Source organism: Calliphora vicina, chromosome 2 (genome assembly GCF_958450345.1).
Source record: "Calliphora vicina chromosome 2, idCalVici1.1, whole genome shotgun sequence".
Classification (NCBI taxonomy): Eukaryota; Metazoa; Arthropoda; class Insecta; order Diptera; family Calliphoridae; genus Calliphora; species Calliphora vicina.
Genome location: NC_088781.1, coordinates 14,862,187 through 14,934,275, shown reverse-complemented (window position 1 = coordinate 14,934,275; position 72,089 = coordinate 14,862,187). Strand labels below are relative to the sequence as shown.

General features: G+C 30.2%; 2 protein-coding genes across 2 annotated transcripts in view; both read right to left on the bottom strand.

Moving 5' to 3' along the window:
• Window positions 1-5,861, bottom strand: part of LOC135949902 (piggyBac transposable element-derived protein 3-like) — a 5,958-nt gene extending 97 nt beyond the window's left edge. The window contains exons 1-4 of the mRNA XM_065499354.1: window positions 5,845-5,861; window positions 2,300-4,265; window positions 115-186; window positions 1-50 (exon numbers count right to left, since the gene is read on the bottom strand). The exon at window positions 1-50 is cut by the window's left edge and continues 97 nt beyond it. Of these exons, the coding sequence (XP_065355426.1) occupies window positions 1-50; window positions 115-186; window positions 2,300-4,265; window positions 5,845-5,861 (2,105 nt within the window). The remainder of the gene's footprint in view (window positions 51-114; window positions 187-2,299; window positions 4,266-5,844) is intronic.
• A 44,287-nt stretch (window positions 5,862-50,148) lies between these two features.
• LOC135951681 (uncharacterized) lies at window positions 50,149-70,736 on the bottom strand. The gene is made up of 5 exons (XM_065501366.1): window positions 70,540-70,736; window positions 66,789-66,924; window positions 57,596-57,858; window positions 53,426-53,564; window positions 50,149-50,205 (listed from the first exon to the last, which is right to left on the bottom strand). The coding sequence occupies exons 1-3, from the start codon at window positions 70,726-70,728 to the stop codon at window positions 57,626-57,628; spliced, it is 558 nt and encodes a 185-aa protein (XP_065357438.1). The 5' UTR covers window positions 70,729-70,736; the 3' UTR covers window positions 50,149-50,205; window positions 53,426-53,564; window positions 57,596-57,625.
• Window positions 70,737-72,089: the final 1,353 nt, after the last annotated feature.

Below are 72,089 nucleotides of genomic sequence, written 5' to 3'. Positions count from 1 at the left end.
AGAAGTAAATTTATGCTGGCACTTATATGTTTATGCTCACGTAAGTTTAACTAAAAAGAAGTAATAATTTAACGTACAATTTTAAATAAACTTTCTTCCCAGCCACCCTCAAACCATTCCATTCTCCCATTCCAAAATACAGTCATCGAAAACTAACAGAGAAACAACTAAAACTAAACTGCTAAACTAGTGTAAAATGTTAAGAAATATTAAAGTAAGAATTTGCGCAAAAGTTAACAAAAGAAGCACGAATTTTAGTATTTTAGTTTTTCGAAAATATTTAACTAAAACTAAAAATACATATTTATTCCAGCACAAGTTAAAAGTTAGAAATAGTATTATTGTAACCGCAAGCAAGCATGAAAGTACTATACAATAAAAAAGAACAAGTAAAAGAAAAAGGTTATTTTTGAATAAACTAAAACTTTGAGCAAGAAAATAAATGCATATTTTTGCTGTCTTCTAGGAAATTTTTGTATTAAAGAGAAAGAGTAAAGAATGCAATTATGTTTATGGTAGATTAAAAGGTAAATAGATTAGAAATACTATTTACAAAATACTAAAGTATTCAATTTATCTCTAGTGTTCTTTTTAAATAGAAATTGCCAACGTGCTTAAGTTACAATAATAGTTTTTTCTCTTTATTTGTGGTTCTTGTGGCTTCATCTATTTTTAAAATGAAAATAGAAAAGATTTTTCATTTTCTATATTTAAAATCATTTAATTTGTATGCATAATCCTTATAATCCAATACATTAGTTTCCTCAATTCTAACTTCGTTTGTTATCGCATTTTCCGTTTCCGTTTTTATTATTAAAAGCACCTACTTCATGCTCTGCCCTCACTCCAGCACTTAAATAATTCTCTTTTTACTACAAAGCCATTTATACACTTTCTTGTTTTATAAAAGCTTTTATTTTTTGTTAAAAGCATAGTATGTGTTGTTTAAAGGATTATCAGCATAATATTTTAGTGTGATAATAAATTAACATACGGAAATGGTTATAATAGACACACTCACACCCAATCATCATACATTCAAAGCTTAGATTAACATGCATTCAGTTGCAAATCTACAATCTGACTTCTTTTATTTACATTTGCTGCAACACAAAATCCCAATCTGTATGCAACAACAATATTTATTAAATATTCACAAACAATTGTGCTCTAATGTAGATTCCTGTTTCCGTAAAAAAATTAGTTAAAAGAAGAAAATGGAAAAAACTGTAAAAAGGATGCACGTATAATACCAGGATTTTTATATAAAGTTCTCATAATCTTTTGAATACAAAATTAAACAGTAAAATTTGGCTATAACGAACTATGGGGAACTAAGAAAAACACAGAGTTTGTTAGAAGACAAGTTCGTAATAAGCGGAATGATTTTCTTTAAAAGATATATATTTTACAATATACCATACAAAAATCGTTTGTATGGCTTAGGATTTTGGGTTTTCATCGGAACATATAAAGCATCTCCTTTTAACTGAGAATTCTTTATTTGCGTAGAAAATCTTATGTTGGTCTTGGTCTGTGTAATAATTAGTTTTTTCGGTTTTATGAGTGCTCTCTCCAGTTCGTGATACCAAGATTTCGTGATATCAAGGATCTTCTTCCACTTGAAAATGCCAGCGGATAATCGCTCTTCCCTGTCTGAGTTTTCATAGTAGCAGCTGGACTTAACTACGTTCATGTCAGGATTTTGCGAACGATCTTTCTCTCGAATATATCCAGCACCGCTTCGTCTGCTTTCGTCAGTACCAATGTTTTAGCGCCATAAAGAATCACAAGTAGAACAAGCGTTTTGTATAGTGTTGTTTTAGATATTCGAGTGAGGGTTCTGTTCTTCAATTTTTTGTTTAGCCTTAACCCTTTAATGCCCACAGCGATCTAGACTATATAAATCAATGAAATTTTGAACAGCAATTTACCTTAGCTTAATGAACCTATTTTAATAAAAAAAATTTTTCCATTTGTCCTAGATTGGGTTTTGGGGGCTGTTACATATACGTAACAGTGGGCAGTACATACAATTTTTGGGCCTAGCATTTTTCAAAATAAAACGTATATTTATTATAAACAAAACTTAACAAAAACTTCCATTTATTACATAAAAGATAACATAAAACATTTTTTTTTAATTTAATGTGTTTTACACAATAAAAATAATAAAAAATACAGAAAATAATAAAAAATAAATAAACAAATATAGTAATTCATAAAATTTTTTTAATGTTATTTAGTTTGTTGTTAGAAAATAGTGGTATTTTTCAAAGCATTTGATACACAAACCAACATTACATTTCTTGCACATGGAAGTTGGATGAGACAAGCAGTTCAAACCTGCACAACGACGTCTTTTTTTGTCCTTTGTTTCGACGACAAAGTGATTTACCCCATCATATCTGGTTGAATACTCTTGTTCATCTGTAGCTAAACGACGATAACTCTGAGGTGGTTTGTTACTGCCATAAGATTTGCAATACCGAGTTGCTATTGATCGGCGAAAACTCAACTGGGACATGCTTCCACCTGCCTTGCGATGTAGAATCCAAGCATTTTGTATTGAAACATCTACTAACCATGTAAATATTGAAAACCACCATTTCTTTCCTCGCGCCCCAATTCTATATGCATTTACATTTTGATCCATTCTATCAGTTCCACCCATATTTTTATTATATTCGTTTATAGCATGTGGTAAGGGAACCATAATTCTTTTCTTATGCGTTCGGGAAAATCTGGCTATTTTGGTGATAGGTACCTTCCCATGAATAGTGGACGCTACAGATACAACTGCATTGTCAACCCATTTGGTAATTTTTATAGCAGGAGATACCATTTTTATACTTTCAATATGACCACGCTGTTGTTTTTTTAATACATCTTTTAAAGGTAAAGGACATGATTTGGGTATGCAATTTTCTCGGATTGTTCCAGTTCCATGGTAACCGCGTTGCTTTAGACCAACCAAAGCGTTAACTGTCGTGAATAAATTGTCAAAATGAATTGAAAATTCAAGTTGCTTAACATTTTCATCAAATTCATCCAGCATACAAAACAATGGAGTTATATTTTTCCCATACCTGGTGTAATATTCAGGCTTTAAACGGGGATTTGATCCTTGATACATTTCAAAATTTATTAAGTATCCCAGCGGAGTATTTAAACTCCACATTTTGTAACCGAAACGAAGGGGTTTTCCTCTTATGAATTGTTTGCAGCTGTGACGACCATAATATTCAATCATTGATTCATCATAAGATAGACATTGTTCAGGATGAAAGTGCTTCAAGAAACGTGTTTTTAAAGCATCTGTATATGGTCGTAGTTTCCAGATTTTATCGTCTCCTTGTTGTTTTGCATTATCAATAAAATGTATATTACGAAATATTGTATCAAAGCGATTTCTACGCATAGAATCCGAAACCAATTCATTTTTAAGATCGCTTTCATTTGTCCAATAATCTCTCTTTGAAGGAACTGAAGCATAACCTGTAACAATCAGGATTCCAAGAAAAACTCGCATTTCATTCATCGATATTTTTGGGTTCTCTTGTCCACTATATACTGCATAACTGTTACTTTCATTGCATAGCATTTGTACCAACTCATCGTCAAAAAACTTCTCAAATTGCACGTAGGGTGGTAAGTCAGTGCAATCAGAAAAGTCGGGTTCAGGGAATATACGTTGACACCATACATCCTCATCTTCCACCCACTGAATAGTTTCACTTTGTAATCTTTTGGCATACTTTGATTTTTTACATTTTGATGGTCTTGGTTTCTTTGTAGAACCTGAGGCAGAGTCAAAATGCTGCACACGAGGTACCTTAGATTGGGTCTTTATCTTATTTTCCACTGCTTTTCTTTTAGGCGATTCTGCAGATGATTTTACATTCAACGGTGTAGTTGCATTAGATCTAAGGCAATCAATATTTAAATTATCAGAAGAGTTATTTATAACATCTTGCAATGTCTGCTCTAGCAATACATTTTCCATGTCTTCCGCGTTTTCCTGATCATCATCGCCACATGATCCCGACTTCCGAATTGTAATTTCGCATGGTTGTATAAGTAGAGCTTTGGGCAAATTTTGCGGGAGTCCACCACCATCTTCATCTCCAGAGTCTTCATCAGACGGCAAATAGTTAGCTCTCGGCGGCTCTATGACCACTTGTTCAATAATATTTTCCTGGCTATCATCTGACAAAAGCTCCTCAAGATATTGTGTGGCTTCTTCCAATGTTAAATACCCGTATCTAAAAAAAAAAATACTCTAAAAGTAAAACTAATGCCAAATATGTTGATATTTGTTCATATTTGTAACGTAAAAAAAGTGGTCCAAAAATAACTGAGTGCTGCCCAGTGTTACAAATACGTAACACCTGCTTTCTTCACTTTCTACCGTACACTATATAACTCAAATATTTTTTTTTACACTTAAATAATATAATTTGATATGTTTTCTTTAAGTATGCATATAATAATTATGTATAAAATAACACAGTACAACACATGATTTTGGGACTCAATTCTGACAATTGCACGTGAAAGTAGCCCCAAAAATAAGAACTTCTGCATCATTAGTTTTGTCAAGTTTGCTGCCGTATTAATTTAATGGCCTTACGATTTTTTTTCTCAAGGTGGATTTTTATCACTTTTTCTATATTTTAGCACGGTTATATCTCGAATACCGTACGGAATATCTATTTTGTGGCTGAAGCAAAGTTGTAGATATTGAATAGTAGAAAAAAAGTACGGAACATACCTACCCGAAAAAGAAGCATCCAGTGCCTTAAAAATCGCCAAAATACCCATTTTTTAACCAATTTTTCACCTTTTTTGCTCAATAACTGGATTACAAATCCAATTATGGACTGATCACCATGAAATTAGGTCGTGTGATTTGTGTCTATATAAAAGTTATTTATCATGAATTTTGTATGTATACCATAATTTTTTACAGATTTATGCACTTTAAAGTGATTTTCGGAAGCGTGTCTTATATGTGAGCTATGACTAATTATGGACCGATTATAAACAAATTCGGTACATATAATTTGTTCGGCCCAAGAACGAAGACTGTTGGAATTGGCTGAAAACGGTTCATTATTTCACCTAGCCCCCATACAAATGTCCTCCCGAAATTGGACTTTATCGGTCATAAATGTTTAATTTATATATGTATATACTCAAATTTCGCTCCAAATAAGTTTTATATATACAAAATTCATGTCAAAAAATTTTATTATGATCGGTCCATAATTATTCATAGCTCCCATATAGGACCCGCTTCCGAAAATCACTTTAAAGTGAATAAATCTGCTAAAAATTATGGTATACATACAAAATTCATGATAAATAACTTTTATCTAGACACAAATCACACGACCTAATTTCATGGTGATCAGTCCATAATTGGATTTGTAATCCAGTTATTGAGCAAAAAAGGTGGAAAATTGGTAAAAAATTTAAAAAAATGGCCATTTTTGCGATTTTTAAGGCACTGGATGCACCTTTTTCGGGTAGGTATGTTCCGTACTTTTTTTCTACTATTCAATATCTACTACTTTGCTTCAGCCACAAAAGAGATATTCCGTACGGTATACGATATATAACCGTGCTAAAATATAGAAAAAGTGATAAAAATACACCTTGAGGAAAACAAATTCGTATGGCCATTAAATTAATACGGCAGCCAACTTGACAAAACTAATGATGCAGAAGTTCTTATTTTTGGGGCTACTTTCACGTGCAATTGTCAGAATTGAGTCCCAAAGCAATGAACTGAAAAATGTTGTACTGTGTAATATATATATATAAAATTAACTATCTTACCTTCTTCGTGTCGTCATAATTCACTTTTTTCAAGCTTTCAAAAAACACACTTTACAAAACAACCTTACACAACCACAAGAAGAGTAGAACTAACGAAATAATCAGTTATTGCTGCAGAAGGAACATTAAAACACAAAATAAACATGAATACACATTTGTATATTATTTATTAAGTTGACAATTTAGTTAAATATTGATGAATGTCAGTGTTACGTATATGTTACAGTGGGCGGTATTGGGTTAAGTAGCATCTATTTGCACCCAGCACTACCATTTTTATATCGATGCTGACTTCATTTTGTATGTCAATGGCGTACAAATTCTGCTAATAACTAGATGGTCAAACTGACGGCCTAGTCTATGTAGCATTTTTGTCGTGGCGAGTTTCATCTAGCAGTTGCGCACAAAAGTAGGGTACCTCGGGAATAGTAGAATGAAAAATGATACGAAAATGTGAAAAAAAGATCGTTGTAGGTAGCAAAATCGATATAGCCATGTCCGTCTGTACGTCTGTATGTTGAAATCAAATTTTCGTAGCCCCCAAATAACTTACAAACATGATTGATACAGCAAAGCATCGGGAATTCTTCCGGCTCGGTTGCTATTTACAATCGAGAAAATAGGCCCACAAATGGCTGATATATAAAGAAAAAACTGGGACAACCTCGATTTTTGGACTATTTTTGATCTATATCTGGATTACTAAGTCATTAATATAGACAGTATGGATATCTGATGATATATATTTCATACTACATTGCAACGATGTATATAAGGCTATAGTAATTTGGACCTACAATGGGTCAAAATCGGGAGAAAACATTTTTAACTCGAATTTTTTTTTTAAATTTTATTTCACTAATATTTATTTTTTTTTTTTATTTCATATTTTATTTATTGTATCTTCACAAAATAATGTGAGCTATCAATAATTTGTTCAAATCTTAAATCTAAATATTATTTTTTTTATTTACGTCCCACCACAGTTGGACGAAAAATTTTGTTTAATTTATAGATCCTATCATTAGCGCAGGTCTGTTGGATTCCTTCTTCTTAGTCGGATGTATCCATTACTTCTCATTAATGTTCGTGCAAGTGGGTTTGGGTGAACTTCTAACTTTTTCAAATATGACTCCGCTTGTTTTTTTATTTCATTTTTCACCAGGGAGACACCTAGGTCCTTATGAATGTTAATATTTCTCACATACCAAGGCGCTGATCTTATCATTCGTAATATTTTATTTTGGAATCTTTGAGTTTTTTCAATATTAGAAGCTGAGGCCGTGCCCCATAATTGAATTCCATAGCACCATATGGGTTTTATTATTGAGCTGTACAGCTAAAGTTTGCAATCTAAACTCAATCTCGAGTTTTTACCAATTAGCCAGTAAATGTGTAGTAATTTTAACTTCATTTGAGTCAATTTCGTATCTATATGCTTTTTTCAGGTAAGACGTCGGTCTAGATGCAGACCTAGATATCTAATTTCAGTTTGTTGAGGTATTATATGATTATTTATTAGGATTGGAGGGCACGATTCTCTACGCAATGTGAATGTAAGATGTATACATTTTTGCTCGTTTACTTTTATTCTTCATTGTTTTAACCACCTTTCTATGTCGAGTATATGTTCTTGTAACAGTACAGATGCTTCTTGGGGGCTTTCATGAATGGCTAGTATAGCTGTGTCATCAGCAAAAGTAGATATGTGGGTTCGACTGTTTGTAGACATATCACAAGTATATAGCAAATATAGGAAGGGACCCAGTATACTTCCTTGGGGTACGCCTGCTTCAATAGGCTGTGGTGAACTTATGAAGTCTCCCTCTTTAAGAACGAACTTTCGATGACTTAAATAACTTTCTAGAAGCTTGTGTGTGTTCACTGGTAAATATTTTTTTATTTTTATCGATAATCCTTCATGCCATACTTTGTCGAAGGCTTGCGAAACGTCGATGAAGAGTGCAGAACAATATTTTTTTTCTTCAAATGTCTTGGATATGATTTCTACCAACCTGTGAGTTTGTTCTATGGTGTTATGTTTTTCTCGAAATCCGAATTGATGAGTTGGAATACAATCAAAATGATTCACTATCGGCTTTAACTTGTGCATTAACAGTTTTTCGAATAGCTTTGATATATTTGACAATAGGCTAATGGGTCTATATGATTCTACTTTACTGTGATCTTTTCCCGGCTTAGGTATCATTGTAACTAAAGAAACCTTCCATTCTGGTGGATAATATTCAAGGCGTAATATAGCATTAAAAATAAATAGGATTATTCTTAATGCAATTTGGGGTAGCTCGAGGAGCATCTTGTTACTGATTTTATCAATACCAGGTGATTTTTTGCAGTTTAAATCAACAATAGCCTTGACAATCTCTGAAATCTCAAAACGAAGTGGTTCAGCTGCAGTACTATGGGGTAAAGTAGGTGGTAACTCTATTATGTCGTTTGACTCGTTTGGGGAAAATACATTCTTTAGATGACTAACAAACAGGTTTCCATTTTCAGTATCGTTTCTCGCCCAGCCTCATAACAGGTCTTTTTAATTTTTTTGTAGCTCGCCATAGAGAGTAGTAGTAGTACTGGGTGGCATCTAAGTTCTCCAGATATTTATTAATCGATTCAGTTTTGCGTTTGTGAAGAAGCATACTGAGGCGTTTGCGACATTTTCTAAGCTCCGTTTTAAGTTGAGGGGATCTATAGAGTTGCCACTCTCGACGAACTCTTCTTTTTTCAGAATAGAGTCTATTGTATCTTATTTGTTGGGTTATTTGAGTGGCGTGTTCAACAGCAAGTTTTAAGTTTTGTTCAAAATTATTGAGTGAGATTATCGTGTGCTAATATATTTTCTATATTTTAACCAATTTATTTTCGTGCTTGATATTGCAGAGTGACCAGTCGGGGATACTATTTCTAGGGGGTTCAATAGAGTAACGAAGGTGGGTGAGTGATCCGAGGATAATTCTAATGAAGATTTAACCTGCATTAGTTCCAGTGAGTAAAATTTTTTGTAACTGCAAAATCAATGACATCGGGTATTTTGCTTGAGTCAGTAGGCCAGTATGTTGGTTCTCCGCTCGACAGCACATTCAAATTCAATTTAGAAATTGTATTAAACAAAGCGCGACCTTTCGGGGTTACAAGTCTTGATCCCCAGTGAGTATGCTTAGCATTATAATCGCCAGCTGCCAGGAATCGGGGTCCTAGTGATTCGTTATTCACTAATAAATTAAAAAAAAAGAATTGGAAAAAATTTAAAAAATAAAATGGAAAAAAAAATTGTTTTACAAATTTTGAAAAAAAAAATAAAATTTTCTTTTGTTTTTCTGCTAAATTTCAATAGATATTTCACAATTTTTATACCCACAATCAAAACGGATGGGGCTACATCGAAGTATTCATCACATACCTATTTTTGTGAGGATCTTTCATTAACTGACCCTGCTTCCATATAACAACTATATCACAAAACAAGTAAGAAAGTATGGTCGGTCAAGCCCGACCATATAATACCCTACACCAAGTAAATAAGCAAAAACATTTTTCTTTTAAAATATCAATAATTTATATTCGTGAGTGATTTTCGGAAGTGGGCCTTATATGGGAGCTATGACCAATTATGGACCGATCACCATGAAATTAGGTCATGTAACTAATTATGGAGCGATCGTAACGAAATTTGGTGACATGAATTTTGTATATATGAAACTTATTTGAGCGAAATTTGTGTAGACACATACATATAAATTAAACATTTATGACCGATAAAGTCCAATTTCGAGAAGACATTTGTATGGGGGCTAGGCGAAATAATGGACCGATTTCAGCCAGTTTCAACAGGTAAGGTCCTTGGGCCGAAAAAATTGTATGTACCAAATTTTATCCAAATATCTTGAAACAGCCAGCCAACCGTCCAGCCACACGGACGGACGGACATCGTTTAATCGACTCAGAAAGTGATTCTGCGTCTATCGGTATACTTTAAGGTGGGTGTTAGACCAATATTTTTGGGCGTTACAAACATCTGCACAAACGCATTATACCCTCCCCACTATGGTGGTGTAGGTTATAAATATTTTATTGTCACATACTAATGGTGTGTATACTAGATAAGGCACAGCCGAATATAACACTTTTACTTGTTAATTTGGGGGATTTTTTTTAATTTCGATGATTTTTCTTTGTTTGAAGTAAATATCAAGAGGAGGATCGTCTCCTGACTAAATTGAGGAGTGGAGCTCTTGGAGTGTTGTGGCATAAATTCCTAGATTTTGTATATTATAGTTAAATATACTAATTCGGTCTTCTCCTCGTTGATCCAGAAATCTCAAATGACTGTACACTAATTTGCTATATCATACAGCTTTTCCATAGCATTTCTATAATAAATTATCCAACAATTTTGTATTTCTTTGTTATAAACTCTTTAGTCAACTTAGAAAATGATATAATGTAGCTATATTATAAAAAAAAGAGCAGAATGTTACTTTAAATTAATAAAACTTGACCATAGTTTCACATATTTGCACCCAATTGATGAATGGTAAGTAAACGCCTCCCAAAAACTAAAATCTTTATTGAACAAACCCCCGCTCACATTCTAGTAAAAGAAAAAAAGTCTAAATATAGAAACATATTTTTTTCTTTAATCAAACAAAAAACTTTATTTGCTATTTTTTTATTTATTTCTCAATCAATTTCCAACATTCTATCCACTACATTGACCTCTCTGGTCTTAAATAATAAATAATCTACCTTCAGTTTTGTATTTTGTTTAATCCTTTGTCAAGTCAAGTATTTTTGTATTGTAGCAGTAGAATTCTTTTCCTAATGACATTAACAAACTTCCGTCCTACCTCCCTCCCCCAAACCGGCTAACGAAACAAGCAAACAAACAACCATACATTGGCTTCATAAATCACAATACATTTTTTATATCAATATTATTGACTGTCTAGTCAGGACACTTGTATGAAACTTGTTTACTTCTAAATATATAGGAGAGAATGTGTGTGTATCAATAAATGTTGCCAAAAAAAATAAAAACTACAAAGGAAGCAGGACAGGATAATGTAAGGAAATAAATAGATTAAATAAAAGTCCTGCAACTGGAATTATCAATACTAAACTTCTAAACATGATATATAAACTCTAGTTTTTTATTTTTTTTTATTTTCTTCCTGTTATAATGTCACTTAAATATTTCTTACTTTAGTTTTGTTATCGTTGTTTGTTTTATATTTTTATTTTTCGTTTGATTTTAGTTTTAATCCTGTTCCACAAGTCACTCATAATGGCAGTTGGGAGGTTGGCACAAAACGCTAGCCAAAAAACAAAGAAGTGTTCACATATTGGTTTTATTGTTTATAACATTCAATGGAATTCTTTTTCATCGAAACTTAAGCGGACATACATGATTTCACCCTCTCTCATATTTGTTAAATTTATATACTTGATTTTGTTATCGGAATTAAAGTATGTGCAGTAGGAAGGCCCCGTTTGTATGGACGAATAATAAGGTGGCGATGTTCCCAACTTTTGATCCTTTTATTGATGTCAGGATACAAATTTTGAAAAATGGTTTCTTTAAATGAATTTAACTTTTATTTTAGTTGGGAAACAGTATTTTGGGGGCCCTCCTAATGTACAGGATATATTTTCTAAAGGTGTTATTTTTATATCTTTAGTTTGGCAATGTCATACACATTTCAGTGCTCACAAAATATTTCAGTTTTAGGAAAAACCCTATTTACAAAACTCCTGCCTCAAAAACACCTAAATATTAAAAAAAAGTATTTTCCTTGATATCCTTGTGTGTTGTTGCTTTGTTGCTCATAAGGTAGAGGAATACGATATTTACTGCTCAGCAATGTTCTAACTTTTTTATAATCTGGATGTTATGATTGTTATTTGATAACTTATTGAAGTTTTGATTTATGTACTTCTCTTTTTGAATGTATTGTATATCACACTACCTCTACTCCCACTTGGAAATGCATGCAAGGTTTGAAATAGTTTTTTTTATATTTTGTGTTTCGTACTAAATGTTAGTTAAAACTAGTTCATACTTATACACATATTTAAAAGGTTTTGTATGGGATAAGCTCAATTTGACAGTACTTAGAATTTATGATTTGGAAAATGGAATATATTATTGATCACAAATATGTTTTATATCTTTGCTTTTTAAGTCTTTAAGATATTTTAAAATCGTAAACTTTCAATTAAGGTATTCTTAACCCTCCGTTACTCTCAACTAATCTAGTTGATACAGGCAAACATTTTAATTAACCCTTAATAGCACTTGGGGTCCAAATGACCCTGAACACATTCATTTTGACCCAAAGTGCTCTTAAGGGTTAATATCCATTTTTATACTGTTATTACTAGATACTTCATGTTATATTTTTCTTAAGTTTCATCAAAATCGGCCCAAAAATATATAACATTTCGCTATCTTTCCATTAGAAATTCCAAATATTGAAAAATTTTACCTTTGACCTTCAGGATTTTTCCGATTTTAGAAAAACTTTCAGACTATATTTAAAATTACCTGGACTATAATATTCCTAACAGATTTTAATTAAAATTAATAACAGTAAGGAAATTCGGCTCAATCGCAAATATGGCCAAAAAAATAGATTTTCTCGAAAATCGCAAAATTTAAATCGCAGGTACAGAAAAACTATAGGAGGTATTGACATAATATTTTCATATTTTTATTCAATATTATATTCTCAATAAATTCCCATGTCATGATCAAAAAATTCTGAAATTCGTTTAACAAAATTTTAAAAATTTTAAATTGGAGTTTTGAAACTGCCGTTAAAAAACATATTTTTATTGGTTATTACTGCGAATAGGTTAACTGTATCCCATGAAGATAAAAGCTCATATACTAGTAAATATGAATATATTTTAAGTAAGAATAAACTTTTGTTTTAATATTTCTCAAAATATGTTAATTTTGTTCTTATATTTCTTTTTCTAGTGACCTAAGACACGTTAATGGCTTGGCGATTTTTAAATAACTTTAACATTTTTAAACCAATTTTTATCTTTTATATCTTATTAGAAGGACAATTACGTACACATTTCGATTATTTTAAATTAAATTGCAAAAGTAATTACTTAGTGGCCAAAATTTAAAAAAAAAAATCATTTTTTTCCCCTGTAAATGCACCTCAAAACAAAATCGAAAGTTAGAACAAACTAAAATTATTTTTGGTGGTATTTTAGGTCATTACGAAAGTTTTCTGCATGTACCGTTTCAACATTTCAAAAAATTTAATTCTAAGCAATTGGCAAATTGGAATGAATTTTCTACCCTGCCAAGGGCAATCTATTGTAAATATCATCTGTTTAACTCAACATTATTGAGATATAGAATATGGGAAACCAATTAAGTTTTGAAAGTTTTTTATTTCAATAAAAAATTTATAGAAATATCAAGATAATCCTCTTCCATTTGACATCCATATCGCCATAATATGGCATTTCTTATTTATGGATCTCTTGCTCGGTGGACCGAAACTAGAAGAAAATAAGTTGTAGATCAACTATATAAAGTCCAGAGATCAGCTTGCATTCACAAACTGAGTACTAGTCCCTCAGAGGCACTGTACACTATTTTGCACATTGTTCCAATAGACTTTCACATAATGGCCATCTCTGGCTGCAGCGCAGTTAAACTTAACGCATCTGGTTGTTGGAGATCAACAATTTATGGCCACGTGGGAATTCTTGGCCTACTGCCATCGATCGTACACCAACCTTCGGACTATATCACTTAATATACAGATTTTGATAGGGTGTTCAATGTATTAATTCCCTCCAGGAGTGAGTGCTGTAGGGGTAATCTCGTGTATGAATATGACACCGGGATATTTATAGACTGCTCTAGAATGAGTTGTGGTGTCGGTTCTTGTGTTTTCTGTGACGAATTTGGAATAGGCATCTTCCGAATGAATGTAGTGTTTTTCAGGCGGAAATTTCTGCGATCTTGACAGCTTGTAATACACTATTTGATCATAATACTCGCAGCAGTATTGCTATTGACATAATTTTTTCACATTTTTATTTCATCAAAACGTGGTCCCTTCGACTCTACTTGATTGTTTGCACGTAGTGAACTAACACGTAAACCAAACCACTGATATTTTTGTCGGCAGTCAGACGGCACTTCTCTCACTGAATGCGTATACAACTTCATATTCATTAGTCAGGCAATGCAAGAATGCTTTCTCAAGGCTAAGTCATCTATCTGGCATTACTTTAGTCCGCACAGAGACTACTATGGCAATGAACAGGCAGACTGGGATCTACTTTGCATATATCCAATGCGGTTTCAGTAGCTATTCCACTGGGGACTATTAAAAGTATTATTTTCCGACATTGTCTTTTAAAGGCTGAGAATAGATGGCGCAACTTAGATACGTATAGGGTGGCCAAGTTAATGTGGCCCTCTTTTAACGAAAAACGAACTATGAAACTGAAAACCCACAGTAGAAGGGCTTAATTTTGAGTTAAGTCACTTTTGAACTGGGTGTGCGATATTAATGTTGCTGGCAGCATTAATGGGTCAGTAGGTGCTCGGCAAGAATGAAAATCATCTCGGGCTTCTTTTAACGACCATTGTTGCAGTGGCGCTATTGAGCAAAAATCATAACATTTGAACTAAATGCGATAATCAAAAAATGTAACAGGCATATAATAGATAATTGATCAGCCTATGAATTGAGCGTTAGAAAAGGGCTCTACGCCCTTAAAATAAAATATTTTTTAAAATTTTTTATTTTTTAATTTTTTTGTGATTTAAAATTATTTCAGAAAAGATTTAACAAAAAAATGTTTTTCACTTTTTTTGGAATATTCCGAAAAGATTAAAAAAAAAATTTTTAATTTATTTTTAAATTTTTTGTAAAATATTACTCACAATCCGTAAAAGAAGGTACATATATCTAATGGGTTTTCTCAGTTAAATGTCATTAATTGACCAACAATTTTTGTAACCATGTCTTTTTTTAAAATTTTACCTCTAATAAAAATATGGAAATTACGTAAAGGAATAATCAAAGAACTTATTTGAAAAATATGGTAAATATAGAAATTTATATTTTTTTTTATTTTCCATCAAAGCTGAGAAATATTGAAAAAATGGATAGTTGGTAAATATCGATTTACCTGGACAAAAATAATGTAAACAGTGCTAATTTTCGATATACTGTATCTTAAAGCGGAACAAATTACCTAAAAATGGTCTGTTATTTTGAACACTAAAAATCAGGATGTAATTGGCATGGCGTTGTCAAAATGGGGTCCCTTCGACCAGCCATTCGCCATTCACTAAAAACTTATTAAAAAAATGATTGTGAAAAAAATGGTGAAAAAAATTGTGGTGAACGAAAATTTCGATGAAAAAAATGTTGGTGAAATAAAATATTTAATGAAAATTAGGGACAAAAATTGATGTAATCTCAATTTTACTTATATCTCAGCTATTTGTGGGACGATTTTAACATTAGTTCGATTATAGCGGATATATTGATGTATTAATCATTTATGTAGTTATTTGAAACTTTGGAAAGTTGATTTCAACGTACAGATAGACTTACGGACATGCCTATATCAACTCCGATATCTATAACAATCCAGAATATATATATTTTGTGGGATCGCAAATGAAAAATGTGAGAACTACAAACTTAAACAAATGCATCAATAACACATCACGAGCAATAACAAAGTAGTAGTGTCAAGTTTTGATTTGTTAATATTAAAAAGTAGCCTTAATCCAAATATGAACATAAATATTTAATAAGTTTTCTCTTCCTGCCAAAACCATTGCCATACAATTGTTCATTGAAAATGTTAAATAGAAAGACCGCAAAACTTTGTACGGTTGATACCATACACTATGGGGCTATAAGTAGAAACCAGCTTTTACGTGTAACATTTAACAAACAAAATAGATTTTAATGCAATAGCTACTTAAACTAGAATATTATAATAAATTTGTGTAGCCTTCAACATGAGTGGCAAGGGTAGATTTAAATATGTCATTGCGTTTGTAATTTCTATATTTTTCGTTTGAAACTCTATAAAGTATATATATTCATGATTGTTATAGATAGTGGAGTCGATATTATATTGTATGTCTGTCTATTGAAATCAAATTTCCGAAGACCCCAAATAACATTCATATATGATTGATACATCAATATAACCGCTATAGTCTAACTTAGGTTGCTATTTAAAATCGAGATAAATGGCACATAAATGGAAGCGATATAAGCGAAATACAGAGACAACCTCGAGAATTTATTTCCACACAGAGAAAACAGATTCGTTGTTGCAACCGAATTTGTCGCCAATCGAATTTTGTCGGTTGCAAGTACTATCTCATAATTCGATTGGAATAACTGATTATATATGGTACTCGTAACCGTTTTCAAATACAATTCGGTTAAAGGGAAAGTACATAAAATGACTATTGTGAATTAATTGCAAAATAATTAGATTTTGTTTTTAATATAGTTTATTTAATTTGCACACAGTTAAACAAAGATACATCTGTATATATACATATAAATTATAATTGTTTTATGTATGATGTGAGTTAAATCCTCCATTCCAAATTGATGTAATTACATAGATAGAAACTTGGTCTTGCCTTGACAATCACAGGCTTTTTTCAGGAGTTTCATATAAACACGATGATTTTATCACAACCAGTTCAATAGCCGACAACCACCTGCAGCGGATCTGCAATAGAAAACTCTCTAATGTTATACATTCTCTGGTTTCAGTTTAGGCGCTGGTTTATAGTTACACGATTGTTCGTTTACAATTACAGGATTTTTATTCATATTAAAAGAACTAAAAGAATATAAAAAAGTCATTACCACAACAGACATAGATTTAGGGAAATAAATTCATTAAGATGTTACTTATCTTACCGTTACATAAACATTTGTTGATTAATGTTTATAATTCAATTTTTCCTGCCCAAAATTTGTACACAAATAAATTATTTCTGTTTCTCAATTTATTTTATTTTTTCATAAATGTCAATAAAACCAATAATTTCATTATTTTATGTCGGAACCGAATTTTTCGATTACAAACCCTAATAATATTGATTGTCTTTTCCGAATGAATAAAAATCATATTAGTAAAGACACAAACCGACGTTTTACAGTTATTGCAACCGTAATTCAATTACAAAAACGATTTTACAGTTTTAAACACCAAAAATCGATTAGATCCCAATAAGCTTTTTTACTGGAATTCAAGTTAAAAGCAAGTGTAATTCAAGCCTTGAATTATAGTCAAGCAATTGAATTACAGTTGTATTACACTTTATTTCAATAGCATTCTCCAGTAAAAAGGAAACATAAATTCAAGCCATATGTTTTTTGTTTGAAAAATAAATAAATTTTCAAATATTTTTCATGTCTAAAGTATAATTACATTTGCATTCAAGTCAAATTCCAACAAAATGTTCAAGTGCTTGAATTTTTGGGCCTTTGGTGCTTACTGGGATATATAGTTATTTAATGATTACAATAAAATCTTGATTAACTTAACTAAATTTTATTAATTACAACCGATTTTCAACCAATCTGTTTTCTGTGTGCATTAAAATTTTTGCTACAATTTTTTTTTTACCAAAAACCGTTTTTAACGTTTATCTTAAAGTAGGGTATATACGATTCGGTATATAAGATTCGGCCCAGTAGAATATAGAACAATTACTTGTTCTACTTCATTTGTATTTCGACTATAAATAGTTTAACACTGACTCCTTTTCATATCCTTTTACGAATTTCTAAATTGTTTTGTCTTTCTCCTTTCATTTTCCGTAAATTGATATCAAATGTTAGCAAGACTTGTGGCATATGTGCTCGTGTATTGTATTTAGGTTGACATACAAAACTGTTTCTAACTTTAACACATTACATCAGAGTGTGTAAATTGAGTTGGCTGTTGAAGAAAATTGCTCTGCGTAAAAGTTGAATGTGGCATTAAGTGTCATAGACGTACGCACGCATTTATAACTAAATTGTCTAAATATGAGAACTAAATTGCTTATGTTAGTTGTAAGTGAAATTACATACCTACATATTTATGTAACGAGTACTGTGGGTGTGTATATGTCCGGTTCCGTAATTGTTGATAATATATTTGAAATCATGTTAAATATGAGCAATGATTACACGGTGCTACAATATTTATAAAATTACCACATATCTACATAAAATGTCTTAAGGTAGTTTGTACGTAAGGTTGAGAACTCGACACCATTTTTAAAATTTTAGAAATAGCACCAAAAGTTATGATTTATTTCCAAAATTTTAAAAATGAATTAAACATAAAAAGAAAAAGTTGAAAAATTTTGAAAAAAAATTCCCTAACTCTTCAAGGTTACCAATAATGGTCATTACACTATATTTTAGGAATATATTCAAACGTGCACATTTACGCCTTCAGCCTATCTTAAGTCAATTAGCAACTGTTAAAAATATTTAGTAATTTGTAGCACAGTGTTATTACTAACAATCTATTTAATGTCACTAAAGGCACAAAATTGATTTTCTTTAAATACGACCGCAATTGAATATTATTTATACATAAACTTGTAATGTTATAAATGTGAATATAAAAATTGATTTAAATGCGACTAATAGTTTTTGTCATTATGTAGTTGTGGACCAACAAATATTTTCCAGACTTTACATTCGATTAATTAATGGAAGGTAAAAATATTTCTGTAATAAAATTTTCCCTTGCATTTTATCTTTGAAAAAAGTTTTTCATCTCTTATATCTTTCTAGAAAAATAATTATGTACAAATGGATAAGAAATTAAAAAAAAAAAATTAACTAAATTTCGCAAACGTTTATTTTTTTAACTTAACAGCCAAATTTTTATAGGTTGACTATTTAATACAATAGTCTGACCAGCAAAACTTGAAATTTTTAAAAGAGATTTGTTATACTTAAAACAAATGTTTAGAAAAGTCAAGAACACGACATCCATAAGAAATCTTAAAATTAATATTTTTTATTTTTCGAGCAAGGTTTTTTCGATTTATGTTGAAAAGAAAAAAAACGTATTATTGAATGACATAGAACATAGAATAAAATATGCATAGAAGCGCTACTGAGAGACAAAGAACCTAAGTTTCTTGTCAAAAACTTAAGTCTTGCAACAACAGAATACATGTAAATAAATGTACATATTTTGAGTTTTTATATAGGTAATCGAATTTTGATCGGAAAAATGAGTGATCACAGATCGAGCTACTTTTGTTGCTTAAACGCTTATTGGCCAAGTTATTAGCAAATTTAGATATTTTCAGTTTTTATATAAAAAATAGATTTTTGGTGGGAAATATGAGTGAACACAGATCACTTTTGTTGATTAAACGCTTAGTGGCCAAGTTGTTAGTGAATTTAGATATTTTGAGTTTTTAAATAAAAAATCGATTTTTGGTCAGAAATATGAGTGATCACAGATCGAGCTCCTTTTCTTGATTAAAAAACCGATTTTTGGTCGGAAATATGGTGATCACAGATCGAACTCGTTTTATTGATTAAAAGCTTATTGGCCAAGTTATTAGAAAATTTAGATATTTTGAGCTTTTATACAAAAAAATCGATTTTTGGTCAGAAATATGAGTGATCACTGATCAAGCTCCTTTTGTTGATTAAACGCTTATTGGCCAAGTTATTAACGAATTTAGATATTTTTTAGTTTTTATATAAAAAATCGATTTTTGGTCATAAATATGAGTGATCACAGATCGATTTACTTTTCTTGGTTAAACGCTTATTTGCCAAGTTATTAACGAATTTATATATTTTGAGTTTTTATATAAAAAATCGATTATTGGTCAGAAATATGAGTGATCACAGATCAAGCTCCTTGTGTTGATTAAACGCTTATTGGCCAAGTTATTAACGAATTTATATATTTTGAGTTTTTATATAAAAATCGGTTTTTGGTCAGAAATATGAGTGATCACAGATCGAGCTCCTTTTCTTGACTAAACGCATATTGGCCAAGTTATTAGCGAATCTAGATTTTTCGAGTTTTTATAAAAAAAAAAAAATTTTGGTCAGAAATATGAGTGATCACAGATCGAGCTCCTTTTGTTGATTAAATGCTTATTGGCCAAGTTATTAACGAATTTAGATATTTTGAGTTTTTATATAAAAAATAGATTTTTGGTCAGAAATATGAGTGATCACAGATCGAGCTCCTTTTGTTGATTAAACGCTTATTGGCTAAGTTATTAAGATAATTAGATATTGAATGTTATAGTGTAAACAAAAAAAATTTTGTTCCAACGAATCGTAATTTGCGGGAAGTCTTGCTTTACTTCTTTAATTTTTAAAAAAAGTGCCGCTGATGTACACCGATTTATCACCAAAGCTTATGGTGAATGTGTTCCATCGGTTTCAATATTCAATAACTCCGGGCCACATGTTGCAATGAATGTTAAACATTTTTTATCATGAAGTGGTTGGGATGTTTCACTCATCCGTTTCGATCTATGCAGAACACTCTCTCTGTTAGGCGCTTTACTTCAGAACAGAGTATCCGAAATTGGCTTGATTCGTTCTGAGCCTCAAAAGATGAGCAGTAGTGTGTCCCAAAAAAATGTTTTTTTATTATTTTCATGGGTGCTCAAACATAATTTAAAAGCTTATTGGGTAAATTATTTTTAAGATTTTTTTCAGATTTTTCGGAAGAGGTTAGACTCAAGTCGAGTTTTTGCCAAAAATCGGGTTTCTCGGCCTTTTTCGCTTTATTTTTGTGTGCAAAAACTATGGCTGGCTGGCTGTCCATGTAAGCGTAGTACGTGTCCAATGTACATTATTTCACCTAGCCCCCATACAAATGTCCTCCTGAAATAGGACTATATCGGTAATAAATGCTTGATTTATACAGATATCCACACAAATGTTTGCGCAAATAAGTTTTATATACAAATAAATCACAAATAAAAATTGTTTGCAGATCGATTCATAATTTACCATAGCTTCCATATAAGGCCCACTTCCAAAAATCATTTACAAAAATAAATTATTGAAATTTTAAAAGAAAAATGTTTTTGCTCATTCACAAAGTATACAGTATTAGATGTTCTTACTTGTTTTATATTCTTTTCTTGGATTTTCTAAAAAATAAAATCTCCTTGAATACCCTATACAATTCAATTAAAGAATCTATATTTGTAGAAAACCGAAAGCAAAAACATCAACCTACTCATGTTTACTTACCTTAACTGAACATATGGAGAATTATTAGTTAAAAGGAATATCCCTCTTTATTCAATTGACAGTATGTTAGAGTTTTAATAAATAATTTAGTTAAGAAAAAATAATATTTTGTTAAAAATATCTTTAGTATGTGGAAAACGGAGTCAGCAGATTTTTACTTATTTTGAGTAGACATTTGTTATTATTTTCTTTTTTTTTTTGTTAAATCTATTCTTAACTTTTTTTTTCTGTTGGGTACAGTTTTGTTTTCATCCTTCAACCACATCCACTTGTAACCTATTGGCTTCCAATGTATTTTTAACAGATGGCATTATAAATCAATTTGTCTCTTTATTGAATGGGCATAATACCAGTAAAAATCCTTAAAAATGTCGACTTGTTTTATATTTATTTTTTTTTGCTGTATTTTCTTTCTCCTCCATCTATGTCTCCAGCAAAGATACATACATATTTATGTGTGTCAATTTAATAATATAGACTTTTTAAACATACATACATTCTGCTACAAATACTTATATCTATGTATAAAAGCTACACATACTATGATCAAAATATAGAAAATTTTACCAAAAAAAAAATATAAAAAACACTACTAAATATGCTAAATCATCATAAATTGTAGGGAAACAAATTCTGAGTTTTGTATTAAAATACACCGACATTGAGTTAACCTGCATTATAACATAAATATTTAACTGACTGAGTTCCTAAAATTCTAATTATCGCACTATTGGCATTTTAACCCAAGAAATGTTGAAACAAATTTAATTATATTTGCTTCTGAAAATTTTGAATTACTTCATGTGGCTTCTGATAAATTGTTCGTTGTGGTGTTACAAACGAATCCTAATTTTATTAAGGTCGACTGTAGTAATAACCATGAACCTATACAACTGAATATATTGTTGCAGAGTAATTCATATATAAATTTTGTTCTCTATTGCCGGTTTGTAGAAAAATACCATGTATCAATATTTCCTAATGATACAAAAAATCTTTTGTTCGATTATGTTTTTATTTTTATTATTTTTTTTTTTGCTTCATCTTCTTTTACTGATGGCTTAAAATTATGTCTACTAAAGAAATTGCATGAGCTGTAGTGTAAATTTGTACTTATGTTGGTTTTAGTTTTATCCCATAGCATATATTTTAACAGATTATTTGCCAAAAGCTTAAGCGTATTAAATTGTAATATAAATGAATATCATTTTTGTTCGTCATCTACTTTTCATAATCATAAAAATGTGTTGATTTAAGACTTAAATTCGAACTGACTTGAAAAAGAGTTTGAGTTTTTTTTTGGGGGGGGGGGGTTTAGCTAAAAGTGAAGTGATATGTGGACATTTTTGGTTGCATAAACATTTAAATATGTTTGAATTTTTATAATCTCCTGTATCTAGATTATATATATCTATTGTACACCTTTAGATTAATCGTAGTAAGCTCCTTTAAGCAATGATTTAAAAATGTTGTGCTAATGATTATTTGGTATTAATAACAGTATAATATAAAATGCATATAAAAGTGGATTTACTTCACATGACAAGTGTCTCACAAAACATTGTGAATTCATCTTGTGCTCTTCAAACATGCTCGGCATGGCGTAATGCCGAACACAACTTCTATGCTGCAACTTTCGCTTTAATTGTAGGCATTTATGCCTTCAAATTTTATCTTCAATGGTAAGTTTTTTTCCATAATTTTAGCTCATATCATAGGTCGTTTTCTATTCCAAAGTAAGTTTTAATCGCATATCCTTTTTTATACTCTAATTTTAGCTAAATCATAGGTCATTTTGTACTCCACTTTAAGCCCCAGTCATATCTCTTTATACCCTACAGCACCATAGTGGGGAGTTATACCCTACAGCACCATAGTGGGGAGGGTATATTGGGTTAGTGCTGATGTTTGTATACCAATCTGCTCAGGATCAATTTCTGAGTCGATTTAGCGATGCCCGTCCGTCTGTTCGTCCATGTAAGCCTTGTAGTCAAACTACAGGTCGCAATTTGAAAGATAATTCGACAAAATTTGGTACAAGCTCTTATGTTTCCCCAAGAACGAAGTCTATTGAATTTGGTTAGAATCGGTCCATTATTTCTTCTAGACCCCATACGATTGCTATATCTGATAATAGTTAAGCTCTCATAAATACCTCACTTATATAGGTATCCACACCAAATTCTGCAAAAATAAGTTTTATATAAGTCAAACTCTCCTCACCAAATTTTGTGATGATCGGTCCACAATTAGTCATAGCCAACATATAGACCCACTTCCAAAAATCACTTTAATTAGCATAAATATTGATATTCTTATAAATCTCAACACAAGTAATTTATATATATAGAAAAGTCATGTCACTAAATTTTATAATGATTGGTCCATAATTAGTCATAGCTCTCATATAATGCCCACTTCCGAAAATCGTTTTAATGAGTGTAGATTTCTTAAAAAAATTGATATTCAAACAAAATTCAATACAAATAGCTTTTATATACACTGAAGTCATGTCACCTAATTTTATGGCAATTGGTCCTTATTTAGATTGGTGTAGGGTATCATATGGTCGAGCTTGACCGACTACACTTTCTTACTTGTTTTATACTGCAGTTAGCGAGGCTTCACAGACTACGACCCATAAGATATTTTGCGTAGTCATAGTCAGGTCAGTTTATATTCCCATCGAAGGTATTTTTATACTCCAATCGTTGATATTTTTAAGCTCAAATCTTATATCTTTTTATGCTCCAATCGCAGGACTTTTTATACTCCAATAGTAGGTATTTTTATTATCCAATTTTAGCGGCAATCGAAATTTTAGCTGAAATCGTAGTAGGGCGGGCCATAAGTCTGTAACTTTTTGAATTTTCCGTTTCTTAACTGAAATGACAAAACTGCTGCTGTCAACAGGCATCTGTCAGTTGACTCCTGTTAAAATTTAAAAAAGGCGCATTATTTACGTTGTCGAACGTGCTGGACGCGCAGTTCAGGTCTCAACACCCGAAATAATTGAAAAAATATCATGATAAGATGTTGGCCGACCTGAGATTGAAAGTGACAGAATTTCGAGGTTGCTCACAATCGGGTGAACAAAAGGGTAAACACATTTGAAGTTTTCATGGCAAACAACCATGAATTAGGCTACTAAATGCTTTCTCATCCATTCTATTCTCTGCATTTAGCCCCAAGTTAACAAACCAGTTTTTGGAAGGGATAAAAAATTGGAGAAACGTTGCAAAATTGCTCAAGGAGAAAATAAAGTTATTTTTTACATTTAAAAAAGGCACAGACTTTTTGACCCACCCTGGTACAATCAAATTTTAGCTACAAGAGATAAACAAAATTCTGTAAGATAATTTCAATTTATTCAAAGTATTGGCCATTGTTAGCTATGACCTTTTTCCATCTTTCTGTCAACATATGGATTCCGATCCAAAAGAGTGCTCAACTTCTGAGGCCAAGAACGAAACAAGCCAATATCGGATACTATGTTCTAAAGTGAGGTGTATCCCAGAGAGCGTTCTGCATCTATCGAAATAAATAGTAGTAGGACAGGGCACAGACCTTGACTATATATAGGCGGGTGATGCAAAATTTCCCACTTCTTTCTAAATAGTTTTTAAAACTTATTGCAACATGTGGCCTAGCGTTGTCATGATGCTTTCAATTCTGGCAGCATATTTTGCTTCAAAGGAATGAATCGCATTCGCTACAAGTTCGCTGTGATGGTCTGGTCAGATTTCAGCAGCTCATAATAGATAGGACTCTTTTGGTCCTACCAAATACAGAGCATTGGTGTCGATTCAGGTCGTTGGCCGGGCGATCTCTTACGCTTCGGGTTATCGTAATAGATCCATTTTTCATCGCAAGTAATGATTCGGTGCAAAAATGATTTTCATTTAAGACATACAAAATCGTTTCCAATTTCAATTCGTATGTTACTCAATTTTTGGATGAATTCAGTTGCCCGCAAACGTTTTGAAATTGATGCTTGAGTAAGCACTGATTTTGTAAGCACTTGTTGAGTTTTATAACAATCTTCATGGAGTAGTGTATCCAATTCTTAAATTTTTTTTGGCTAGACTGTACGATCATTTTCTTCGTTGTCAAAATCACTAATTCTGTATCGCACAAACAATATCCCGCACGTTATAATATTTGGAATGTATTCACTATAAGCTTTGGTGAACAATCGTTGTGCTGCGAATTAAAGAAGTAGAGTACAACTTCCCCCATATGACGATTCGTTAATACAAAATTCGACATTTTCAAACCAAAAAAACGTTGTTGTTTAACTCCAATCCTAGGTCTCTTTATAGTCTAATCGTACGTGTTTTTATACTAGGTTTTTTATGTTCCAATCGTTAGCATTATTACTCCAGTCTTAATTATTTTTATACTCAAGTTCTAGCTTCAATCGTAGTTCTGTTTACATTACAATCCAATCCAATCACAGTTCATTTTACACTCAAATTGTAGATGCAATCGTAGTTTTTTTACATTTTTACACTTAAATTTTAGCTGCAGTAGTTGTTCTTTTGACTCTTCAATTTTATCTCCAATCGCGGTTCATTTTACATTCAAATTTTATCTGCAATCGTAAGCCGTTTTACACTCAAATTTTAGCTGCAATCGTTGTTCTTTTTACGCTAAATTTTAGCTGCAATTGTACTCCTTTTTCCTGTTTACAGTCAAATTTTAACTGCAATCGTAGATCTTTTTACTCTCAAATATTTACTGTAATTGTAGTTCTTTAAACGCTCAAATTTTGGCTGCAACCGTAGTCCATTGTGCTCTCCAATTTTACCTGCAATCATAGCCCTTTTTCCACTCCAATTTCAGCTGCAATCGTAGTCCTTTTTCCACTTCAATTTTGGCTACAATCGTAGTCCCTTTTTCCTCTACAATGTTAGTTGCAATCGTAGTCCTTTTTCCTTTTCCATTTTAGCTGCAGTCTTAGTACTTTTTTCCTCACCAGTTTAGTTGCAATCGATTTGAAGTTTCTTGCTATTAAATAAAAATATATTTTATGAAACACCTAAAATAAATTGTAACTGATATTAATTGTTTAGTTTTATATTAGTTTATTGAGTATTTAAATATGAAGAAAATTAAAAATAAAACTTTCTAAAATAAAAGATAATCTGTTGGATTTTATTTATTTAAACTAACTGAAAATATTCATTGTAAAAAATTTAACATAGTTTATTTCAAATAAATATTTAAATATTTCTCAATTGCATAGCAAATGTTTGGAAAGTAAATCAATTAGTTTTTTATTTAACTCAAATTACTTTAAATTTTTTTTTGCAAATTAATTTATTTTTATCATTTTTTAAGTTGTACACAATTTGTAACCTAAATATTGATCTAACATTTTGTTAGGTATTTATATTTTATTTATATAAATTTTTTGTTTTTATTTTTATTTATTTCTATTAAATGTTTATTACACTTGTTGTATTGATTGGATTTTATTATACATACAGGTTTTGTTTCTACATTTTTCTTTTGTATATTTTGAAAAAACACAAAAATAAAGAAATTGGTATTATTTATCATCATAACACGATATGCAGATATCGTACAAATGTTGCCATATGTGACACAAATTTGGCACGAAAAACAAATAAATTACAATTTCACCTTGTTGTTTTATACCTCCCATACTCATTCTATAAATATATTGTTGTAGTTATAGAACGTTAGTGATGATAAATGAAACATTAACAATTTGTACCATTTTATGTGACAGATTGTACTTTTCAATTGGATGTTATTATTAATATAATAATCTTAGTAGTGAAGGATGTGTGTTTAATTGAATTGATAAAGCTACAACATCTCACAAATTGTTTTTATTTTTCCTGTACACTATTATAAAGACATGTTTTGTCGAATAGAATTGTATTCTCAATTGTACCCGAAATAAAGTACTTTTGTAGCAACTATTTTATCCCCGATTTCTGAATATCCATACACACTATATATTTGTTATTTTTGGTGATTTTTGGTGTTGCTGTTTTTTTTTTATTAAATGTACATTGTACAAATGTATTGGAATGCAATTGAAGTATTGTTTATATAATCAATACAGAAACAATTTTTTTATATATATAGATGTACATATGTATGAGTGCATTTGTCTGAAAACAAAAATACATTCTCAATAAAAAAAAAACAAAAGATATAACAAATTTAGTTGGAAGGCATCGAATATTTTCCTATAAAAATACAATATTTCTATATTTACATTCGGTTGACAAAAATAGATGAAAGTATAAAGAAAAAAATTTAAAAATGAAAATAGTTTGTTATTTGTTTTAATAAAATGTACAAATCGATAGAAAATATATAAAATATTGTTTAAATACTCGGAAAATAGTATGCAACAGTAATTGTTTCATGTTTTTAAATAACAATATTAACAAAAATTTGTGTTTTCTTTTTCAGCAACAAATGTGGAACATGTTTTATGTGCTGAAAAAATAATATTTTTTTTGCTAATTGGAAATTAGAGTTAATAAAGAGCGGAAATTTTTGTATACATATTTGTATTCAGTATTTAAATTACAGTTCGTTACATTTTATTAACCCTGCTGTTAGGTTAACCCCATTTGGTCCATTTTTTTAATTGTTTCCTTTGTAATTTTTGAACGGTGATATATCCTACACCGCCATAGTGGGAGGATGCGTTTGTGCAGATGTTTGTAACGCCCAAAAATATTAGTCTAACACCCACCTTAAAGTATACCGATCGACTTAGAATTACTTTCTGAGTCGATTAAATGTAAACCTTGTGCGCAGAGTACAGGTCGCAATTTTGAAAATATTTCGATAAAATTTGGTACATATTATTTTTTCGGCCCATGGACCAAGCCTGTTGAAACTGCCAGAAATCGCTCCATTATTTCACCTAGCTCACATACAAATGTCCTTCCGAAATTGGACTTTATTGGTCATAAATGTTTAATTTATAAATGTATCTCACAAATTGCGCTCCAAATAATTTTTATATACACAAAATTCATGTCACCAAATTTTGTTTACACTTTAACGTGCATAAATAGCTTAAAAATGCTGGTATACTCACAAAATTCAACATAGTAAACTTTCATATAGACATAAATCACACGACCTAATTTCATGGTGTTCGGTCCATAATTGGTCATAGTATCCATATAAGACCCACTTCCGAAAATCACTCAAAAATATAAATTATTGAATTTTTAAAAGAAAAATGTTTTTGCTCTTTTACTTAGTGTAGGGTATTATATGGTCGGGCTTGATCGACCATACTTTCTTACCTGTTTTTTTAAAAAAAAAAGTATTTATTAGTTTGTTTCATATGTTTTCTAAAAAATAATCAACTTTCGAATCTGAAATATCGGAGTCACATTCTGCATTGTGCAGTTCTTGTCTTTTTTTATTAAAAAAAACTGCACACAAAGTGTACAAAGCATTTGCAAATATTTGTGCTTCTTTACAATAAAAATTAAAAAGGAGGAATCTAACAATTATCTTTTACAAATTTAATCTATGTTGATTAAAAAAACATAGAAAAAAGTGGAATCCTACACTTGTTTTTTACATTAACAGTTTATATGGATCAAATGGTCCATTAACCTAACATTAGTAAGTTTTTTCTAACCTAACAGCAGGGTTAAAAAAATCGTTTATTTTAAAGACCTGGCTTTTATTTTTTAATAACAAATATGTCATTTTGAAGAGAACACATCTGTTATTTATTCTCACTTAGCTATAAACTATTATAGTGTAAATAGCAAAGCTATTTTTCTCTTTGAACATATCGAATTGTGCCAGCAAAACGTCATATGTGTTTTGCTTTACTTTTTAAATTGGAAAAATGCAGCTGAAGCTCACAGATGGAGCACCAAAACTTATGGTGAATGTGCTCCATCAGTTTCAATGTGCAAGAGATGGTTTGTTCGGTTCAGAAATGGTGATTTTGACACAGAAGACAATGGTCGCCCACACGCAGAGAAAAAATATAATTGGGCATGGTTACTGTAACTATTTAAATAGTGTTACAAGATTTTTAACAATATTATAGTCACAGTAACCATTTACATGATTGTGGTAACCATAATATGGTTAATTTACGATTCACATGATTGTATCAACCATATATATTTTACAGTAAACAATATATATGTTTGTGGCATATTTATGATGAATAATTTTATCATAATATGTTGTTATGATAAGCCTTAAGCCGAGAGCACCATAATATGAAAAGTCCTTCATTACGAACATATATTTGTTTACTGTAACCATATATATGGTTGATACAATCATGTGAATCGTAAATTAACCATATTATGGTTACCACAATCATGTAAATGGTTACTGTGACTATAATATTGTTAAAAAACTTGTAACAATATTAAAATGGTTACAGTAACCATGCCCAACTATATTTTTTCTCTGCGCGCAGCCAGCCAAAAAAGTTTGAAGACTTAGAATTAGAGGCATTATTCCATGAAGATTGTTGTAAAACTCAACAAAGGCTTGCAAAATCATTGGAAGATACACTAGAAGCAATCTCAAAACGTTTGCTAGCATCTGGACACATCCAAAAGCTGGGAAATTGGGTGCCATACAAATTGAAGCCGATATACCTTGAAAGACGATTTTGCATGTCTGAAATGTTGTTTGAACATAAAAGATCGTACTAGAGCCCAGCCAACCAGGAATCCACTATCACAGGCAACCTATACCGAATCAGTCGATTTTTATTGCCTACAGAAAAAAAAACTGAAAATAAAAGAAACATTTTTTACTTTTTCTAACATTTGTGCACATCGAAAATGATTGTTTTGATATGTAATAGTGGAAATTTTTTTTTTTCCATTAAGTTAAATTTGTTTAACTAATTATTTGAAAGAAAAATTTTTAATTTTTTCAAAATCAGAAATTAAGAGTTGTTCTCGGTAAATTCAATATAATATTAATTTAGTATACATTTTACTAAACCTAATAATTGTGATGTCAAAAAACAATGGAAAAACTTATTATTTTGTCTTTTTTTCTTGCACTGCCAGCTCTGTTAGTATGTAGATAAATTCCAATTCAATCTTAATCTGTAAAACACCAACAGTTTTAAAGGCAATTGCAAGTGTATAAAATTGTTCATAGGTGCGTATGATTGATATTAATTGGGACTAATTTGATAATAAACCAACAAAAATCTTAACCAAGTTAAATAGGAAAATTAAAAGTTCTAAAGATATGTTAAGAACATTTCAAGGATTTGCTTAAAAATTGCCAAAACATTTTAAAAATTTATTAACGATTTTTTAAAATTTTCAACATAAAATAACAAAAACTTATATATTAATAATCTGTATAAGTTTCTTAAAACAAAATTTGTTTTAAAATTTAGTTTTCATGTGCTGAATTAACATTTCCACTACAATTGGTTGATTTCCTGCCGAAACGAACTTTGTTTAAATTTTTATTATTTATAGGCATTCCCACAGAAAGTTTAAATGTTAATAAACAAATGATTTTGTCTAACTTCATATAAACATAAGAGAGCTATATTCGACTGTGTCCAATCTCATACTCTTTACCAAATTATGCTTTAAAATAAAAATTTTAAATATTTTTAGTTAAACAAAATTTAAAAAAAAAAATACTTTAATTTTTTTATTTATTACTGAAAAAAAAATATTTTAAAATTTTATTTTTTTTGATTTTTTAGTGAAACAAATCGTAAAACAAAAAAGTTAGTTTGGTGAAAAAAATTCGGTTAAAAAAATATTTTTCCATATTTTGACCAATTGTAGGTCCAACTTACTGATATACTTCGTTGCAAAAGTCTTTGAAATATCTATCATCAGATACCCAAATATATCACAGCAATTTTTGGGCGGATTTTCTCGATTTTAAGTAGCAGCCGAACCGGGTCTAAAGACGATATGTTGATGTATGAATCATGTATGTAAGTAACATACAGACGGACATGGCTATACCGACTCCGCTATCTATAACGACCCAGAATATATATACATTATGGGGTCGGAAATGTAAAATGTTGAAATGGCATACCGAATGAAAAACTTAAATATATCATTGCCATTCATGCTGAAGGATATAAAAATGTTTTAAGTTGTGTATTATAAGGTATAAGTTCCTATTATTAACTAAATTCGATTTTCGAGGCATTCTGGATAATCAATTTTCCCGGTTAATTGAGTACCAATTTTGAGTAGTTTTTTTTAAAGGATTTTTTGTACATGTTTAAATAATATAAGGATTTTATTAAATTTCGGACATATGCCCACATCATTTAATTTTCTGGGCAGAGTAAGTTATTCTATGCATTTTTCAAAACTGCAGAAGTAACAGCGTTCCAAGCATTATTAATTGACAATAGTGCTTTCTTGATATCAAACGCTTTCTTAAATTCATATCTATTGATTGACGTGAATAGTTTTTGCACTATAATTTTTCGATAATGACATTTAAAGCTCCATATTGCACCCTGATCCACCGGTAAAATTGTTTGAATCGTTCATTGCTGAGTTTTTCTATTCTATTGATATCAATGGTGGCAGCTATATAATCAGCTGAAGATTTTTGTCCTAAATTTGTGAATTCCATGTCGCTTTTTTGTTTAATTTTGAGTGGAATATTTTAGACTTTTCATTCATAATTAATCCAGAACTTTTGGTTCTTCAGCAGTCTTTAAATATTTTCAGTTTCCTCTTTTTCATTTTATTCACATTGTGTTTGTTGTTTAAAAATAATCGAAAAAAATGTTGCTTATAATCCCGGATAATTGAGGTAATTACGGTTAATCGATGCAAAAAAGTTGAAATCGATTCAAAATTTGTTTCTTTTTCTTTCACGGATAATTGATGTTGCCGGATAATCGAATCACGGATAATCGAGGCCTCACTGCACTTACATTTTCAACAATTTTTTTTTTACTTTATTTGCAGTGTCGAAAGAAATATTGTGTTCGTTGAAAAATTCGATGCACAACGAAATTTTCGACAGCGATGCCAACTTATAATACGAACTTTACATTCGATAGTCGATATTCGATACCCAACGAATATCGTTTATCGAATGCAACTCATAATATGGCCCATAGTCTTAGTTTTTATCACTTGAAAATTTGCTGCTTTTAATGGCCTTTACTCTTTAGTATTTCTCATTCACATATTTATATCATGATAACTCAGATCTCCTGAACAATTTCTTTTAATATAAAAATATGGAAAGATTACAAACTAAGCTCGGTTAAAGGAAATATTACATTTGCTCCCCGATCGTTCAAGTCATGTTTGTTTACCATCGTGTGTTGTTTTCCACTCATACAGTATTGATATGTAGTCAATATTAGATAGAATTTACCACTGTTTTATAATGGTGTAGTTCTGTATTTACACAAATTTTTGTCTATGATATTTTATCTCCAAGACATTCTTTTAATTACTACCCCTCTGAAACTTATTATAATTTCACACATATTATTATAGTCCTTTTACCTAATATCCTACCAGTTTTCATATTATATAAAGATTATTTAAAATGTGTGTTGTTTTGTTTTTTCTACAGCAGTAGAATAACTTTTTATTTTTTCAAAAAACTATTGTCTAGTTTTAAATAAGGATTTTCGACGGTGCACAACACACTTTAATATCCTGTATGTATTGTATTCAGTTTATTTATCATTCTTCACATACTTGCAAAAAACAAAAAGGACCTGTTTACTGTCGCAATGAATTAAGCTTTAAAAATGTAAATAAAGCCAAAACTATCCATACACACATACAAAGACACAATCACACAGAACATACACATTATTTTTAAACTATAACTATACTATAGTATATTTTAACATAAAAGACAACAAACACAACAATTTGAAGGTTTTTTATTACAATACTATTGTTGCTTTAATGTAAAGTGAATGTGCATAAGTATGGGTATGTATCTGTGTTTGTACATTAATAGTAACAATACTAAAAGTATAGTCGGTATCAACTTAAATGAAATGAATATGAGTTGTGACTGGTTACTAGTTGTTGTATTTTATATACAAATAAACGCCATTGCGGATATCCGCACTAGCTTCAGTTTACAATTGTTGCTGTTGTTGTGTGTGTAGTACTGTTCTAGTATGTCATTGAGTTAACTAACACATTTACATACAACAACCAACTACAAATCCAGTGATTTAAATTGTAACATAATTGTACTTTGCTGTTTACAATTCGTACCAGAAGTACCTTAAAACATAGTTACAGTCTTCTGAGTACTAAACATTTAATTTTGGAAGATAATCTTTAAAAACTCTAAGTTGAACAAACGAGTAAGAATATGTCTGAACTAGAAAATTATCAAAATTAAAAGAGAGAAAAATATAAAATATTTGTAAAGTCCCGAAGAAAATTTTCGAAAATACTTTAGCTCTAACCATGCACAGTGGGGGCAGAATCAAAATTTTTTGGAAATAAATCTGGCATTACTAAACGGCTGGTCCGATCGTGATAAAATTTGACGTGGGCGTAGCCAAGGAGTATTCGAATTTATGTTATTTAAATGGGCCCTACAACTGATCCAGGGGAGGAGCTATTGGGGCTCAAAGGTACCCTTCGACATGTAAAATTTTTAAAGACGTGCCAATTTTTTTGTTTTCGAAGATTTTTATATTTTTGGAAAGCGCTCGGCTAGCTCTTGAAAAACTATGCTTGCGTGTTTTACTTATCTCTTATAATTTCCAAGTTATAGGCATTTCAAAATTAAAAATTTTGCCAAACCTTGGTCCGCTTTTTTAAAAAATACAGGTCGTACTTTTGGACCGAATGGACTTGAATGTTTTTTGTTAGTTAGACAACTAAATTATGAATAACATACAAAAGATTTCAGAGCAATATCAATTATGCATCCTAAAATAAACGATTTTCAATTTATATATTAAAAAAAAAATAATTAATTTTTGCTGTTTTTTGGCCGAAAAGGTGACTCAACTCTTTTTTTTATTAAACATACACTTTCTTTAAGAACAAATAACAATTTTACATTTTTCTGGTATATCATTTTTCGAATATGTCGAATATATTTGGGCCACATGTTCGAAAATCCCAAAGCTAATCAGAAAATGGAAAGCAGCTTTTGAAACCCTGATGTGTTCCCCATTTATCCTTAAAGTATTTTTCCAGACCCAAAGGAAATGTGGAGCCTATGGGCAAAATTGTAAAAAATACCATTTTTGGGATTTTCGCTCCAATTTTTATGATTTGCGGGATTCCTTTTGACAAGTTTTTTTTACACTTTGTTATTTAGAGTGAGAAACTTAAAAAACGTTGAAAATTTAATTGAGTTGTGTTAATAACAAAAGATTTTATTACATATTACATATTTATTGAGTTTCTAAAACTAAAATTTGTATCAAAATTTAAATAGGATTTGAAATATTAGGACCAATTTGATCCACATTTATTCCGAACTAATTTTTTTGTTTAGATAAGTTAATTTTCAAGTCAATATCTCAATGTGATTCAAAAATATGCCTCTTTAAAACTCCGTACTTCAAAAATATTGCACTTTTTCATACCAAAAAATTTTTATAAATTTTCTTAATGTGAATGAGTCAGAACCAATAACTTGCTATTGAGTAAAATATTAAGAAAATGTATACAATACTAGCTGACCCGACAAACGTTGTCCTGTCCAAGTTAAAAAAAATGTATCACTGAATGTTAATTTTTATTCGTATAGGACATAGAATAAAATATACATAGAAGCGCTACTGAGAGACAAAGAAACTAAGAGTAATCACAGATTGAGCTCCTTTTCTTGATTAAAATCTTATTGGCCAACTTATTAGCGATTTTAGATTTTTATATAAAACATCGATTTTTGATCAGAAATATGAGTGATCACAGGTCGAGCTCCTTTTCTTGATTAAACGCTTATTGGTCAAGTTATTAGCGAATTTAGATATTTCGAGTTTTTATATAAAAAAAAATTTTTTGGTCAGAAATATGAGTGATCACAGATCAAGCTCCTTTTGTTGATTAAACGCTTATTGGCCAAGTTATTAACGAATTTAGATATTTTGAGTTTTTATATAAAAAATGGATTTTTCGTCAGAAATATGGTAATCACAGATCAAGCTCCTTTTATTGATTAAACTCTTATTGGCCAAGTTATTAGCGAAATTAGATATTTTGAGTTTTTATATAAAAAAATAGATTTTTGGTCAGAAATATGAGTGATCGAGCTCTTTTTCCTGTTTAAATGCTTATTGGCCTAGTTATAAGCGAATTTAGATATTTTGAATTTTTTTAATTTAAATCGAATTTTGGTCAGAAATATGTTTGATCACAGATCGAACTCCTTTTCTTGATTAAACGTTTATTGGCCAAGTTATTATCGATTTAAACTATTATGAGTTTTTATATAAGTAATCGAATTTTGGTCTGAAATATAATAGATCACAGACCGATATATTTTGCAGATGTATTTAATAAGTGGGCGTATTAGTGGACATGGAAAATTTTTATTTATGTAAAAACTTTTGCGGACTATGTATTTTTAAAAACTAGTTAAATCGGTCCAGGCGTCCTGCGATTTTAGATATATCGAAAAAAAATTGGCGTGGTCAATTTTTCTTTCAGTAAAAACTTAAATTGGATTTAAACACATTAGCCAAATCGGTGTAGCCGTTTTCCGATTTTAGATAAATCGAAAAAAATGGGCGTAAAAGTGGGAGTGGTCAATTTTTCATTTCGTAAAAACCTAAGTTGGGCTATGACCAACATTTAAAAAAAAAAATTCTAAATCGGTTCTTCCATTCTCTACTGATGCAATTACCAAGGAACGTCATTTGATTTTTATTTATATAGATTTTTGGTATGAAAAAGTTCAATAGCTCGGTAGCTATTTAAAAAATTAAAAAAATATACATATATCAAAAATAATTAAAAAAAAGACAAATTCGAAAAAAAAAAATTTTTTAAATTTTGACTTTTTTCGTTAATAATTTTAGTGAAATCCTTGAAAATTTTGGTTTTCCTCATATTATTTTTATTTGATTAAACACATACAAATCTAAAGTTATGTCAAACCTTGGTACAATTGACATATTTCGTTGGTCCATTTCATAAACTTAATAACTCATCTCTGCTGTAAACTAAAAAAATAGTTTTGTAGAGAAGCAAAGCAGTTGTGTATAGAGTACTGCACTGGTATCGTAAATGAATAACTTTCTCTTTGTATTAAGCTCACCAAGTAAACTACTGTATTTGTTGTATTGTACAATGTACATACTACTGTTGTACTCTCATATTACTGCATAAAGTATTATTGTAAAATTTATTTATTTAACTTTGTTTAAATATATATATTTTTATATGTAATTTACAAACAGAAGACAGCTACAAATACAAAATAAATAAAACAACAACAAAAGGATTAACATCATTATAAACGTTATATTCATTAATCATATATAAAGCTTTTATGTTGTGTATTTTTGCTGCCAGTGTGTGTGTTGTCTCTCTCATTTTCCATTTTTATCTTTGAGTTGGCAAAAAGGATTTAAGTTTAAAGAGATTGTGAAAAATTATGCTTATTTAAGCAATTTTTCATTGAAGCTATTAAAAAGTTTAATATTTATTTTTTGTTTTGTTTTTTGAATTTTAATGTTTAACTGAAAGAAAAAGTCATAAACAGTGGCAATACACTGGCTTTAAATATTACATCAATTATACGTGGCGTATGAGTGTTGAGATAGATGATGGTGTTTTCGCTTATCAAAATTTTTATATGTTTCACATATTTGAGTTTATGGTTTCCACTAGCTTAAAGTGTAAAATCGATGTTTAATGAGGATTTTGTTTAACTGCAAATAATAAAGCTATGAGAATGTTGTTGAAACGATTTAAATTTCAGATAGAGTTGGGAATATCGATATTTGAATACTGCTAGATTGTATGGACCAAAAAATAAAAACTTTAAGTAAGCAGGGATAAAAAATTCGATACAATTTCATATTGAAAAGTATTATTGTTAATTTATGTAATATTCCTTTAGACCTTTATTCCTTTAGAAAATATAGAAAATCGTGTGTATGCATTTTCAATAGACACTTTTCAGTAGAACACACATTTCAATAGAAAATCTTCAGTTTTACGATATTATCTATAGGAAATCTTCAGCATAGTAGAACTTTCTATAGACAATTTTCAATACAACACTATTGTCAATAGTATTTAGTTTTTACCTGTGGTGGTTTATTTTCTTTAAATAAATCGGATACATTTGATTGGAAATAAACCAGTTTAGTAGTTTAAAATTGTAACAACTCTTTATTTATTTAAATTTACACACACAACAGTTTAAATAGTCACACACTTAAATTACACACATTACAAGAATGCAGTTGATGTTAACTCTAACAGTGCCTATGATAAAGTGAAGTAACGACTACAACCGCAGCCACTATTTATATGCAGCGCCATCTTCCTTCGCGAAGCATCAAGAAAAATCATAACGGACAAAACTAGTTTTAATTTTTGAATCATATTTTTGAATCTAATTGAGATTTTGACTTGAAATTTTGTTTGTAAGACCAAAAATTATCTTATCTAAACAAGAAAATTAGTTCGGAATAAATGTGGATCAAATTGGTCCTACTATTTGCAGCTTTGGGATTTTAAAACATGTGGCAAATTTTGAAATTTTGATAAAAAATATGTCAACTTCCAAAGGACGTAAGGCCGACATATTCGAAAAATAGAACATATTTTTTACATCAAAATGATCTTCGTAAAGATGCCTTACAGAAAAACATAAAATTGTTATATGTTCTTAAAGAAAGTTTTTTTTTAATAAGAGAAAGAGTCAAGTCACCTTTTCGCCCAAAAAACAGCAAAATTTTACTATTTTTTGAATTTTTAAATTAAAAATCGTTTATTTCTGGATTCATAATTGAACATAAAAATCGACTCCATTCGGTCCAAAATTACGCCCTATAGTTTAAGAAAAGCGGACCAAGTTATTGAAAAATTTAAAATTATAATCTTGAAATGCCTATAACTTGGAAATTAGCCGAGAAAAATGTAAAAATCTTTGAAATCGGATCGGAAGGAAAAATTTCACATGTCAAAGATACAAGATTTTGATCCCCCATTGCGCCGGCCCTGGAGAATTTATCAGGTCCATTTTAATAACTTAGACTCGAATACTCCTTGGATACGTCCACGTCAAATTATTCTGGTTTTTAGAAATGCCAGATTTATTTCCAAAAAATTTCGATTCTGCCCCATTGTGCATACTTACAAACAATGCAAATACTTGCGTGCTATCAACATTGTTGTTAAATAGAAGGTTCTACTGATGGAAATGTTTATAAACATGATGAATGTTGCATTCAGATCGTTAAATTCAAATCGCTAATACAAATTTTAACAATAGAAAATCTGTAGTATAATTTTTCTGTAGACATTTTCAATACAATTATCCTCAAGACCATTATCCCCTTGAATAAGATGAGCAATGAAATGTTGTTAATTTAGGCTGACTTTTTCCCACTAAAGGGTTTTCCAAGAAGGACTTCAAACTTTGAGGTCTAAATGCAAATCATAAAATGGATAATGCTTCTTCTTTCATTCAAATCTGACCAAACGTTTAGAAGTTACAGATTTATTTCCCTCTTTATACCCTACACCACCATAGTGGGGAGGGTATAATGCGTTTGTGCAGATGTTTGTAACACCCAAAAATATTAGTCTAACACCCATCTTAAAGTATACCGAACGACTTTCTGAGTCGATTAAACGATGGCCGTCCGTCTGTCTGGCTGGCTGGTTGTCTACCCATGTAAACCTTGTGCTCAAAGTACAGGTCGCAATTTTGAAGATATTTCGATAAAATTTGGTACATATAATTTTTTTGGCTCAAGAATCAGCCTATTGAGTCTGGCCGAAATCGGTCTATTACTTCACCTAGCCCCTATACAAATGCCCTCCCAAAATTGGAGTTTATCGGTGATAAATGTTTAATTTATATATGTATCTGCACAAATTTCGCTCCAAATATGTTTTATATATACGGAAATATCACCAAATTTTGTTACGATCGGTCCTTAATTACTCATAGCTCCCATATAGACCCGCTTCCGAAAATAATTTGAATATACATAAATCTCTTAAAACATAAATAACTTTTATATAGACACGACCAAATTTCATGATAATCAGTCCATAATTGGTCATAGCTCCCATATAACACCCACTTCCGAAAATCACTCACGAATATAAATTAAATTAAATAAATTAATTAAATAAATAAAATAAAAAAAAATGCTTTTGCTCATTTACTTAGTGTAGGGTATTATATGTTCGGGCTTGACCGTCCGTACTTTCTTACTTGTTTTTATCTAGATTTATTTCCCTCTTTTTTATCTATAGCACGGCGAGCGCTATGGTCTATCATTACCAACTTATTTTGTCCTGAATTGGATGATATGGACACCAATGGTATGTGGTTTCAACAGACGATGATATCTCATGCCATATTCGACATTCTGCATGAGCGATTTGTGGGCATGGTCATCTTACGTGGAGGTGATGTGAACCAGCCACCGAAATCGTGCGATTCCATACATAGTGGTATTGATAAACCTTTTAAATTATTATAAAATGTTAATAATATCTGACACAGACTCTGTTTTATTTAAATTTAAAGATATGCAGAGCTTAATGAAAACCCCTTTATTATGCTTACCCATCCAAAATACAAAATAATTAATTCCATTAAATGAGCCAGCTAACCGAAGGCAAAAATCTTACATTTCTAAGTGCTAAGAGAAAAACTAAAATATTTATCTTGTAACAACAAATACTTAGATATACAATAAAATTCACCACATTTGATTTATGTACTATAAGAATATATAGTATTCTTAGTCTGCCACATACATCTTTCTAACACAACCACTAAGTTAAATTAATTAAGTTTCGCAAATAAGTAAATTCCAACAAATTCCATTAACTTAAGTCGAAGTTTCGTTTTTAATGTTATTTCATTTCAAGGAAATTTTAGCAACAATAAGAAATATAAGCAATGATATAAATTTATTTTATTTGCGCAACCAGAAAAATTTATTGTATTTACCAAAGACGATTTACCTTGCAGATACACACATCCATACATATTTATAACTAATTTACAATACTACTACATATTTCAAGCTCTTACGAAGATTCTTAACATCAAGGTATGAGTGGTGGAGTATGACCCAGCAGTTCTGGCTAAATGTCACGAACAAGTATCATTGGGGTCACACTTAGTGAAAAGTGGCTGGTGGTTAAAAAATTACTACATTCTATAGTTCAGAACAAAGAAATGTTTTAAGTGACTACATCTTAGATTACTTAGCGACACCAAAGTGGCAATTATCTGACATGTATAAAGTAAAAACACACATCCTATTAAAGTTAAATGTTGTATTTCCAAAAATATCTTTTAATAATAATATGATTACTTTGGATCATAATATGATTGCATTGGATCATAAAAATGATTACATTACACCATAATGTGATTTCATTAGGTCACAGTATGAATCATAATATGATTATTCTGGATCATATTATGATTGCTTTTGATCATAATATGATAACATCAGAAAATAGTATGATGCAAAATTTTATATACATTTGATCATAATATCGTATTTTATGATACTAATAAACTTTAGAAGATAATGCAAAACTGCTGGGGAATGTTTTTGTGTGTTTTGTGGGAATATTTATCAGCCTATAAAATTCCTATCAAACAAATATTCCAAACAACTGTTGCATAAGTTATGCGTAAATAACATTTTTAGTCTATGAAAATGCGTTAATGCCATTATAAATATCCAAAAACAAAAAATGAAAAACAAAGCAAAAAATCTACACAATATGTATTCATATTAAGACCATTCATAGCAAATATTTCTTAAGAAGCAACAAACAAAAAATGAAAACGGATTGAAAAGAATGAATGAATGGAAACAGATGGCACAAATATTTACACACAAATGGCCATATTTCATGCCAGGTTCTATATTTAAGCCACAATAGAAAAGTGGAAACAAAATCTGTGTATATCTATTGATACAGGTACACACACACTTGTATTTAGAGAATTGTCTTCTACGTTTAGATATAAATGTGGTAGCACTGTATCAGCTACTTGCGTAGTATGTTAATAAACCAGCTATGCTAACAATGTATTTTGACAAGATACATGAGAGGTAGAAAGCAAAAAATACTTGTACTACTGAATGAAAAAAGGCAGATAGACAAGAAACATATGTAGAAAATATATGATGTGACAGGGTGTTTGTAATAGAGGTGTTAAAATTCAAGATTTAACAAATATTCATTGCAATGGAATCACATTGAAATGCAATCGAGCATTTTTAGGTGAATAGTAATAAAGAAATGAAATTTCAAAAGTAATAAATAAGTTCCATTTAACGAACTTAACTTAGGTCGATTACCCTTGTGTGTTGTTTTCCACACATACGGTATGTGTACGTATTTAGCACTAGCAACAAAATTTTTTTGTAGTGAAAATCATAATTAACCATCTATAACATATTTCTTTTTATATTTTGTTATAGCGACATCAAATTAGTTTATCTTTAACATATTTTGAACAGGCATTTCTGGTTTGAGTACTTTTACATATGTATCACACCTGATTGGTAGAAACAGCACATTTGGCAACAAAAAATACTCTTCCTAGAACAAAATAAGTAGAAATTACTTATGTGTGAAAATTCACACCAAGGGTATACAACGCCACTTGTAAATATCTCGTTATCAACAATTGTTTATGAATTTTCTGTGCTAAATTGTTTCTATATAATAAAATGTGGAACTCAAAACTTGTTAAATTTTAGAAAATTTTCCACAGTAAGACCAGTTTAATATTAACAGAAAAACTCCCTTCTTAAGTACTGAAATTGAGCAATCTAAGGATGAAGGGCAGACTTCAGTTGTATGATGTTGAATCTAGGATGACAAGGTATTGTGTTGCAATATTGGATGAGCCTTCCCTTCCGTATTATCATGCAGCCCGTGAAAGTCCTAAAGGTGAAGGTAGCCAGCTAGAACTTTCAAAACCTTGTTTATACTTCGTAGTTTATTCGAGATTGGCATGAGTTGAGGAGGTAAATAGGCTGTCAAAGGTCACCCATAAAATATTTGGATTGTTCACAGTCGGAATTTTGACCCCATCGAATACGATGCCAATATTAAAAGGTAAACGCTAAGTATATTAGGAAGAGAATTGGTATGAATGTACCCTTTTTCCAGGTACTGTGTATTATCAGATTCTTCAATGTTAGTTACAAAACCGTTGTTAAATACTCAATTCCCATCTCGCCAAGGCGTTTTAACAGTGATGTGCCCAAGATTGAGGAGTGTGTGAACAACATATCCTTTCGCCTTGTCTCAGTCAGGCTGCTCAATGAAAATCCAGCAAAATGTAAACATCATCATAATTTTACCCATTTTTGGAGGCAAAAAGCAATTTTTTGAACTTTCATGAATGCATTTTTTTGTTGTTGGTATTTGATAAAGAAAACTTTAAAGCAAACAACTGCAAGTTTTGTTTTGGTAAAAAATATCGGCGACTGCTTAGCAAGTGGTCAAAGTCATTGTTTGTGAGCAAAGTGTTGAAATCAGTATATACAGTGCAATTTGTTCGAATTTTTAAGTTTATTTAAATAGTTAAAAACAAACATAAATTTAAATTTAATTTTAATTTTGTAAAAAAAAAATTGTTTTTGGCGAAAAAACTTAACCTTTAATTTTACAATATTTTCTGAAAACAACTTTGGATAAACTTTTAAAAAGTTGGCCGAATTTGGCCGGGTTTAAACAATCAGAAACGTGTAGAATTTTAAGTTTAATTTTTCAATTTCATGTTGCACTTTTTGAGAAATATAATTTTTCGTAGGCAGACTCCGCTTTCAAAATAACGAACTTGCGGAAGTATGGTTGGATGAAGAAAATAAAGAGGATAATAATGCTGCTCTTTACAATTTTGTTGCTGCTAAAGTTGAATTGCGGCAATATTTTGAATGAAATTTTTTTTTTATGTTTTGGAAATAAAAATGGATCCGCCATTTTGAATTTGGAAAATTTTACCTCAGATTCGAAATCAGCAATCGTGAATACACCCGTATACCGATTTTCATGTAAATCAAAAGACATTTTAAAATTTACGCCGCCATATTGAATCTGCTATTTTGTATTTGAAAAATTTTTCCTCAGATTCGAAATCAGCAATCTTGAATACTCCTGTATACCAATTTTCATGTAAATCAGAAGACATTTTAAAATTTACGATGCCATATTGGATCCGCCATTTTGAATTTGAAAAATTTTACCTCAGATTCGAAATCAGCAATCTTGAATACTCCTGTATACCAATTTTCATGTAAATTAGAAGACATTTTACTATTTACGCTGCCATATTGGATCCGCCATTTTGCAATCTTGAATACTTTTAAAATTTCATCTTGTTCAGTGTTTCCTTATAGTTTTGGCCACAAAAATGGGTAAAATTACCTATAGTGCTGCGTTGTGGTATGGAGTTGTTTTTATAGCCTTCACCATGAGCAAGGGTATACACAGAGAAAACAGATTCGTAATGGCAACCGAATTTGTTGACAATCGAATGATTCGGTTGCATACATAGAATTTGTCGGTTATACCAACTGAAAATCATTTGATAAAGAAGAATTTCGGTTGTAGCAACCATGTTTTTGTTACAAGTTCTAAAATTTTGTATCCACAACTGAAAAATTCGGTCACCAAGGCAGAATCGTTCGATTGGCAACAAATTCGGTTGCCATTACAAATCTGTTTTCTCTGTGTAAGTTTGTCATTCCGGTTGTAATTTTTCATTTGAGAAACCATAAAGTATAGATATATATCCTGTATCGTTATAGATAGCGGAGTCGATAAGCATGTGATAAACATCAGTGATACATAAATATATCGGGAATTCTACCGGCTGGGTTGCTAATTAAATTCTAATGCATATATGATATCTAATGAAAGTCCATTGCAGCGATGTATATAAGTAAGTTGGAACTACAATTGGTCAAAATCGGAAAAATATTATTTAACATGAATTTTTTTTTCATCAAACAAATTTTTTCCTTAAATTTTTTTTCATTAATAAATTTAAAAAATTAAAATAAATTTCATAAAAATTGGAAAAAAAAATTTTAATGACAATTTAAAAAAATATTTTTTTTTAAAAATTTTGGAAAATAATTTTAAATTTTGTTTACGTAAAAATTTAAAAATTTTTATTTTTTAGTATAATTTGTTGAAGGGTATATAAGATTCGGCAACTCGTGTAGAGGTATAATATACCTAAAATATAAATGCTTGCATATAGTTATTAACTCAGCCATTACTGAACTGCTTCTAGGGAGGAATTTTGTATTCACTGCAAAGTATGTTATTTAGTAATGATATGGATTTTTTAACTGAAACAACTGAAACAGTGTAGTAAAGCATTTTGTTAGCTTTTATTACTAGTAAATTGGAATAATTAGAATAATTAAAATTTCAAATTACACCTTCAAATCCGCCACTCTGTATACAAATATATCTGTGCGTAACACAATTCCCATTCCTACCCATGTCTACTATATATGTATAGTACATGTTTGTGTGCTTCAAAGACACAAGAGGCAAGCAAAAGTACCTGTTCATTCAAATCTAAAATATATTTTTATAAATAAGAAATATGACAAGCTCAAGGGAAAATCTCATACTCGTACATGTTTCGAACAAAAAGGAAAAACACAACAATCTAAAAAAAAAGATATTGTAAAAACTGAAAATAAACGAATGAAAATTGTACAACATCACAATACGAAGCTGATTTACGCATTTATTAAGGAAGTTATAAATAATGATTTCATTTTCTTTCCTTTTTTTTTTGAATTACACATGTCCCGGCATGTGAGCACACTATATTTATGAAGTACAAATCTATTATATAATGAACATAGAATATTGAATATGACATTGAAATACAAAATGTACTAAATAAATAAAATATAAATACAAATGTATGTATGTATGATGTGAGTAAAATGATTTAAAGTATCTTACTAATAGACACTCATACTCCCAAGTAAAACATGTGTTTATTCATAAACATTAAAAAGGAAATGAAAGCATTTCAATTATTTTACTCTCATAACAGATTTTTACTTTTTTTATTTTGTTTGCCATAAATAAATCTCTTTGGTTGACAGGGAAAATGAAAGTGTTATCTTTGTTTGTAGAATAAGAGAAAAGCTGATAATTTAATTATAAGTTTGAAACAACATATAATAATTTATATACGTTAATAAGGCTTAAAATATATTATTTAAATTCATATAGTTATTTATGAAAAAAAATAATTTTAACTCTTTTCCAAATAGAAATAGAAAGAATATTCCTTAAATACGCTAAAATTATTTATGTATTATTACAGTAAATAGGGTGCTACAAGTCTTTAGAGTCGAAGTAAGCTAAAAGCACTTGTTATAAAAATTTTGTTTTTCTAAACCGTTGTCAAATACTCAATTGCCATATCGCCAAGGCGTTTTAGCATCATCATGGTCACCTAGGCCCTTGCATGGTATGACTGCAGTTCTTTGGTCTTCAACTGTTCCTCTGTAAGATTGTAGTGTGCCCGAGATTGCGAAGTTTGTGAACAACATATTCTTTCGCCTTGTCTCAGTCAGGGTGCTCAAAGAAATTCCGGCAAAATGCAATCGATCGCCGCACAGTGGGACAGAAACCTTAGACATGTAAAATTTGTAAACACTTGGCATTTTTTGTTTCTAATCCGATTTCTAAGATTTTTATAATTTTGTAAAAAAAACTTGTCAAAAAATCAAAGGGAAAATCCTAAAAATGGTATTTTTTACAATTTTGGATAATACTTTAATGATAGATAGGAAACACATTAAGGCTTTTAAAGCTGCTTTCCGTTTTCTGATCCCAGATTTAGAATTTTAGAGCATCTTGCCCAAAGTTGAAATTTTGATAAAAATAGGTCAAATTCCGAAAGGCATATTCGAAAAATAATACGTGTTTTTATACCCTACACCACCATAGTGGGGAGGGTATTATCCGTTTTTGCAGATGTTTGTAACATCCAAAAATATTAGTCTAACACCCACCTTAAAGTAAACCGATCGACTTAGAATCACTTTCTGAGTCGATTAAACGATGTCCGTCCGTCCGTCTGGTCGGCTGGCTGGCTGTCCATGTAAACCTTGTGCGCAGAGTACAGGTCGCAATTTTGAAGATATTTCGATCAAATTTGGTACATATTATTTTTTCCTATTGAAGCTTGGTCCTTGAGCTGAAATCGGCTGAAACTGGCTGAAATCGGTCCATTATTTCACCTAGCCCCCATACATATGACCTTCCGAAATTGGACTTTATCGGTAATAAATGTTTAGTTTATAAATATATCTCCACAAATTGCGCTCCAAATAAGTTTTATATATACAAAATTCATGTCAACAAATTTTGTTACGATCGGTCCATAATTAGTCATAGCTCCCATATAGACCCGCTTCCGAAAATCACTTTAACGTGCATAAATCGCTTAAAAATGTTGGTATACTCACAAAATTCAACATAGTAAACTTTTATATAGACACAAATCACACGACCTAATTTCATGGTGATCGGTCCATAATTGGTCATAGCCCCCATATAAGGCCCACTTTCGAAAATCACTCAAAAATTTAAATTATTGAAATTTTAAAAGAAAAATGTTTTTGCTCTTTTACTTAGTGTATGGTCTTTGTTGTTTTTAAATCGTAAATGCATATAACTTGGAAATTGTAAAAGATAAACAGCCGCAAGACCCAGTCGAGCGCTTTCCAAAAGTATAAAAATCTTAGAAATTGGATGGGAAACAAAACTTTTAAAAATTTAAGAATTTTACATGTCGAAGGTACCATACCCGATAGCGCCGCCCCTGGATAATTTGCAGGGTCCATTTTAATAACTTAAACTCGAATACACCTTTGGTATGCCCAATTATAACCAGATCGGACAAGCCGTTTAGAAGTTCCAGATTTAGTTTAAAAAATTTTGTTTCTGTGCATCTGTGTTTCCCACTGTGCATCGTTCATTGTGTCGGATAGAAACACAATAAAGATAAATTCGTTCAAAATTCGAAAATCATGAAAAAATTTTTTGAACATTTTTTTTGTAGAAATACCAGGTCAACAGAATTTTTGTAGAAAATAATTTTCAAAACGCTATAACTCATGAACCGGTTGCTATATATGGAAATGGTTTTCACAATTTGTTAGCAGGCAACTTCAGTTATAACCTGCTTATACTGGCCTTTTGCCACTTACAAACTTTAAAATTTACCTTAAAGTTATATATATATTTTGCCATTGAAAATATAAAATATTAGGAATCCCGCAATTCCTAAAAAAGTGTTGAAAAATCCCAAAAATTTTCTTTTTCAGTTTTTTGGCTATAATATCCATACCAAGGGCGGGGTTATCGGAACCCTTTACAAAACAATTAAAAATATATTTGGCCATCTAAAATGGGTTACTGCATTTTGATATCGAGTATGTGATTTGAGAATTTTTGCTCTAAATTTGAATTTTAGATAAAAAAATAGGCGTTTTTTGAATGGACCTGGTCCCCTCGGTATCAACAATTTTCAAATTTGTTTCCCTTTCAAATATTTAATGTAAAGTTAGCTTTTATAAAGGTATAAATTCATGATACACCATCTTAGAAATTTTTTAGATAACTTAAAAAGAAAAAAAGTACTTTTTTCCCAAAAACTAGCGAAAAAATCGCTTTTTTTATTTTTTAAATTCAAATGCATATAACTTTGGACTCAGTAATGATATTTAAACAATTCTTTTTTTTGTTTGACATATACATTTATTGTTAGTCCAATAAATGAAAAATGGAAAAAATCCGAATGGGTAAAAATGTTGAAAATTTAATTTTCAAATGCGAATATCTCCTAAGTTATAAGAAATAAGTGATAGCTTAAAATGGAACACAGCCAAAGAAATATGATCGTTTTAAAAATTGAACATACCCGAGGTGTCCTACTTTGGGGAACCCTAGCTGCACCCCTGGTGGGTCCATGCAGTCAAAATTCAAAACTTTAACTCGAAAACACTTCTTCTTTGCGCATGTCAAATTTCATTCAAATCGGATTAATGGTTTAGAAATTACAGATTTATTTCACTCTTTTTTTTTCTCATACCATTGTGGAGCGGTCCATAATTGATATTTTATTGTCACTTACCTTTTTCACATAATGTTGCAACCTTTTCTTTAAATAAAAATGCCAATGATATTATTTCTTATTTTATTTATTGTTTTATTTATATATTTCTTTATAATCCTTTTAATATTTTTTAACATTAATTTCATGTATTGTTTGCCATTTTTTGTGTTGTTCTTATTTGAGTTTCCTTTTTATATTTACTTGTAATTCCTTAATTATTATCAGGAAAATAAACTTAACATTTGCTTTTATCAGTTTAAAGACTAAAGAGCTTTTGCTTAAAATTTAAAACTTATGGACCAATAAATAAATATATTTACAGATATTTGTTTTTTCTATTTATTTTGTAATTATTAATGGTTGTCTAAAATACTTAGAAATATAAAGTACTTACAGGTAATGAATACGGAAGTAGACTTATGCTAAAAAATCAATAAATTTTTCATTATCATTCTTTTAAATTATTTCAATATTATTTATTAATGACAAAGATATTTGTTTGTATGTTTGAAGATATGTATTCAAATAAAAAAGATATGTACATAATAAATTTATTGTATATGTATGAGTTTTTATTTCTTTGAAAATTCTTTTGTATTCTTGAAGTAATTGAGGGTTTATCTTAAATTTATTTTTGATATTTTGTTTTGTGGAGATAGACAGCTGTGATTAAAATTGTAGCGCATTTTTGGAATTTCTTAAAAAAAAGTTTGGGGATCGTCATGATTATTTGAATGTTCATAATGATTTTATCAGATTGCCTTAAGGCGAATTCGCTGAACTTTATATTATTCCAATTTTCCTTTGCTACGATTATTTTAGCCACATGTGTAAGAATATGTACAATTTTTTGTATAGATATGTTGAAGTTTTTTTTTTAATTTCTTATTAATAATTTAAAATAAAATACTTATGAATGTTGTTGTCCAGGAACAAAATTTTCCATATCTGTTTTGTTATTAGCAAAACAATACGAGTATTTTCAGTATTTACTTCCTCTTTTAATTTTATTATTATTATTGAGATGTTTTATTAAAGAAAACATAAATTTAAATTAAAAATGTTTATGTCTAAGGCCAAATTAAATGTAAGGTTGCTGACAAATCTAAATTACAAAAAAAATTAAATTATTTTGAATATTAAACTAAAATATAATGCAATTTTTTTTTTAATAAATATAAAACTAATCCATCTAAGAAATTTAAATAACTTTTTATCATTTCATTTGCTTAAATTTTTTAAAAATATTTAACTTAGATTTTTAATATACAAATCCCAGTTGGACATGTTCTACTCCAATTTCCAATTAGGAGCCTTTATTAAATTCCCATAATATTGAACAATTAAATAGTTATAAATATGTTTAAACAAAAAGTAATTGTTAATTAACTTAAATCCTTATAATCCTTTATTATTAAATATTTTTGTTGAAGTTTTTACAGAAATTTTATTTTTTGATTTTTTAGTATACTTTTATTTTTTTGGAGATATTTTCTAAATTAAATTATTTTGTTGTGTTTTATATACATTTAACTAATATGAATTTAAATTGTTTATTGTAATATTTAACTTATATTTGGTTGTTAACTGTGGCTTAAATTAAACAAGGCTAAAATTAATACTGAGATTAGGCCTGTATGCCAGGTTAATATATTTGCTGAGGAGTTATAGGAAGTGGAAGATTTTGTGGCAGCTTTTTGGTTTTCTGAAATGAGGGGAAAATAAAAATATTAAATTTTTAGTTTTATTTTTAGATTTAGCAAACTTTATTTTAAAACTATTAAGAATATATAGTTGGTCAATCCCAGCCATATGTTATCCTACCTACAACAATTATAGACATAATGTATTAAATAAATTATTTAACATTTATCTCACTGCAAAAATCATATATTTATCTCACCATAATACTTGTTGGACATTTATGATCGCTAAAGGGATTTTCGAAAGGATCCCATATATGGGAGCTATGACTAATTTAGAAAACATTAGACACAAATTGTTTTCACCTATGTCATAATTTTCTGGAGGATATTTTTATAAGGGCAATGTGAAATAATATACCGATTTGAACCTTAGTCAAAATAGAAAAGCACTTCTCAAATTTCGTTGAATTATCATAAACATTACTGCAGATGTGTGGAAAATCACACAAAATTACTAATTTGTATACATTTAAAAAAAAATAGCTAATGATGTTTATGAAAATTTCTACTGCATCGTATTTAAAAAGTGGCGTTGCCTACTCTGAAGTGTGGTTTTCCACACATATGTAATTTATATGTATTTTGCAATGGGAACTAAATTTTTAGTAGTCAAATGTTCTGTTCCTGTCTTTGGTAATCACTATGTTTGTGTGAAATGTCTTATCATAAACATTGCTGCAGATGTGTGGAAAATCACACAAAATTACTAATTTGTATACATTTAAAAAAAAATAGCTAAATGATGTTTATGAAAATTACTACTGCATCGTATTTAAAAAGTGGCGTTGCCTACTCTGATGTGTGGTTTTCCACACATATGTAATTTATTTGTATTTAGCAATACGAACTGAATTTTTAGAAGTCAAATGTTCTGTCTCTGTCTTTGGTAATCACAATGTTTGTGTGAAATGTCTTATCATAAACATTGCTGCAGATGTGTGGAAAATCACACAAAATTATTAATTTGTATACATTTAAAAAATAAAAATAGCTAAATGATGTTTATGAAATTTTCTACTGCATCGTATGTAAAAAGTGGCTTTGCCTACTCTGATGTGTGGTTTTCCACACATATGTAATTTATATGTATTTTGCAATAGGAACTGAATTTTTAGTAGTCAAATGTTCTGTTCCTGTCTTTGGTAATCACAATGTTTGTGTGAAATGTCTTAAAGTGCAGGCAATGGCACTCCGGTGTGTGTGGTTTTCCACACATATTTAATTTATATGTATTTTGCTCTAGGAACTGCAGGTTTTTTAGTCAAGTGTGCTGTTTCTGTCTATCGTAATCATTATGTTTGTATAAAATATAAAAATAAATATGTAAATCATGATTTTGACTATAAAAAAAATTATGCTTCTAGTGCAAAATATGTAGACATACTGTATATGTGAAAAGCAACACAGGAGGCTAAAGAACGCAGGATTTTTGTGAAGGTGAGATGAAGGATAGTTTAATTGCAATGTTGAAATAGATGTACAGAAAATCGGATGGATAGAAGTATTTCTAAGTGGATTGGTATATTTTGACTTGGACTTTTATAAATTATTAAATTTATATATAGGACTTAAAAATGCGGGATTTACAATAGATGGCGTACAGGCCAGCCAAAAAAGTTTGAAGTCTTAGAATTGGATGACTGCATGAGGATTGTTGTAAAACTCAACAAGAGCTTGCAAAATCATTGGAAAATACTCAAGCTACAATTTCTAAACGTTTGCAAGCAGCAGCATTCATCCAAAAGCAGGGAAATTGGGAACAAGTCGAGATACCTTGAAAGACGTTTTGCATGTCCGAAATGAAGCTTGAATACGAAGAAAATACGTTTTGCTCCGAATCATTACTTGCGATGAAAAATGGATTCATTACGATAACCGGAAGCTTAAGAGATCGTATGTGAATCTCTAAATATCCATGTCGCTAAAGCAATTCTCTGTATTTTGTGGAAGCAAAGGTGTCTTATGGTTTGCATACATTACACACAGAAAAAACTGATTCGTAATGGCAAGAATTTGTTGCCAATCGAATGATTCGGTTGCATATATAGAATTTTTCGGGTTTAGAAACTGAAAATCAATTGATGGAGAAGAATTTCAGTTGAAGCAACCAAATTTTTGTTACAAGTTCTAAAATTTTGTACCCACAACTGTAAAATTCGGTCACCAAGGCAGAATCATTCGATTGGCATCAAATTTTGTTGCCATTACGAATCTGCTTTCTCTGCAGGGAACTGATTCGTTAGAAGCTACACGCAGAGAAAAAATATAATTGGGCATGGTTACTGTAACCATTTAAATAGTGTTACAAGATTTTTAACAATATTATAGTCACAGTAACTATTTACATGATTGGGGTAACCATAATATGGTTAATTTACGATTCACATGATTGTAGCAACCATATATATGGTTACAATAAACAAATATATGTTTGTTGCAACCATATTTATGATGAATAATTTTATCATAATATGTTGTTCTCAGATTATGATAAGCCTTAAGCCGAGAGCAACATAATATGTAACAATATATATAATAAGTCATATAAATTGTTGTCACAAACATATATTTGTTTACTGTAACCATATATATGGTTGCTACAATCATGTGAATCGTAAATTTACCATATTATGGTTATCACAATCATGTAAATGGTTACTGTGACTATAATATAGTTAAAAAACTTGTAACAATATTGAAATGGTTACAGTAACCATGCCCAACTATATTTTTTCTCTGCGTGTAGCATTAGCCGAAAATCTTCCAGAATATACTTAATTTTCCATCATGACAACGCTCGACCACAAGTTGCAATATTTGTTAAAAAATATTTAGAATGAAGTGGTTGGGATATTTTGTTGAACCCGCTTTATAGTCCGGACCGTGCTTTGTCCGACTATTATTTATTTCGATCGATGGGCTTGATTTATTTTTGGACTCAAAAAAGATGAGCAGTTCTTTTGGCTCTGAGTCCATATGTTGCCAGAAATATGGGAAAAGTTCGCTAACATTGACCAATATTTTTAATAAATTTATATTGTACAAACGTTTCAAAATAAAAGCTAAACATTTGGAAATATACCGCATATTTAGGTCATATATCCAATAGTTTTTTTATCATAAAATAAATAATTCCAAACTTAATCTGTAATGAATCTGATATGAAAAAAATCCACTCAACGTTGGATACAAAAATATAGTCATATATATAATTCTTACCTTCTAATGATTTATCCAAAAATCGTGATTTCGGCACTACTGTTTCTCTGGATTCTAATACTGGTATTCTTTGATGTTTATCACTTTCAACACTTTCCTCATTACTTTGCCAATAAACTGAAGAAATCTTGGCGACACACTGTAAACAGAAATTTAAAAAAAATTAATAACTAAAAAGTAAAATTATCTGATATAAAGACAAGTAAGAGAGCTATATTCGGCTGTGCCGAATCTTATATACCCTTCACCAAATTATACTTTAAAATAAATTTTTTTTAAATATTTTTAGGTAAACAAAATTTAATTTTTTTTTAATTCTTTTTCCAAATTTTTTATTAAATTTTTTTTTGGAAAAAAAATGTATGACAAAAAAATTTTTTGATGAAAAAAAAATTCGGGTTAAAAAATGCTGTTCCCGATTTTGACCCATTGTAGGTCCAACTTACTTATCGGAAATGAAAAATGTAGAAATTACAAACGGAATGACAAACTTACCCTTCTCACGAAGGTGAAGGGTATAATAAGATAAGAATATGATAAAATAAATGTTTAACTCTTTATTCATCTAGAGCAGGAGCATCGAAAGAGTGCAAAATAAGGGTCACTCTAGTGGGCATCAATGTTATAGCGAATGTAATTCTAGTCTAGTGCAGCAGACTCATTCTAATTTGTTTATCTTACAATCTTTTTTATTTCCCAATACTGTTCTAATTCTATAAGAAATCCAACTTTCAGTTTTCAACAAAAATCTCAGATTTGATATATGCACATTCCATTCATAATGGAAAGTCTTGTTTATGTAACTAAATAAAAACTAAATCTCTTAACTGTATTCATAATCTAATAACAGACAAATGTGTATGGAGATACACACACATACATCATCTAATAAATGTATATGTCAAAAGCTAAAAGGCCTAAATCCACTTTTCGAAAATTTCTCAATTTTGTTATATTACTTGTGAACTGTTTGAAAATTATTTTGTTCTTCTATTATTTAATTTATTAGGAGTGACTACAACAATTTTGTCAGTTTTATAAGTTTCATACATTAGGAAATAAATTTTTCAAACATGAATAATTTACTCTAATTTTTATTTTGTGGAGTTAGGCCTTTTTGCACGTACAAAGTAGTGTCCTACACAAAAATAAGCAGACAATAGCTGCAAAAACACCTACATACAGACAGTACATTGAAGTAGTTACATACAACAAATAACTACAGGGCACGCACGTTTGAATGAACGAATAAACGATTAAATGAAAAACAGTAAAAAACATACACAGATACTGTAGTACTGTACAACAGCGGCCTTTTGTTTAAATGGAAAAATGAGTGTTTGTGGGTGTAGATGTTGTGGACATTTGCAAATGTGTGAATAGACAAGGATACATGTGTAAACACGTTTACGCAATGGTGGCTTGCTGGGAACATTGTTTTATACACAGTTTAACAAGTTGTTTTTCATAACGCACTTACGCACATCAACACACACATACATAACCACACTAATACATCCTTATACCCATATGTGTTTATACATCTCAGCAGTTCTAGGAGACCGTCGCACATTGGGTTGAATCGCATCCAAAGTGACGCTTAACTCAGGCAATAATTTTAGATTTTTTATATATATTTTTTTTTTAAAGATTATGCCTTATTAAGTAAAAAAATAGTAAAACTTTTAAATAAAAAATTTTATAAAAAAAATGTTCATAAAAGAAAAAATTTTCAAGTCCATTGAAAAAAAATTTAAAACTGATGTCTTCCGATCGGAACGAAATTTGCACCAAAGATAGTCCAATCGAATAGTAATTTAGACACAATTTTTCAACAAGATCGGTCATGAACTCTCTGAGTTAGAGGGATTCCAAATTTGACACTTTGACCAAACAGGTGTTTTTCACATCCTGAGTTACCTCACTTTGAGGCATTGAGGCTTCGGCGCGTATTAGTGATATAACTCCAAATTTAAAACTTAAACTTAGCTACACCTCCTCTATAGCCATGGGTAATTTTATTAAAATCGGACAATACGTTTAGAATTTACAGATTTATTTCCATTTTTTTTCATTTATTTCCAATTTTTCATTTCCGCCACAGTGCAGCTCGAGTCTTTTAATAAAATCTTAATTTAAAGAAAGGCGCGCAAAAATGCGCAACATTTTTTTTGTTAAAATAAAAGCCTAAATGTTGTAGTTTTTTTATAGTTTAAAAACAAACAACTACAAACATATTTAGTTATTATCCATCAAAAATTAAAAATACTCTAAATTTGGAACATTTAGAAGAAAAAAAATAAAAATACTTTTCCAAAAACAATCTAAATAAAAGATTCTTATTCATATACCCAAATATCTAAAGTTGATGGTTCTATCATAAAAAGTTAACATTTAAATGTTTTAAACAAAAAAAAAATTATTTTACTTGTGTTTAATTTCCATTTTTATTACTTTATCTAAAAATACGAAAAATTTTTCCACTTTGACAGAATACTGCAGAAAAAGTATGCAACCTAGAATAACGATTTTAGCTATTAGTGATGTAGAATTTTGTTTAGTTTTACCCGGTACCAAATTTAATAAATAAATATTAATTCTAAAAAATCAATTAAGCGCCACTTTGACCGTGATTCAACCCAACGTGCGTCGTGACCTAGTGATTTTTGCTATAATTTAGGATGACCTTAAATAGTCGTTAAAATAGATATTCCAATAAACGATTATTTGTAAAGAAACCTTCCCGATAACTCTCTAAGAGATAACTACTTTTTTAAAGTGAATTACAAAGTGACAATTGTCTTGACGCTAGAATACATGGGATGTATAAAGTAACCAATTGACATATTTTGCACTACAAAGAGCACATAATTGTCAAAATATATAAATTGGAGACAACCAAGTGGTCAGACAGTACTCTTAGTAGTGCAGTGAAAAGTCATTTGGTTACTTTATACATCACAGGCAGTGTAGCGTGAAGTCAATTGTCACTTAAGTGTTTCTAGTTATGCAACTATTTGTCACCCTAAATGATCACTAGTTCGGGACTGTCTCCTTGAACTACTGGGGATGTTCTAACATACATTCATATGTCTGTATGTGGGAGTGAATGTGATTTTATCTATTTTTATGCGCGGTATTAGTTTTTATATCCTCACTAGAGGTGGTATTTCTTGTTTATCCACTGAAACATTAAATTGAATGAAAACTAAACTCTCCACATTGACCTCAACACTTTTAACATGGCCACCATGTTATACAACATCACAACGTAACAACAATTGAATAAATACAACAAAAAAAGAAACATTGTACAATATGTAGTGGATATGTGCAACATTTTTATTTGTTATATCGGTAACATTTTGCGCGGTTTATATAAGACTTAATGCGGTTTTTGTAACATTGTTGTATATGTGAGCTGTTACCAAAGACAATACAGAATTCACAACAAAATAAAATACAAATTTTTTGTAAAATATTTTAGCAATTTAAATTAAAAATAAATTTCGCAATTCTGTTAACTTTTCGAGCCATCTCAGCACTTTATATGCATCATATTATTTATATAATTTGTATAAAATTTAAAATTGTATGTTATTTTATGTAAATAAAAGAGAAAGTTATTAATTTCAACCACAATTGAAGCATTAAAAAACCACTAAAACTATTAAAGGACATACACCACTCTTGCTCTGTTCTTTGTTATATTATGATGTGTGCAAAAACAACTTTTTCAACTTCATCTGTGTTTGAATATCAAAAGGTGGCTTGCTCCACTTTATATTGATAGTTGGTAATGTAAGGAATGTATGTAACGCCAGAACAACAACCAACAAAAATTGTGGGTTACACCACTTTTGCACTGATGGCCTCATATATATGTAGCTTGTATTCAACGAATATCTTTTATTTTATTGTTTTCGTATTTAGAAACCTACATATTTTTATTATTTCGCCCACATTTATCTATTACCTACATAATAGTACCATGTTGCTAGCAACATAAAGCCCGTTAACCTAGCTTAACATTGTAATGCCACATTTATTGTCAATTGACGTGTTTAGAGAGATGTGTGTGTTATTTTTTTTTTGCATGTATTCCTGCAAGCATTTTTAATTCAATGTTTTCGCCAGTTGTGTTGGCCTTTATTAATAGTTAATCCTTACCTTTAACTTCATGTCGCCATGCTTAAAATGTCACCCACGTACACGAAATTCCAAACCCAGTGTAGCCACTTCTAAACCTTCACGTCCAACTATTTTGGGTTCATAATAACGCAGATACGAACGATTTGCATGGACACCATTAATCAACCAACTGAGATGACAGATGGGCTTTGATGGCGCTGATGTACAGTTAACGGACACCTTCTCGCCAATTGAATAGCGTGGTTGACCACCAGTAATTTGTGGTCCCTTCAATGGTGTAACTGTAAATAAAAATAAAACAGAGAATTTATATACACATATATATATAATTTTTTAATTTATATCTACTTTTTTTCGAATACATATATATGGATGTGTGTGTAAGTGTACGTGTGTGTGTAAGTCTGAATTTGTGTCAATGATGGTATAGAAATTTAGCTTTGGAATATACTAAATATGTATGAATGTATTTATGCTGCAGCTGTATAATGAGTTTAGTTAATAATACATGCATTTTGTTGATACATGTGTGCATTAAGTAGATGACAGCATGTATTTTGTATCTGTGAGTGTTAAAGAGGGAGCTGCAACTTGGTTTGTGTGTGTGTATATATTGGTGGTCAGTGGTATTGGTGTGGCATTTTAAGTATGCTTTTGTTGTCCCATTATCCCAGCTGCAGACACATACATACATACTCATATGAGTGAATGTATGTTTTTCTACATATTGGTATGTATACATGCGGATATAAATATGTATATAGTGGTAAAGCATTCTAATAATATAGATTAGGGCTGCCATTATTTTGCACTTTTTCGATTTAAACTTCTGCATGCTACCGAAGTTTTCTGTCATCTAAAAATCAAATGCTGTAAATTAAAAAAAAAACAAATAAGAAAGTATAGTCAGTCGGTCAAGCCCGACCCTACACTAAGTAAAAGAGCAAAAACATTTTTCTTTTAAAATTTCAATAATTTATATTTTTGAGTGATTTTCGGAAGTGGGCTTTATATGGGGCCTATGACCAATTATGGACCGATCACCATGAAATTAGGTCGTGTCATTTATGTCTATATGAAAGTTTACTATGTTGAATTTTGTGAGTATACCAACATTTTTAAGCGATTTATGCACGTTAAAGTGATTTTCGGAAGCGGGTCTATATGGGAGCTATGACTAATTATGGACCGATTGTAACAAAATTTGGTGACATGACATGATGTATATATCAAACTTATTTGGAGCGCAATTTGTGGAGATACATTTATAAATTAAACATTTATGACCGATAAAGTCCAATTTCGGAATGACATTTGTATGGGGGCTAGGTGAAATAATGTACCGATTTCAGCCAGTTTCAATAAGCTTGGTGCTTTTGCCGAAGAAATAACACGTACCAATTTTGATCGAAATATCTTCAAAATTGCGACCTGTACTCTGCGCACAATGTTTACATGGACAGCCAGCCAACCAGACGGACGGGCGGACATCGTTTAATCGACTCAGAAAGTGATTCTAAGTCGATCGGTATACTTTAAGGTGTCTCTAATATTTTTGCGCGTTACAAACATCTGCACAAACATATTATAACCTCCCCACTATGGTGGTGTAGGGTATAAAAATGGGATATCATGCAGAGATTTCAAAATTTGTGTTAAAGTAGCAATATTTTCAAAATCTACTTTGAAAAATATTGTTATACCCACCGTCAGTAGCATATCGAAATATTGGTCGTAGACTAACAGGTAAGAGAGCTATATTCGGCTGTGCCGAATCTTACATACCCTTCACCAAATTATACTTTAAAATATAAATTTTAAATATTTATAGGTAAACAAAATTAAATTTCTTTTTTTTGAAATTGTTTTTTTTTTAATTTTTTTTTTCAATTTATTAGTGAAAAGAATTTAAGACAAAACAAATTTTATGAAAAAAAAAATCGGATTAAAAAATACTTTTCCCGATTTTGACCCATTGTAGGTCCAAATTACTATAGCCTTATATACATCGTTGCAATGGACTTTGAAATATCTATCATTATGTATCCATATTGTCTATATTAATGGCTTAATAATCCAGATATAGATAAAAAAGTCCAAAAATCGATGTTGTCCCGGTTTTTTCGGGACAACATCTCAGCCATTTGTAAGGCGATTTTTACGATTTTAATTGGCAACTGAGCCGGGAGAATTCCAGATATATTGATGTATCAATCATGTTTGTAAGTTATTTGGGGGCTACGGAAAGTTGATTTCAACATACAGATGGACAGACGGACATGACTATGTCAACTTCGCTATCTATAACGATCCAGAATATATATACTTTGTGGGGTCGCAAACGAAAAATGTAGACATGACAAACCCTTGCCACTCATGTTGAAGGGTATAAAAATAATATATTGGGTGTATGACTTTAAAATGGGGTATTTTTTCAAATGTTTAGCTTTTATTACGAAATATTTGTACAATGTAAATTTACTTAAAGTATTTGTAATTTTTCTGGAATCCGAGCGAAAAGAACTGCTCATCTTTTGAGGAAAAGAAGGAATCAAGCCAATAGCGGATACTCTGTTTCAAAATGAAGCGTATCCAAGAGAGAGCGTTCCATATCTGACTATAAACCAGGTGAGGCAAAACTTCCCAACCACTTCAAGTTACATACATGTAGTGCAATATGTGGCCGAGCGTTGATTTGATGGAATATTACGGTTTCATGCCTGGCCGCATATTATGGGCATTTTTCGGCCAATAGATTTCAGTAGCTCGTTGACCTTTTTGGTCAAAATACAGAGTATTTTCTTATCGTCATGGATAGTTGGCTTTGGTTTCGCTTCGGCTGGTTGTCCGGGATTCGCATACAATCTCTTACATTTCGGGTTATTCTAATGAATCCATTTTTCATCGCAAGTAATATTAGGTGTTAAAATTATTTCCTTTTATAGCTTTCAAGCATCATTTCGGACATGCAAAATCGTATTTCAAGGTTTTTCGGCTTCAATTCTTATGTTTTCAAATTTCCCAGCTTAGATGAATCCTGTTGCTAGTAAACGTTCTGAAATTGCTGTTGGAGTAGCTCCCAATGATTTCGCAAGCTTTTGTTGAGTTTGGCAACAATCTTTATGGAGTAGTGCCTCTAGTTCGTGGTCTTCAAAATTATTTGGCTGGCATGGGCGAAATTTTCCATGTTAAAATCACCAGTTCTAAACCGTACAAATTATCTCTCTCACGTTGAAACCCTTGGAACATATTCACCATAAGCTTTGGTGAGCAATCGGTTTGCCTCGGCGGCATTTTTTTTAAATTAATAAAGTAAAGCAAAACTTCCAATGATTGGAAAAATTACAACATTTTGTAAAAATATCAACCTTTTTGGAGGTTATCTCACATTTTGCTCCATAATTCTGTTTCTACTTGACCGATTTCGCCCATTTTCAATACCAAAATTTCATCACTGTACATCCTTTCCGACAGACGGACGGACATATCAAGATCGTCTTAGAATTCTGTAAGAAAATCCCAAAATTTCAAAATAAGAGCCACCCTATTCCACATATCTAGTAAGTACACTTTATAAAATGTTTATGTACAGTGCGTTGTACATCATCTGGCCATAATATCAACTACGTGTTTTGAAACTCCTTGTTTTATTTCAGTTTTGTTCATTCCATTTTTTTTTTTGCTTTGCCATTTTAATGGGTAATTTTATAATACATTTGTGCGGTTATACAAAATGTACATTTAATTAAAATTAATTTTGTTTAATCCCGCGAGTGTAGCCCAAAAAAAATGTCTCTATGAATAAATAACAATAGAATGAATTATGTGTGACAATATTTTCCACTGAAATAGATCAATTTATTAAATTATGGCAGAAATTCATACAGTGAAATAAAACCAACCATCACATCACCTTAGTCAATGATAAATTAAATTAATACAGTAGGCTCATTCATAGAAAATAGCTTGATTTAATTAACATCAATAGGAGTATGCTAATTGTGAGTGCATGCAATTAGTTGTATTAAATTTCATTTAGGAAAATATTGGGTTTGAAATACATACTTACTACTTGAAAGTTAGTGGTATACAAAAAATAATGCAGATTCCCCCTCCCTATTCTAGATTTTGAGGGAAAAAACTGGTAAATTCGGTAATATTTTAAATGCAGTTTCATTAATTTTGGCACTTTTTTTAAAATTCGAAACTTTTAGGAAAGAACTCGGGTAAAAACTGTATTTTGGTACTATTTTGGAACCATATGTACCTTTTAAACCAATAAAATTAGAAATAAATTTTAAATAGTATTTTTTACTCATCAAAAAATACCAAATACGAATTTGGTACTATTTGGGAATTCGCGCCCATTACTGGTAAAACTTGTATTTACTTTTGGTACTATTTTCATAAAATAAGTTTTTCTAACATTTTTCATAGACATAAATATTTTATTATGAGCTCCAACTCTAATAGCGAATTTTGTTTGAATACAATTTGTATCATCTGCATGGTGAACAAAAAGTACCAACTAGGAATAAAAATGGTAATATACATTTTATTAAAAACTAGTTTACAGCCCGGCTTCGCCCGGTAGCTATTTACTAATGTTAGTTCTTCAAGTTTCTCCAACCCACATACACCTGTCTGTTCTTATTTATTTGCAAATAAAATATCTAAATTTGTACTGCATACTTTAGGGAGCTTTTTTTATTACAGTTGACTGGAGTCAAAAAAATTTCCGAGTTTTACCCGGAATTTTTAGATTTATTTTTTTGCAAACCATCTCCTCAAAATTTCGAATCGAATAAAAAAAAAGTCAGCCAAATCGCTCCAGCCGTTCTCACGTGATGCCATTACATACATGGACCATTTCTTTTTTATATATGTAGAAGATTATTAAGACAATTTTAATTCAATTTTAAACACAGCTTCTTCAAAAATTAACTAATTTGTAAATTTGGCCAAATCCGGGTGAACAGTTCGGTACTTTCTTATTACATATATTTTCTTGAGCGCATGAACACAGATTTGAAACGTTTGACATATACAATCTGCTTAACAAAAAATGTCACCAAAATTGAGAATTTTAAAGTTTCAAACTTGGTAAATTCAAGAGGGAAATTGGTACTTTGTCTTCAAATGGTACATCTTTCCTATTTGTAATTAGTAAAAAATATTATAATCAGGAATAGGGGACATAAGGTATAAAAGTACCAACAAGGCACTTTTTCGTTATAGTAATGGTACTTTTTGAATTTTTTATAAATAATGGACCTAGAAACATGAAATTAAGCATATATGGTCCTGAGTGAGTGACTTTCTAAGAGGTTACTTTATGGTACTATTTATTTATTTTTCTGGTACTTTTTTAAATAATTTATAAATTAATGTTTTATATTAATGGCCAGACAAGCATGATCCTCCAAGAGTAAGAATTCAAGAAGGGAGACTTAATGGTATTTTTATATTTTCTAATGATAATAAAGCAATAAAGAACCTAGAATGCTCCGGAATGAAAAAGAGACCACACAGGGGTAATTAATAGTACTTTTTCGTCTTACTAATGACATGTTTGGTATTTTCAAATTGCCAATGGAATTTCCAATTTTTATTTTTAAAATGTATTTCACATCAACATGCTCATAAATACTTTTTTGGAATTTGTATAATAATGTTTTTATTTTCAAGATTTAGTTTTATTGTATTTACATATATAACAACCACAACATATTTTACATCTCATACTTTTGCAAAAATCATTTATTTAACTAGGTACTCGTATTTCCATGGAATTATTGCTACAGCTTTAAACAGTTAATCGCTAGAAATATGAAAAACGATTTTTGGTAAAAGAAAAAATTCCACGAATTCCAACAAATAAATGACACAATATTTACTGACGTGGAAAACATGCTGTTAACGTTCGTGACAAAACATTATGCTCAAGCATTGACCTTAACAACACATTTTAACACAATTTTTACCATAAATCCTTTTTAAGTATTCTCTCCTGGCTATAAAAAACAAAAAAAAACTCTTTAAAAAGACAAACTAAAGACTTCTCTGTAGAGCATTCATCTCATTCATCATTTCGCTCTATTTTTCCTACATAAACTTAAATTTCTGTGATAAATATAAACCAGGTTAAAACGAAAAATGTTAAAAGTTTACTTAACACGCACATGTACACCACAGCAAAAGGTCGTTTAATAATTTCCTTGCTATTTTTTATAAACTTTTTGGTGGCCAAAAGAGTTATGACTAAAAACAAAAATTAAATGAAAAACAGCAGTAAGTATCTACGAGAAGGTATAAAAAAGTATTTATTTTGTATAAAAATACTGCCTCAAAGTAAGTTTTCAACAGACAAAAAAAAAAATTGCAAACATTTACGTAGAAATAAAATGCTCTTTTAGTTTTCTATCTTTGAAGGACTTCAGCCAACACATTTAGGGAGAAAATGATATTATTACTGGCGGACCATGGGGCCAAATGTAAAAAATGAAAATGATAGGGTTGGAAGGAAATGAAATTTAATGTTTGTAGCAGTTATTGATATTAAAATGATTTATGTAAGTATTGCTGCATTTAAAACTTTTTCTATGTGTACAATAGTAAAGAGCATAAAATAAAATTTTGTCAGAAATAGTTTCTAAAATATGTCTCCTATATCTGGACACTATCTTACATAAAATGTCATATCTGGTGCAATACACTCAGGAATACTCAATGACTTTCCGACATGATTGTTAAGTCTACCCTACTGTATGGTGGATGTTTCAAAAAAAGTAGTATTTCTACTCCTTTTTTAAAAAAAAGTAAAAAAGTAGTATTTCTACTCCTTTTTCTAAAAAAGTAGTATTCTACTCCTTTTTCTAAAAAAAGTAGTATTTCTACTCCTTTTTCTAAAAAAGTAGTATTTTTACTCCATTTTTTTAAAAAGTAGTATTTCTACTCCATATTTTTAAAAAGTAGTATTTCTACTACTTTTTCTAAAAAAGGAGTGAAATACTACTTTTTTAAAGAAAATAGTAGAAATACTATTTTTTTAAAAAAAGTAGTATTTCTACTCCTTTCTTTAAAAAAGTAGTATTTCTACTTCTGTTTTATAAAAAGTACTATCTGTACTAATTTTTTTAAAAAAAAAAGTAGTATTTCTACTCCTTTTTTAAGAAAAGTACTATCTGTACTTCTTTTTTTTTTAAAAACGTAGTATTTCTACTCCTTTTTTAGAAAAAAGTAGTATTTCTACTCCTTTTTCTAAAAAAGTAGTATTTCTACTCCTTTTTCTAAAAAAGTAGTATATCTACTCCTTTCTTTAAAAAAGTAGTATTTCTACTTCTGTTTTATAAAAAGTACTATCGGTACTCCTTTTTTTTTAAAAAAAAGTAGTATTTCTACTCCTTTTTTAAGAAAAGTACTATCTGTACTTCTTTTTTTTTAAAAAACGTAGTATTTCTACTCCTTTTTTAGAAAAAAGTAATATTTCTACTCCTTTTTTTTAAAAAAAGTAGTATTTCTACTCCTTTTTTTTTAAAAAAGTAGTATTTCTACTCCTTTTTTATAAAAAAAGTAGTATTTCTACTCCTTTTTTAAAAAAAAGTAGTATTTCTACTCCTTTTTTAGAAAAATTAAGTATTTCTACTCCTTGTTTAGAAAAATGTAGTATTTCTACACCTTTTTTAAAAAAAGTAGTATTTATAAAAATTGCAGAAATATGTACTACTATTTTTTAAAAAAGTATTTCTACTACTGTTTTGCCCACTTATTTTTGGGAAAAGTTATGTTGGGTTTTTGGTGCTAGCTGTATTAGTTGCGAAGAGGTTGAGATACCGATTTTACCTGTTTTTATATTTATTATTGAATCCAGACATCGGGGGAGGTTCCTGTATACAAAATTTTATGACATACATATTTTAAATGTTCATTACGAATGGATCGCATGAACCTAATGTAGTGTCTTAGGTGTCTAAAACCATTGCCACAAAATTGTTTTCCAATGAAACCGGTTTGGAGCTATTCGGTTGGATGGTTTCAGAGTATATAAGGGACATAGGTAGAAACATTTTTTATGTTTTATATATACAGATATATTTTAATATCGAGATTTTTAAGAAATGACGTTGCTTAGTTTTGTGTTTGATTTTCCACACATACGTAATTTCTATGTATTTTTCTAGGAACAAAATTTTTTTATTGGCAAATGTGATTTTTCTGCGAAAAATGTGTAAGTGTACTCAGAACCAAAATGTAAAATGTTTAGAAGATAAATAAATTTGATGACAAAAAGTTAAAAAATATTTTATTGATGGTAAATTATGATTTTGGACTAAAAAAAATAAGTTTCTAGTGTAAAATTCAAAATAAAAATGAATGTGTGGAAAACCACACAACGAACGTTTTTGGAGTGTGAAATGCTCGCTAACATAACTCAACCATCTCCATGTAGTTCACCAGTCTGATATTATCCTCTTGGTTACCATGTAGTCTTAGTTTTTTTTTTTGATGCATGCTCAGCACATTAATCAAGTTATTTAGGTATGTACTCCTATTTGTATGCTACACGCAAACTTTATTTATAGAAGGCTACTTTTGGTTTCGTAAAAGTTATTTTTATGTATTTTCATTTAAAATGCAATAACAATTAACACCAACACAGGATGGTTGCCAAAAAGAGTACACAAGCGAACATGTAAAGCTTGTTAAAAACGCGGCTGCTTTGGCCCGCTGACCGCCAGCTCTATTTGTATTAGAAATGATAGCGAGTTAAACAACACGTTTTTGTACTTAATGTTGTATGTGAGCAATGGAATGTATTGAATATTTAATTAATTATCCTCGTTATGAAATATTTATATATAAATTTATGACCTTACAACATGTCTACATGTTTTTGCTAAAGCATTTTATTTTTGGACCACAGCTGCGGAGTAGATATATAATATTTGTTACAACAAACATTACGTGCATAGAAATTTATGTAATGGGCTATGTTTGAAAGCATTACCAATGTTAATGGCCTTTACAAAATTGTAGCCTTTAGCTAAGGCTTGCTTAGTGTTGCATCGTTTCCAATTGACCACATGCAAGTATTGTTATGGGAGTTTCAGTGCAACTTGTCTCTATTTATATGTATAAAGTGTGTTGTTTTAGATATGGTTGAAATTGCATATGTATAAAGATTTAGCTTGAATGTTACTTGAATGCTTACCCACTACAATCATATCCTCATGACCGGAAACTGTTTGAAATGATGGTGCTTCACCGGATACTTCACAGCGATAACGACCTGTTGATTGTAAGGTAACACGATTCAATACCACCACATTGTCTGTGGAATTTTGCAGCTGCAAGAAAATAAAATAAACGGTATTTTTAGGTTAGATACAATTTAAGAAACATTTAAAAAAAGTTTTAGTCAGACGGAGAATAATGATGGGAAATAATGGACTATGTCATAGTTAGTGGCAAAATTGTGGTCGTTAGTAAGATCCAATAATTGTATTGATGGTTTTATTGCTTCTAGCATGGTTGGCTACCGATTCGAAACGGCTCAGAGGTAACGTTAATGCTAATTTGGATTAGTTCGTTAATAGAATTTTACCGGTAACGGTTATTGCAGTATTTTTCGGTAATTATTTTGTTTTTGAGGTTATTTCAAAAAACTTAAATTTTAGGAGGAGAACATATCCAAAACTGCATCTGAAAATTGCATTTGGATTATGAATGCATTTTTTATACATTTTTCATTTGGGACCACACAAAGTATATATATTCTGGATTTAGATAGCAAAGTTGTTATAGCCATGTCCATCTGTCCGTCTGTATGATGAAATCAACATTCCGTAGCGACCAAATAACTTACAAATAGAGAAAATCGGCCCTCAAATGGCTGAGATATAATAAAAAAATCGGGACAACCTAGATTTTTGGCCTATTTTGTATCTACACTGGTGCATATTCCTATAAACGCACTTAATTTGTTTATGTATTTTTGTTATATCTTTGTTGTTCTCATCTAAATGCAAAATTTAACTTTTTTAATGAGAGACAACTTAACGGTACTTTTTGAAAGTAATTAAGTTTTTTTTCTTATTCTTGTTGTTTGCCTTAATTATGCGATCAAATGTTCTTGGTGCTATTTTAATTGGAAGATTCGTATAAACGCAGACGTGAAATTTGTTTTTAAAAAGGTTACCAAAAATATAATATTATCAATTTTAGTTTTTTTTCAACCAAAGGTACATTTTTAATAGTAACATCTCAATTTACTGCAACTTTTTCTATTTGATAAATAAATAAATTTCATCACTTTTAAAGATGCCCAAGGGAACTTTTTTGTCCGATCAAGAAATTATTCGAATTAAATGTTTTCACGACCAAGGATGTTCCAATAGAGAAATTGGACATAAAATCGATCGTTCGATAAGTGTGGTGCGAAATTTCTTGAAGAAAGGTCAAAATTATGGAGTTCGCAAACCTGCAAAGGGAAATACAAAACTAACAAGAAGACAACTTAATCTAATAAAACAAGAAGCATCTCGCAACAAATTGAATTCCACACAAATAAAGAATAAATTGAATCTTCCAGTGACTTCCAAACACGTTGCACACATTTTACGAAACGATGAAAACATAAAATGGAAAAAGCCGAAATGTAAACCCAAGTTAAAAAAGTACCATAAAGAAAATCGTCTAAAATTCGCAAGAAAATATATGAAATTGACAGATGAGTGGAAAAAGGTAATTTTCTCTGACGAAAAAAAAAAATTAATTTAGACGGTCCTGACTCATACTCATGCTATTGGCACGATTTGAGATCAAACGATGTTCGGATGTCAAAACGTAATTTCGGTGGTGGCAGTGTTATGGTTTGGGCAGCGTTTTCTGCAGTTGCAAGTCGAAAATATGTTTTGTTCCGACAAAAATGAATAGTGCGATTTATAACGAACTGTTGGAAGATGCTCTTCTCTCATTTATTGATGAAAAAATGGATGAAGATTGCATATTCCAACAAGGTAATGCTGCAATCCATGTTTCTAAGCAATCGAAATCTTGGTTTAATGAACATAGCATTCCTCTGTTGGACTGGCCGGCTTGTAGTCCGGACTTAACCCAGATATGCCGACTGTAGTAGATGTAGTTTATCAAAATACCATTATTTTTTGTTCACATACTTAGTACTCACCAATATCTCATGGGAGACTATGTGATCGCATTATTTTTTGCTACTATTTTTGAGTTGTTGAATTTATAATTTGTAATATTTTCATAATGCCCATATTCAGTCATTATGGACATATCCCGTTTGTACGGAAAGTAAAATTGTACATTTACAAGTGAATAAATACTATATTTTTTGGAATTTATATTTATGAAGAGTAGCTTGATTGTTATATGCACGAATGTTTCATTATTTCGTTTTAGTTTTGTTGTTGTGACCCCAATGTCCTACATATACAACGACTAAAAAAAAACACTTTTTTCAATAAATTTTTAAAAAACTATATTTGCAATGTATTTTATTTCTCATTTGCTTCCAAAATAATATAAAAGTACTTTTAAAATGATCAAGCTCAAGCAGTCGGCATATCTGGGTTAAACCCAATGGAGAACTTGTGGGAATACATGGCCCGTAAAGTTTATGCAAATAATGCCCAGAATGAAAGCATAATGACTGTGACAGAGCAGAAACTAATAATTAAACAAGTCTGGGAGGAAATTGATTCAAACCTGCTTAAAAAATTAGTGGAATCATTGCCAGACCGTATTTTTGAAACAATACATAACAAAGGATCATCCATACATTATTAATAATGCTACAGTGGATCATAAATTAAAGTGCGTTCATAGAAAAATACCCTTAAAAATGGCTGTTAATCTTGAAAATTAAGTAAAAATAAATAAAGTACAAATTAATTTTTTTTGTAAACAATATTTTAAGTGAAGTCTTAACTAATTTAATAAACAATTTGTAACCCCCTAAATATATTCATGTTTAATTTTTACAATCTTTTTAAAAAAAGTAGTGTGTGTTTATAGGAATATGCACCAGTGTAGCTCTCTTGCTTGTTATACCCTGCACCACCATAGTGCGTTTGTGCAGATGTTTGTAACGCCCAAAAATATTAGTCTAACACCCACCTTAAAGTATACCGATCGACTTAGAATCACTTTCTGAGTCGATTAAACGATGTCCGTCCGTCTGGTCGGCTGGCTGGCTGGCTGGCTGGCTGTCCATGTAAACTTTGTGCGCAGAGTACAGGTCGCAATTTTGAAGATATTTCGATCAAATTCGGTACATATTACTTTTTCGGCCCAAGGACCAAGCCTATTGAAACTGGCTGAAATCGGTCCATTATTTCACCTAGCCCCCATACAAACGTCCTTCCGAAATTAGACTTTATCGGTCATAAATGTTTAATTTATAAATGTATCTCCACAAATTGCGCTCCAAATAAGTTTTATATATACAAAATTCATGTCACCAAATTTTGTTACGATCGGTCCATAATTAGTCATAGCTCCCATATAGACCCGCTTCCGAAAATCACTTTAACGTGCATAAATCGCTTAAAAATGTTGGTATACTCACAAAATTCAACATAGTAAACTTTCATATAGACACAAATCACATGACCTAATTTCAAAAATACAAATTATTGAAATTTTAAAAGAAAAATGTTTTTACTCTTTTACTTAGTGGTCGGTCAAGCCCGACCATATTTTCTTACTTGTTTTTTTTAGTTTTTTTCTAGTTTCCGATCTTATGTATTTCTCTATGGTCACAATATTCTTAAGGGATTTTAAGTGTATTATTGTCACTTGCTACAAAATTACACCAACATTATTGAAAAATCTAGGTTTTTTGATAGTTTTCTTAATTGCAGTCAATTTGGCGTAATGGTCACAGTTTTTTTAATAAAAAAAAACACATTAAAATTACTTTATATTAAACTTACATCTACATCCACTCCCGGTAACGGAAACACCTGGCCAGGTGGCATATCTCTGGGTACATAGCGATAAAACTCAAAACCATCCTTATACCATTTTACCGAATACAACGACTCACCATCCAGATCATACTTGCAACCCAATGCAGCAGTCTCATGACGCATTATATGCTTTGGTATACGAACTTCTGTCATCGTCAGTGAGATACAAGGAGCTGCAAGAAATACAAAAAAAAAATAGCAAAGAAACATTAACTAAATGAAACAACAGAGCAGAGTTTATTAACTTTTCTTCCTTTCTTTTATATAACTTTAAATTAAGGTCATTGTTAAACAGATTGAAGTTTTTCTTTATTACTCGTATTCAGCTGTTCAGTGTTTAATTAAATTTGTTAAAGTAGAACTTCTCACCTTATTTGATTGTGTGATTTGGTGCTAAGGACCAGGTTTTTTTATGTTCCCTTGTGTTTTATAATTTAGTTAAAAGTTATGTCTGTGTGTATCTCTCTCTCATTCTTTGGCGTTGGAGATAGAAACGGCCACTTAAAATAACAACAGCTACAAGTTTAACAAATAAACAACAAAAGCACGTTAATTTTCTCGGCACATCAAGTGTTAATAACTAATTTAAGCTTCGTGACTTAGTCCTCTATCACTTTAATTTAAAACCAGTGTGCAAATGTATAAGTAAGCTTTGATGTATGTGACTTACTCTACCTCTTTTACATTTTTTACACTGTGTATGTGAGTTTACGTTAATTCCTTTTTTATTTCCACCTTTGTTTCACACCCTCAAGGACAAAATGTTAGTAGGGGTAGGTAGGAGCGGACAAAAACAGAAACAACTAAATATAATAAAAATTGTATTAAAAAGGTTAACAACGCTTAAAAGCGAATAAAATTAAGGAAAAAGGGTTAATTTTTGTTAATATAATGGTTTCATAACACAGGACAACAAAATCGAAAACATTTAGAGGCTTTTTATACCACTACACAATTTTGATGTATTGTGGTTCCAGTAATATAAATATGGTCAACATTTTAAATTCTATGGATAGATTTTTTTTAAAAAATTTTTAAGTAAAAATTTTAATTTTTTTAGACGTTTATATAATTAATGATTACTCAAAAACGGTTAGTCCGATATTATTAAAGTAAACTTAAAAACATTGAACCCAACCTTTAAGCCGTTTATATATTACGTTTTAATCGGCTCACTAGTTCCGGAGTTATATTAACAAATTGAAGCAAAAAATATTTTTTTTACGTGAAAATAGAAAATTTTTTGGTTTTAAAAAATTCATAAAAAATCTAAAACGGCAGAAATTGCTCAGATTTATCACTTTATCGCAAAGCCACATGTAATGGGAACAAAATGAAATATCGAGCGTGAAAACCTTTGTATTAGTTTTGAATTGATTTACAATTAAGTGAATTCGCTCATTTTCCAAAAAATTTAGTTTTTTGTTACATATACATAAAATTGAGTAGTTCTTCTTTCGATAGATTGAATTTTAAAAACATTTTCCCCATGCTAAGTGCAAATTTTCATATAT

What these genes read in the sequence shown, in the direction of transcription:
- LOC135951681 (XM_065501366.1), bottom strand. Translation starts at nt 70,728, where the DNA reads ATGACAGAAGTTCGTATACCAAAGCATATAATGCGTCATGAGACTGCT. An exon ending in TACCGGGAGTGGATGTAGAT is followed by an intron (nt 66,925 to 70,539) that starts GTAAGTTTAATA and finishes ATTTTCTTGCAG; the next exon opens with CTGCAAAATTCCACAGACAA. An exon ending in TGAGGATATGATTGTAGTGG is followed by an intron (nt 57,859 to 66,788) that starts GTAAGCATTCAA and finishes TTTTATTTACAG; the next exon opens with TTACACCATTGAAGGGACCA.